Source organism: Panthera tigris, chromosome D1 (genome assembly GCF_018350195.1).
Source record: "Panthera tigris isolate Pti1 chromosome D1, P.tigris_Pti1_mat1.1, whole genome shotgun sequence".
Classification (NCBI taxonomy): Eukaryota; Metazoa; Chordata; class Mammalia; order Carnivora; family Felidae; genus Panthera; species Panthera tigris.
Genome location: NC_056669.1, coordinates 102184631 through 102256489, shown reverse-complemented (window position 1 = coordinate 102256489; position 71859 = coordinate 102184631). Strand labels below are relative to the sequence as shown.

At 43.4% G+C, this 71859-nt stretch overlaps 5 protein-coding genes across 5 annotated transcripts; 3 read left to right on the top strand and 2 right to left on the bottom strand.

Annotated features, from left to right (window-relative positions):
* The first annotated feature begins 7365 nt into the window (after window positions 1-7365).
* On the top strand, window positions 7366-8310 carry LOC102964853 (olfactory receptor 10W1). The gene has a single exon (XM_007092639.2). The coding sequence runs from the start codon at window positions 7366-7368 to the stop codon at window positions 8308-8310; it is 945 nt and encodes a 314-aa protein (XP_007092701.2).
* Window positions 8311-25231: 16921 nt separating this feature from the next.
* LOC102949745 (olfactory receptor 10Q1) lies at window positions 25232-26191 on the top strand. Its single transcript, XM_007092667.2, has one exon. It carries the CDS (start codon window positions 25232-25234, stop codon window positions 26189-26191), a length of 960 nt encoding a protein of 319 aa, XP_007092729.2.
* Window positions 26192-38807: 12616 nt separating this feature from the next.
* On the top strand, window positions 38808-39776 carry LOC102949440 (olfactory receptor 1S1-like). The gene has a single exon (XM_007092666.1). It carries the CDS (start codon window positions 38808-38810, stop codon window positions 39774-39776), a length of 969 nt encoding a protein of 322 aa, XP_007092728.1.
* Window positions 39777-47938: 8162 nt separating this feature from the next.
* On the bottom strand, window positions 47939-48963 carry LOC102949151 (olfactory receptor 9Q2-like). Its single transcript, XM_007092665.2, has one exon. The coding sequence runs from the start codon at window positions 48961-48963 to the stop codon at window positions 48019-48021; it is 945 nt and encodes a 314-aa protein (XP_007092727.1). The 3' UTR covers window positions 47939-48018.
* A 10868-nt stretch (window positions 48964-59831) lies between these two features.
* Window positions 59832-60752, bottom strand: LOC102964569 (olfactory receptor 9Q1-like). The gene has a single exon (XM_007092638.2). The coding sequence runs from the start codon at window positions 60750-60752 to the stop codon at window positions 59832-59834; it is 921 nt and encodes a 306-aa protein (XP_007092700.2).
* Between the last annotated feature and the right edge of the window lie 11107 nt (window positions 60753-71859).

Below are 71859 nucleotides of genomic sequence, written 5' to 3'. Positions count from 1 at the left end.
AATTTAGGGGTTCTATGCCCCCAGAATCATCAGAAATTATCCTGTATATCCTCATTCCAATTTTCAGGATCCCATTCCTTCCCAGCTAATGTCTTCAAATGTCAGGAGGAAACCCTGAGAGGCTAAGAATCCAATTTACATTGTAAATCAGCCACTCACAGAATGAGATTCTGGGTTTGTTTTTCAGCAACCTCAGCTCACAACTACAGAATACACTGGTCTCTTTCAGGCAGGCATGGAAGTTTTCAGGTCATTTATGAAATAGTAGAGCTGAGACTTTGAGTCACCGGGCTCAACCTTTTCTTTCCCACTTACTCTAGTGCATTTAGAAGCAAACAGCCAATCTCATTATAGTCATCACTTGGACAAAAATATCTGAAGGTATCATGTGCATGGTCACCCAAAACCTGGCTTCCATAAGTACTGACTTAGCTGTATCCAGTGGTGATATTTTGCATATCTCTGTTGCTGCATCACACTATAGACTCAGTGTTCCCTTTACAACTTGAAGTGGAGTCTTTAGTGCCTTTAACTCTTATCAGATCAGTGAGCCAATTCCACAAACCCCAGAACCAATTCTGAAAACTCATCCTTAATATTCTGTTCCTCTAGAACCACTCTTGGGATAAAAAACTGTATTAATCAGGGTTCTCCAGGAAGCAGAACCAATAGGTTGCATGGAGGGGTGGGAGGGAGGAAAAGCTTGTTTTATGGAATTGGCTCATGCAGTTGTGGGTCTAGTGAGTTCAAACTCTGCAGGGTAGGCCAGCAGGCTGAAGACCAAGGGAAGAGTTGATGTCTCAGCTTGAATGTGAAGGCAGTCTAGAGGCAGAATTCCCTCTTATTCAGGGCACCTCAGTGTTCTTTCCTCTTAAGGCTTTCAACTGATTAGATATGACTCATCCACATAACAGATAATAGTCTGCTTTACTCAAATCCTACTCATTAAATTGTTAATCTCACCTAAAAATATCTTCACAAGTAACATCTAGACTGGTGTTTGACCAAATATTTAGGGACTTTAGCCTAGCCAAGATAATACATTGAAATGACCACAACAGCCTAGGAAATGACAAAGAAAGGCTCTGATGCAACTTCTAATCTCAGTGGTATTATTTACATTTCTATATTAGAAAAATGTGAGGAAATCCTTTTAACAACATTTTATTCACTAGAAACTCATCATACAAAGTATTACTTCAAAATATGCAGTCATTTAGCTCTTAGAAATATATTCAATCTCAAAAAATTCTCACTCTGATTAGTTTTCATCTTTAGAAAAAGATTAAATCCTTGGCCTAAGGAGTTATAGAAAGCAGTGTGCTGATCGTTAAAAATAGATACTTATTCTCTACTCACTTCCCTTGGGATCCTGAAGAGCCACCTGGTTTTAATGTTCAATAGTCAGCGGACATTATTAGATGAAATCAGAAGAACCAAGTTAGTCCCGTTTTTGCCACTGACTTTTTGGACGCTATACAAATCAGGCCACTTCTCCACGTCTCATTTTCTCAATGAAGGTCTCTGAATGATAGGATTTCCAATATCCATATGCCTGGATATGCTTAAATTTCAATATTTTTTTTATTTTAGGCATGTTGCGTTTTTTTTCTTCCAGCTTTGAGTTCTTTACTACCTTCAACTGTATTTCCCTGTGTTTGAATTTTTTTTTAATCCCATATTTCATGGATTGCTTCTTCGCATCATTCATCTTTCAGGTCAAACATCACCTCCTTAAAGAAGAGGCTTCTGATCATCCTCATCCAGCCACTCTCTAGCTCTTCAACCTGTTAGATTTGCGTCATGGGACTCATCACTATCTGATACCTAACTGACTTATTTACCATGTGTATTGTCTGTTTCACTAGCGACAGCATAAGCCCATGACAGCAGGAAGCTTGTTTGTCTTATCCATCTTGGTGCCCAGACTTAGACCAGTGATGGGCAGACCATATTACATAAATATTTGTTTAATTAGTCAACCAATGATGAACCAAACTTTAAATGAGTGAACCCTAAGTCTGTGTTATTATTGGGTATCAAAACGAACATATCAAAAGTATGTTCCACTGTGAAAGAACTAGGAGATCAATGGAGATGAGGGAAAGAAAGGCAATAAGGGGAAAGATATTAAAAATTAGCAAGTTTAATATGGTAAAGTAATATCTGAGCAGGGACATGATCAAACTTACAAGCCTGTATGGTACACTGAGTGAAAACGTATGGTTTCTTCAAATTCTGGAAGACCACAGTAAGGAAATTATTTAAGAAGTGACAGAGGAGGGGTGCCTAGGTGGCTCAGTCAGTTAAGTGTCCAACTTCGGCTCAGGTCATGATCTTGCTGTCCGTGAGTTCGAGCCCCGCATCAAGCTCTGTGCTGACAGCTCAGAGCCTGGAGCCTACCTCAGACTCTGTGTCTCCCTCTCTCTCTGTCCCTCCCTTGTTCATGCTCTGTCTCTCTCTCTCTCACAAAAATAAACAAACGTTAAAAAAAGATATAATTAATAGGTGACAGAGGAAAGTTAAATGTCTGTCTAGTATTTCCCCTCAATTCATTCCTTTATATATAACCAAGGTTACCAGGTCCCCCTTTTTCATAGAAAATATAATTTTTTTAACATTTATTCATTTTTGAGAGAGACAGAGAGACAGAGTGTGAGTGGGGGATGGGAAGAGAGAGAGGGAGACATAGAATCTGAAGCAGGCTCCAGGAGCTGAGCTGTCAGCATAGAGCCCCATGTGGTGCTCGAACCCTTGAACTATGAGGTCATGACCTGAGCTGAAGTCAGATGCTTAACCGACTGAGCCACCCAGACACCCCTAAAATACAAAATATGGTCTCAGTTCCCCAGGGCAATAATAACTTGGGACTTGAGCTGACCCAGCTATGACAATCTGGTGGGAGTCAACTACTTGAAACAGGAAGCACAAATGACCTTGATTAGGGACTGTCTTATTTCTCAGGAAATTATATGGGACGCTGAGAGTGTTGATAAAGGGTTTAATACTAGTCTTCACTTTGACAAGCTCACTGCAGATCTTCCATTGATGGGAGCTCCCAAGTGCAGGAACAGTTTTGGCTTGGACTCATTATCTGGTCACAGGAGAGATCAACAGTCATCAAACCACCTCCTGGGAGAGACAGAATTTATGGACTAAGGCCCTAGAGAGCAGAGCAATTTATTCCTTCGGCAAATTTCCTTGGGAAGGTTGCTAAAGCTTCCATCCCACGGGGCCAACTTTCTGGCCTCATGGTCCTCTCTCTCTCCAGAGCAAACAGCCCTCACCTGCTCTCTTCCGTCTCTTACGACTAGACCTGAGGAGACCGGCTCGGTACACCCCTCCTCCTTCTCATGATAAAGGTAAGAAGAAGTCTGTTTCTGTCTCCTTCTAGATTTACAACATACCAGGTACCCACTGACACCAGGCTAGAAAAGCAAGTAATGGCTCTACAAGTAGAGACTCCAAGATTTTAGAGCTCATTCAGCCCACGGCTTATCGTGTTCCTCTAAATTCACTTGGAAGGCCTATTCTTCTGATTAAAATGGTAATAACTAATCTTAGCCTAAAAAATATTGAAGGGATGGCTAATGTAAGTTTGGAGAAGGTTTAAGGAATTAATAAAAGTCCTTTTCTTGTAAGGTACTTCATTTAATCCTCTGCTATGAAGCAGGTATTATTAATATCCTTTTAACAGATCCGAAGAAAGGAGAGAAGAATTAACATTTATTATGCAACTTAATAGGTTTCACACATCAAACCAAGGGTTCTAAATACTTTATGCCATTTAATTCCATCACAACTCCATTAGGTGAGTATTATTATTTATGCTTTTGGAACATGAGGAGACAGACATTAATGTGAGTTGATCTGCCCCAGTGACATCGCTATTAATAATAGCTTGAGATTCTGCCTGGGGTATGGTATCACCAAATCTGCTAACCCCCTTGTTTTGCACAATGCTAACTCCACAATTTGAGAGCCACTGCCGTCTGGACTCTTGTATTTCCAGAATGCACATGGGCAAGGTTTCTCAGACACTCTTGCCACATGGGGCTGGCCTGGCTGGAGAGGTAAGAAGGAAGATGTAGATAGGATGTGGGCTGTGACTTGCAGCCACCGAGATAGGTGTGGATTCATGAACAGATGCCAGCCTGGGCAGATTTCTGGGCACGATGCTGGAGTGCTGTCTCTACTCTTGCCTCTGTCCCATGCCACATGTTTAGTAACAACTTGGAAAAACAAGTTGATGACATGTGGTTACAATAAGTTTCACTCTCTTTGAACATTAAATCTACTTTTTCATCTGTCCGGAATATGGACCCCATTACTCTGCCTGTCGTTCTTCTCCTGATTAATTCTATTTTTCAGATTTAAGCTTGAATATTACTCCTCTAGGAAGCCTTTCCGAATCCCCTAATCACAAACTAGGTCAGAGACACATGTTGTTTAATCTTATGACACACTTCTTTACAGCATTGAATCAGACTTTTATGTACATAAATTTTTATGGCATACATATAAAATATATTTAATATATTTATATTATATTATATTATTATATATTATATTAATTATATTATATAACATATAATTATAGTTATATAATATAATTATAATATAATATAATTACATTAATTAATATCTATTAAATACATAATATATTTAATATAAATATAAGTATAAACATGATGAACATGTTTTGCTTCTCTGAAAATGAAAAAATAATGTTTAGGGTTTTAGCATCCAGGGAGCTACCTCAGTCCATGTCTGAGGAGACTATTAAAACAATGAAACACAAACAACTGGATGAATCTAATTTTGGTTAGTCTGAAGCAATAGACTGTCAATGGACAGATACTGATACCCAGATCTCTTTATACTTGACCATCCTTGTGATCTGTCCCATGCAGTATACTTCTAAGTAAGTTATTTAAAATTATAACATTTCCAGGGAGCCTGGGTGGCTCCATTGGTTGAGCATCTGACTCTTGATTTCGGCTCAGGTCATGATCCCAGGGTCATGGGATTGAGCCCTGTGTCAGGCTCCAGGCTGAGTGTGAAGACTGCTTAAGATTCTCTCTCTCTCTCTCTCTCTCTCTCTCTCTCTCTCTCCCTCTGCCCCTCCTCCGCTCATGCTTTCTCTCTCTCAAACACAAAACAGAACGCAACAACAACAAAAATGAAAGCATTTCCAGAGCTGAAACTGAGACGTAACAAAACTATGTCGTTCAAGGAATACCAAAAGGAAAATGGGAGAAAATTTAGGGCTGCATGATAAAAGCTCTTAGTTCCATAAGTGTTTCATGAAACAATGGCCCCATGCCATAGAACAGAATGGAATGTAGAGGTTACTGAGGCAGGTTTCAGCCATTACAAGAAAAGAATTTTAGGGAATTATGCTATCCAACAACAAAGCAACCAAGTTAAGAAGTAATGACATTCCCCTGGCTTTGAAGCGGACCCGATGTTCAGGTGTTGTATGGAAAATTCAAGCATCTGACAGAGGACTGAACTAGGTAATTTCTGAGGTCCTCTCCAGCACTAAGAATTAATGACCTATAGATAACTCTTTTATAAATATTTTATTATAGATCTTGGACAGCACTATTAAAATGACAGAAGTATGGCTATCATAAAATTCTCTAAAGTCATCATTATCACACAGATTCCAAAGCCCTCTATCAAATATAAGTGGGAAACTAGCCCTAGATGTGTTTGTTATAGCCTTCTACTTGTTATGTTCCCTAGTGACAGGGTATTTTCCACAGTGCAGCCCTAATGTTGGTTACCAAGTTGTTTTCCGTGCGGGCTCTTAAATGGATGATTTGATCATGAAATCACCTTAAAAGTGAAAGAGAAAGTTAAAACAAAAGTATAAATGACATACTTTTCATAGTATATTTATCCGTACAACACGTATTTATCAAGTGCCTATAATTTGTACATTAGGCTTGGTGATATGGGAGATGAAAATGTAAATAAGGGCAGATGTCTGCCCTTGAACTTGTGGATAATAATGATGGTTATCTGTTATTGAGCTGCTCTTGTGATGAACTATGCATTGTGGTAGATACTTTACATAATGAACTCTTTTAATCCAAACAAAAACCCTCAGAACTAAGTATAATTATTATCCCCATTGTCAAGTAAAGAAACTAAGACTCAGAGAAATTATATATCGCCCAGCATCACAGAGCCAGGACGTGAGATTTTTCAAACCACATCATTTAATTCAAAACTGATTTCACACAGATGCACTGCCCCTACTCCTCATATTTTAATAAAATATTGAATAGGACAGGTAATATTAGAAATCATTCAGAGCATGACCGAAGTTCAGAAGAAGAAAAGAGAATTGATAGGAACTGGACACTACTCATCAGCTGTTGGAAAAACAACAGAGTCATTCGTGCCCCAGGTGCTCTGAACATCTGTGACAGTCTAGTCACATTTCTCCCTATGCTTGTGACACAGAGCTGGGTCTATGTGGACAATTTGTACTAGTGTGGTGCTTCTGGCTTACGATTTTTCTTCAAAGCTCATCATAAATAATTAATGTCAAAAATGGGAAGGTTGAGGAGCACCTGGGTGGCTTAGTCTGTTGAGCATCCGACTCTTGATTTCGACTCAGGTCAAGATCTCACGGTTCGTGGAATGGAGCCCCATATTGGTCTTCGTGCTGATGGCGCGGAGTCTGCTTGGGAGGAGCCCTATGATAAATTTCCATTTCCTTCAATTCCTGCACTTCTCTTGATTGGGTATGAATTGAGAAACCAGGAGCGGGAGGCTCATCCCTGACCCTGTCCATCTCAGACCTGTGTGAGCTCTCCATGAGCATTGTTTACTTTCTTCAATTTCCATCTTATGATTGGATTTTCAGTGTTACATCCATATATTCCCGAGTCAATCCCTCAGGAGGCACTGGGTGTAAATAAATATGTGAATGAATGAGTGAATGAATGAATAGCTTCCCACCCTCATCTTAATGACTGACCCCTGCTTTCAAGAATTCCTTGACACTTTCTTATGAATTTACTGAGAGAATTAATTTGCATTCCCCTTCTCCTAAAAATTGTTGAGAATGCCACAAACTTCCTCTGCCTCTTTTTCTTAAAAAAAAAAAAATCTTATACAATTCAGGCCAACTCTTGGCACTTAGAAATTAAGTTATAGAGCTGTAGATATTTATGTGAAAAGACTTGGTAAAAGAAGAGGGAAAGAGAGAATTAGTCTCAATTCGAAGTTTCTAACATCAGACCTGATCAAATTAGAACATGGCTCAGAGTGTGAACTAAATATATCATTGGTCTTATTTTCCCTCCTGCTTTGTAACTCTCAGCAGAGATCCTCTCTCTTAGCTCAATGACCTGGGGAAATCACTCACTGTTGATGGAATTTGTGTTCCTGGCCTATCCATCTCCCCCAGAGCTCCGGGTCTTGTTCTTCCTTGGAGTCAGCCTGGTTTATATCTTGATCATCGGTGGGAATGTCTTCATTGTGGTGGCCATCCATACGGAAGCACGCCTGCACACAGCCATGTACTACTTCCTGGGCAGCCTCTCGGGAATAGAACTATGCTACACTGCTGTGGTGGTGCCGCACATCCTGACCAACGTCCTCCAGTCAGAGAAGACCATCACCCTCCTGGGCTGTGCCACTCAGATGATCTTCTTCATTGGGCTTGGTAGTGCTGACTGCTTCCTCTTGGCTGCCATGGCCTATGACCGGTATGTTGCTATTTGCTTCCCCTTGCAGTACCCACTCACTGTGACTTTAACTCTCTGTGTCCATTTGGTCGTGGCCTCTGTGGTCATTGGCTTGTTCCTGTCCATACAGCTGGTGGCCTTCATCTTCTCGCTGCCATTCTGCCGGGCGCGGACTATCGAGCACTTCTTTTGTGATGTGCCACCGGTGATGCGTCTTGTTTGCACCAACAGCCACATCCATGAGCGGGTAGTGCTGGTGGAGGCGACATTGGCCATTGCCATGCCTTTCTTCTTCATCGCCACCTCCTATGCCTTCATTGTGGCTGCTGTGCTCAAGATCCACTCGGCAGCTGGCCGCCACCGGGCCTTCTCCACCTGCTCCTCCCACCTCTCCGTGGTCCTGCTGCAGTATGGCTGTTGTGCCTTCATGTACCTGCGCCCCAGCTCCAGCTACTACCCCAAGCAAGACCAGTTCATTTCACTGGTGTACACATTGGGAACCCCACTGCTCAACCCACTTATCTACACCCTGAGGAACCGTGAAATGAAGGGGACCCTGGGGAGAGTTCTTGCCAGGAATTGCCTCTCCCAGAGCAACTAGGGGAGGGTACAACCTTCAGGCAAGGATTTGGTTCCAGCTCATACCAATCTCCGTGCAACTGGAATTTATCCTAGTTAATAAGTCATCTTTTAAAAATGATATAAATTATCTAATTTATTAAGCTATGTGTGCCAGAGACCTCTAAAATTTGTCTACTATTTTACTCACTAATTCTCTTCTAGAAAGGAAATTAACAAATGTGCATAACAACAGAAAGTGACAAGTATAATACTGCCTCTTGGTTATCGGCTGGAAAGAGAGGGCTCATTCAATAGATTTTAACTGAAAAAATAATAATAATAAAAAGATTACATATTGAAGTAAAGGAACCTATAAGAGTGGCAACACACACCAGTCTAGCAATAGAAAGAAGCCACGATCGCTCCTGGACCTCACAGACATAAGGTGGTACAGTATTATCAGAGACCAGTAAGAGCTACGTTCATTGAGAGAAAACACTTGGTAGAAACTGTACCTTCAGGGCTTTAGGGGGGGAAAGGCAACAACTGACAGGACTCCAGCCATGCAAGGAGAGAGCAGGGAGATAAATAGCCCCGCCTCTCTCTGCTTGCACCCTCCCAACCCACCCCTTGCCCTGTCTCCCATTGGCCAAACCCAACTGGAAGCAAGAGGGCAGTGTAGACTGAATGATTCGGTTCTCAGAAACTAGACTTGTAGAGCACGACAGGGCAGAAAAGGATCCTGAGAGTTAGGGACAAACAGAACAATCAGAAAAGGATTGTTTAGTATATAGTATTTTATGGAGAAATGAAAATATGTTAATGAACCAATTTCCCCTTAATAAAGTATTGGCTAGACAATTATTGTATGAAAGAATATTGTTTATACCCTCTACCTCACAATGCACGTCCTCCAAATAAGCTTTATTTTCTGGGAAAAGTGACAGTAGCTTCCATGCTCATTTGCCTTAGTGAATTCCTGTTTTCCTTCCAGTTATATTCTGATAATACTTTGTTATCTTTTCACCTGTCTGGAGCTTTTAAGAAGACGATTTTTGTGTCTTTTTAAATATTCTCGATATCCCCTAGAATTTTAGGTAGTAATTAACTTCTTAGTAACACGTTCATTTATCAGTGGCATTCTACAGTCAATAATCCCTAATTAGTTACATAATTAAAGAAGTGGTTATCTGAAAGTTTACCGAGAGGCAATGAAGAAGATTTGTGGCACAGCACAGGCCCCGGAGCCACGATACCTGGGTTTGCCTCTTTCTACATGTGTGACAAGGAAAGAATCACTTAAGCCCTCTGTGCTTTGATTTTATTTTTAATCGAATGGAGACTACAATAAACGTAGCTGAAAGAATCATTTAAGGATTAAATGAATTCCGGCAGGTTTTACAATAAGCCCTATAAGCATGATATCAACCATTGTTGTATTATTATTGCTCCTATCATTATCGTCGTTATTTGGGGGCCCCAGAAGGAAAATAAAGGAAGAGAATTGGAGGGGCTATTTTCCCAAGTGATGTTATGAGAGTTTCTTCCAGCATCTTCTCCACACTTCCTTGGGGTGTTCTGCTGACTCATCAAATAGATTCAAGCTTGAGGGGATCAGCAGCAACAATGAAAGGGTAAATTTACCTGAGAGAATTCCTTCTTTTTGATATTCAGCCATTTAAGGTATCTAGAGGTGAAAGAAGTGTGTTTAGTTTATAATATTTGTTAGTAGTAATGAGTGCAATGATTTTAAAGGAAACCTTTCCCATTCTACCTAAACCTACAGAAATGATTAACAGAACATATATGTTTTAGTTGGTGTGGGCTGCTGTAACAAAACACCACAGGCTGAGTGGCTTAAACAGCCAAAATTTATCTCTCAAAGTTCTGGAAGCTGTAAGTCCAAGATCAATCAATGTGTCAGCGTCTAGTGAGGACACCCTTCCTGGTTTCCTGTCTTCTCGTCGTCACCTCATATTGTGGAGAGAGAGAGAATTCTAGTGTCTTTCTCTCTATTTTTAAATGTTCTATTTACTTTTGAGAAAGAGAGACAGAGAGAGGCAGAGTGAGTGGGGGGGAGGGCAGAGAGAGAGGGAGACAGAATCCGAAGCAGTCTCCACCTCTGAGCTGTCAGCACAGAGCCCGACGCGGGGCTCGAACCCGCAAGCTGCGAGATCATGACCAGAGCTGAAGTCGGATGCTTAACCGACTGAGCCACCCACACGCCCCTAAGTAAATAAACTTAAAAAAAAAGAAAGAAGAAAGAAACTTAAAGCTATAAACTTCTTGTGGATATGCTATCAAGTCCTAGTCCTTTTCTGCTTCATGGATGACGATGGTGATGATGATGATGATGATGACGATGATGATGATGACAATGATGATGATAGCTGACCCCTTCATGATCACTTACATGGTTTTATTCATTTATCCTTTCCAAAACTTTAGAAGAGGCATATCATTATTATCCCCAATTCATAGATAAGGAAACGGATGCACAGAAAGGTTAAATTACTATACAAGGTTTTAAAAAAAAATGGTGAGAAGCATAACCAGAGATCAAACCCAGGAAACAGAGCATCTGAGTCCACCCACTTAATCAATATGCTCTATTACTCTTTCCAGAACGAAGTGCCCAATGCCTGGTGAGCCAAACAGCAAGGAGGCTGTTTTACTTTAGACACAGGGTGAAGCAGAAAGCAACAGATGGTGGTATGGTAGGAGATAAGATATGAAAGGAGATAAGAAATTACACAAAGTCAGAATCGTGAAGCAATGTATAGACCATAGTAAGAGCTTCGATTTCGCCCTAAGTAAGGTACAAGGCCACGGGAGAGATTTGAGTGGAGTGGGAGCATTATCAGGCTTACACTTTAAATCACTCTGCTTGTGGAGTAGAAAATACGCTATTTGAGAGAAAACAGGGGACCAGAGTCTTGTTAGGCATCTGTTGTAACAATCTAGGCAAGGAATCACATTTCTGATGTCTTTGGAAGGTAAAGCCAATAGAATTTTGTACAGACGGGATGTGGGGTGTGAGTGAAAGAGGGGAGTCAAGGAAGACTTCAATTTTTTTTTTTTTTGACTTCTAAAAATGTAATGAGATGCCATCTACTAAAACTGAGACTCCTAGGAGAAAGTAAAATTTAGTGAGGAAAATCAAGAATTGTGTTTTGGGTATGTGGCACTTAAAATATATTTTGGATGTTGAAAAGGTTCTATTCAAAGCCTGCTCCCCAGTCAAACTTCCAGACAAAGCTCACAGGCATCTGTACTTGGCCCCAACTCTTTGTTTTTCTGCGTTATGGTGCTCCCAGTCTCAGAAAATAGACCACAACTACAAAACATATTCTTTTCTAGCTGGACCACAACCCACGTCGCAGACGAGCCCCATACGGAGTTCCCCCAAGGAACTGGTCACCTCTTGCTCTACCCGGCCAATAGTGGATCCCTCCACTCACTTTGCCACATGGGCACAGCTGCAACCCTCTTACATCCTTAAAACCCCTTAAAAGGCCTAGCCTAGGGGTGCCTGGGTGGCTCAGTCGGTTGACATCCAACACTTAATTTTGGCTCTGGTCATGATCCAGAGTTGTGGGATCAAGCCCCATGTCAGCCACCACACTGAGCAGGGATTCATTCTTTCTCTCTCTCTCTCTCTCTCTCTCTCTCTCTCTCTCTCTCTCTCTTACCCTCTGCCCCTCTCCCCTGCTCATGCTCTCTCTCTGTCTCTCCAAAATTAAGAAAATTAAAAAAAAACGTTTAGGGGCTCCTGGGTGGCTCAGTCAGTTAAGCATCCGACTTCAGCTCAGGTCATGATCTCACCGCTTGTGAGTTTGAGCCCCACGTCGGGCTCTGTGCTGACAGCTCGGAGCCTGGAGCCTGCTTTAGATTCTCTGTCTCCCTCTCTCTCTGCCCCTCCCCTGCTCACATTCTGTCTCTCTCTCTCTCTCTCTGTCAAAAAATAAATAAACATTAAAAAAATTTTTTAGAAAACGTTTAAAGGCCCAGCCTAACAGAAACTCAGGGTCGACATTCCTCTTGATGTCTGGCCCCTCTCCTCCCTTGCAGAGGGAATAAACTCTCTTCTGCTCATTGCTCTATTCTTGGTGCAGTTCTTCACCACATGCATTGCCAGCCACCCCCTCAGATACCCAGATCAGAAGAAATGCGGTTGTTGCAATCATAAATTCACAATGATGGACATGTGGATGGTACTTCATTAAACCTCCCTGTCCTTATATTCATCCTCCTCATTGTCCTTGGCTGGACTCTCTTTATTGTCCTGACATTCAAATGTTGGTGCTCAGTCCTTGGCCTTCTTTCTGATTTCCCTCCCCTCCTAAAGTAATCTCGCTTGGTACCATGGTTTTTAACGTATTCATGTATTTACATATATTTAAAATTAGTACAATTGCCTGGCATAGAGAAAACATTCAGAAAATATTAGCAGTGTTATGAGCCATTACCCCTGCATCGGAACCACGGACGCTGCAAGGTTCCTGCTGCTAAGCTTTGGACCAGTTTGTCGTTGCAGTTACTGTGGAGTGTGCTTGATTATGTAGTATTGAACTTGCGGCTGATTCTACCAAACTCCAGGAGCTGGGAGTTTATCAAGGAGTGCCCATAAAAAGAAAATAAGTCTATCAAGATCATGTATATTTTATTTATCATAATTGAGTTAATTAGATGCCATCGTTGGCAAATGTAAAGCATGAACTTTTCAAAGTTGATTTCTGTAAAGCTTTTCCTGATGTTTTCAAAATACTCTTGCTGCCCTTTAAAAAAATGTCTTGTGATTCTAAAAACTAAAAACAAAAAAAAATTATTGTGGTAAGAACACAACATGATATTTATCCTCTTAACACATGTGAAGTGTATCATACATCATAATTACCTTCTAAATCATATAAAAATATCCGTGTAAATTAACTGTAGGGGCAATAAGAAAGTTTATAGGATGACTAAAGGAATCAAATGGTCTATATTAGCTATATATTTATCTGAAGTAGTAAAAAATAAAAATTAAAACACCCTAAATGTCCAGTATTAGGGAATAGTTTAATAAATTGTGGAACATCAATACTATTAAGTAGTCACAAAAAGTATAAGTATGAACATGACCTTTAAAAAGAAAAATGTTGGGACGCCTGGGTGGCTTAGTCAGTTCAGTGTCCGACTTCGGCTCAGGTCATGATCTCACAGTTCATGGGTTGGAGCTCCGCCTCCGGCTCTGTGCTGACAGCTCAGGGCCTGGCACCTGCTTCGGAGTCTGTGTCTCCCTCTCTCTGTGCCCCTCCCCCGCTCGCGCTCGGTTTCTTTCTCTCAAAAATAAAAGGAAATGTTACAAAAAATTTCTAAAAAGAGAAACGTTTATAACCTACAGTTATGTGGAAACTATGACAAGGATGTAAAAGATGTTTCTAGGAATGAGGTCATCTGAACAAATAAATGTATCTGTGTGGGACAGAAAGGAAAATGGGTCTGAGTACAGCCCCCATATGCACTTACCAACCCATTCAGTCATAAGAACCAGCACAGATTTACTTGGCCATTGCCACGAATATAAAAGGCAAGCTCTCTTCACTCACATAGATTTTAGATATCTTGGACCTTTATGGAAAAATCTGATTTGCTTATTTTGGCTTCAGGGAAGACCTTTCCACGTGAAGTTGCCTCTGCCCTAACCTTTTTTTTCCCTCCCTGTGGCTGGCACATCATTTCGTAGATCTGTTCATTGCCTCGCAGAAGCCTTCCTGGAACGCAGAACAGCCCTCTGCACCCGTCTTGCCTAGAACATCACTCTCTTCTGCTCTCTTTCCCATTACCCTTATCCCATTCTCCTTCTTCTCTATAGCACCCACCCTTCTGGCATGTTATTAAATGTGAGTATTCTTGGGGCGCCTGGGTGGCTCAGTCTGCTAAGCCTCCGACACCAGCTCAGGTCATGATCTCACGGTTCGTGGGTTTGAGCCTCGTGTCAAGCTCTGTGCTGACAGCTCAGAGCCTGGAGCCTGTTTCAGATTCTGTGTCTCCCACCCTCTCTGCCTCTCCCCTGCTCACTCTCTGTTTCTCTCTAAAATAAATAAACATTAAGAAAAATTTAGCGTGCGTATTTTTTTTAATGTTTATTTATTTTTGAGAGAGAGACAGAGCATCAGCAGGGGAGGGCAGAGAGAGAGGGAGACACAGAATCCAAAGCAGGCTCCATCCAGGCTCTGAGCTGCCAGCACAGAGCCCGACACGGAGCTGGAACCCACCAACCATGAGATCGTGACCTGAGCCGAAGCCGGACGCTCAACCAACTGAGCCACCTGGGTGCCCCAAATGTGCGTATTCTTATTTATTGCTTGTGATCTGTTTTCCCCTCTCCAAGAACACAATCTCTGTGAGGACAAAATAGTTGTCTATTTTGTACACTGAAGTATCCCGAGAGTTGGAAGAAGGGCCTACCTCAGAGCAGGAGTTCAATAAATATTTGTTACATATTGACTAAAAATGTATTGTTTTTTTTCAGAATTCCACATCATTTATGTAATTTTTTTTCAATATATGAAGTTTATTGTCAAATTGGTTTCCATACAACACCCAGTGCTCATCCCAAAAGGTGCCCTCCTCAGTACCCATCACCCACCCTCCCCTCCCTCCCACCCCCCATCAACCCTCAGTTTGTTCTCAGTTTTTAAGAGTCTCTTATGCTTTTGCTTTCTCCCACTCTAACCTTTTTTTTTCCTTCCCCTCCCCCATGGGTTTCTGTTAAGTTTCTCAGGATCCACATAAGAGTGAAACCATATGGTATCTGTCTTTCTCTGTATGGCTTATTTCACTTAGCATCACACTCTCCAGTTCCATCCACGTTGCTACAAAGGGCCATATTTCGTTCTTTCTCATTGCCACGTAGTACTCCATTGTGTATATAAACCACAATTTCTTTATCCATTCATCAGTTTATGGACATTTCAGCTCTTTCCATAATTTGGCTATTGTTGAGAGTGCTGCTATAAACATTGGGGTACAAGTGCCCCTATGCATCAATACTCCTGTATCCCTTGAGTAAATTCCTAGCAGTGCTATTGCTGGGTCATAGGGTAGGTCTATTTTTAATTTTTTGAGGAACCTCCACACTGTTTTCCAGAGTGGCTGCACCAGTTTGCATTCCCACCAACAGTGCAAGAGGGTTCCCGTTTCTCCACATCCTCTCCAGCATCTATAGTCTCCTGATTTGTTCATTTTGGCCACTCTGACTGGCGTGAGGTGATATCTGAGTGTGGTTTTGATAATGGACATCAGACAAGGAGGCCCAACGTGGCTAAAAATAAATGGCAGGAATGATGAGAAGGTATGTGATTTTAAGTCCATGAAGTCTGGAGGGAGGTGGGAAGGGAGAAACAAATAAGAAAAACATGGCAAGGCAGAGTTGGAAACGTAACTATAATTACAAAACAAAACAAAACACCACCTTTTAATGACTAAGAAAGTATCAGCAGAGAAAAAAGTTAATCAAGAAACAAAAACAAGTAAGATAAGAGGAAATGAGGCCATAGACCAGAAGGAATGATTATGGAAAAATCCTTCATAAATTTTCTACTTCTCAAGAAAAAGGCACCCACCATTCATAGAAGTTTAGAGCTGAAAGGGTCCATGATGTCTATTAATCAATGACCTCGCACCCCAGATGAGGAGCCCATGTTAGAGCTTCAGTATTTGCCAAAGATGAAGGAACCCCGTGGCAGAGCTGTAACTATACTCTAGATCCCCAGATGCCTAGGCTAGTGCTGAATTAGTGCATCGCACATACGCCATGAGTTCAGGCTGAAATGAACGTGGGCATTCAACAATGCTCACTGGGAAACTGTCTGGAACACAACGTCAGAAAGTTCCCTGGCGGGTACAGGAAAGGAATGAGGAGACCCTCATGGAATTCTCGGATAGTAAATGTCTACAGTGGCCACACGGAAGAGTTGCCCATTGGCAACTGGCTGAGTTCGTCAACTCAGAAAATAATTTTCCTCAAATACTTTTCTCTAGCTGGGTTCAGTTTGAGGGGAAACCATTGGGGAAATTCCTCCTCTTTGGGGACTCATTAATTTTAAAGACCTTTTACAAAGGACACTAAATGATCTGACTAGATCAGACAAGACTGGACTCTGAGTGGCTGTACCAGAATTTATTTTCTATGGTTAAGGAAGAGACTAGCCTTCTAATTCCAAACTTGAATTAGGATTATTCGACAGGATCATCCTTCCAAAGGATATCTCTCTTACCCTACTTCACCTTGACCATAAATTTCTAATAGGTGTCTCTTCTCCTGAATATTAGCATGTAGAGGAAACTTCTCTGTTTTTATCTGGATATTATAGGTATCACATACCATCTACTTCTCCTCTCCAGGATATATTGCACAATGCAAAGTTCATGAATCCCCATTGCATTTTATCCTGTAAGAGTCAGTGAACTCTGAGAGGGAGCATCTCAGAAAAAAAAAAAAAAAAAGGAAAAGGGAAAAAAAAGGTAACCTTCTCTTTAGTGAATTACCTTAGAAGGCTGATGGAATGAAGCAAATTTCAAAATGGTAAGAGAGCATCTCAAGAGACTTAATTCCTTTGATTTGATTTAGATTTTATTTTTAAAAATAATAATAGAGACACAAATTCCTATAATGTTTACTATTGGGGAAAAATACTCATGTATATCAATATTAAATTGTGGAAAACCAATGAATTATCAGAGTGTGTGTTACTATCCACTTTCACAGATACAGAAAAGGAAACTCTGATAAATGATTGAATTGCTCAGTTTCATATACCTGATAAGTATAAAGCCAGAATGAAACATGTCTTTTGCCTTTTCTTTCACTATTTCCTCCTTGGGACCATCCTAAAGAGTATAGCATGAAACTCACTTTTTTCCAGTAACGTTATTAAATCATAAACAATTTAATGGTGTTATGTGAAAACCAAAGTATTCCATGGTGAAAATAGTTGGAAAATTTTCAGGTAAAATTAAGCTATTTGCTTTACAATAGGACCTCAGAGAACTTTATTGTACTACTATGCATCGTGAACCTTGAGGAAGAGTGTGAATGTTTTCAATGTCATCAAACTCATTCCTGAAGCATCGCCAACAGCTCATGTTCTAAGGAACACAGTTTCAAAACTGGTTCCTCAGAAGATGTTTAAATTTTCTTCTCAGGTGCTTTGTTTCCTTATAAGGCTGAATTTGTCAATTAAGTCGTAATTTTCTTAGATCCCTCTACATAGCTGAGCCCAAGACTTGAGTTCAGAACAGACAATAAATGTTCGCGTGATTTATTTATGGGTAAGGTACCATGCATGACCTTAGAGTTGAGATGAAGAGGTTTTCTGGGAGTTCACAGAGGGAGCACCTACCTTGGAGTTGGGGGAAAATGAGAATCAGGGAAAGTTTTCTGGGGAAGAACTGAACTGAGCTCTGAAAGAGGAGTAGGATGTATCTAAGGGAAATAGTTTGGGGGGCAGGAGATGTATTAAAGAGTTCTCAAAGTATCTGGCAAAAGATGTGGCCTCCCTTACCTGTGTCCACAGTAGTAGTCTGAGTCTGGGCATGTTTTTTAGCAACACTATCAGTCATACCAAGTATCCTATTTTGCCTAGATGTTTGCAATCTCTAGGTAAGTTAAGCAGCCTTTGATATAGGTGAAAAGTGAGATATTGATATACATTGACTCTACTCTCTGCTAACTAATACATCCAATGTGGATTCTGGCCTCAGGTTTGCCCATAACCAGCCACATGCCTTTGGACAAGGCTTCATCTTGGTGGACCTCAGTTTTTGCATGTAGGATACGAGAGGATAGAACTGATGTCTCTTGAGTCCCCTTACAGTTCCCAGATATAAGGATTCAACTTTCTGGTTTTTTTTTTTTAATGTTTATCTATTTTTGAGAGAGAGAGAGAGATTGTGTGAGCAGGGGAGGGACAGAGAGAGAGGGAGACACAGAATCCGAAGCAGGCTCCAGGTTCTGAACTCTCAGCACAGAGCCCGACGTGGGGCTCGAACTCACAAACCGTGAGATCATGACCTGAGCCAAAGTCGGACACTTAACTGACTGAACCAACCAGGTGCCCCTGCATATTTTCTAAAAGAGCACACGTTTGACCTATGGCAGGACCTGGCCGTGGTTTCATGGTTCCCTGACATTTTCAAAAGTGTTTCTGTGTTACACGCACACTGTTTATGCATTGCCAGGATGCAATACAGTACAAACTCCAATACTGCTTTGTTGGCTATTGAGGAATAATCATCACCTGAGTTTCCCAACATTCTCAAACTTACTGGCTCAACACGTACATCAGTGCTTCCCACTACTCATCCACTGAATCTATCTCACCCGATCCCTGCTTTATGCCCTGTAGCAGACAAACAAACTAAATAACCACTGGATTGAAGAAGTCCCAGTCAAGGTGGGGCTGGAGGAATTGCAGGCTAACTGGGCTGTAGAAGGAGCCACCCGACATTGGCTTTTAAAGGAAGTTTAAAGGGCACGAGATTTAACCACAAAATAATCTGATTTAGTTCGAATCAAATCAATGGCCATAGGGATACACTGATGAATAAGAGAGACATTCTTGCCCTTAAATATCGCTTAAATGTAGCCCTGACTGAAATGTTTATCAGGCGGGCACTACCAGAGTTGAGTGTTTTAAGCATGAACTCCCCAGGGAAGGAATACAAGTCGCTGGAAATCAAGTGAATTCACAGGTAGTGATGATAACAGGGTTGGGAGGTTCTTTGAGAACAGCAGAGTGAAACACCTTTGAAAATGAACCCTGAAGAGGAAAGCCCTATTTTGTAAACACAAACTCTGTTGCGTCTGGTTTTTCAATAGGCTATGTAGACCCACCTTGGATATGTGTGCGAGTTGCTCCTTGAAATCACCTTGTAGTGACTTGTCCTGGCAGACATCAGGTTCCAATACTACATGTCTTACTTTATCCCCAGATTATGTCTTGTACCAAATCTCGCATGTTCTCATGAGGTACAGTGCTGCACATTCAATGCCCATGTCTTAATCCGATAGAATCATTTTGAAATGTTTTCTTGAATCCAGATCTCTTATGTGGTTTTCACCACACATAATTATAATTATTTTACTGAAATCTCACTTCCACTTTGTTTTCCTCTTCCTGATTTTCTGTTACTATTATTATTCAAGGTTTATGAGAGCAACTGTACAACCTGGAAGGATTCGGCTGTAGAGGAAGCTCTTCCACTCTGGAAGAGACAAGAATGACGGGTAAATATCCAAAGGAAACTCACCACCGTGAGAAAAGAGAGGGGAGGGCAGTTGGACGCTTGTTATGCCCCAGACACATTATTTTTTGAAATATTTAATCTTCATAAATTCCCTATTAGGCACCAGATTCACTTCCTCCATCATACATTAGAGAACCAAGGCTTACCAAGTAACATAATTAATGTGAAAATTAAATTAGCAAATATAAGGGGACTAGATTTCAAAACCAGATCTCATTGACTACAAAAATCCATGTGACTGACACTCTACCAGCCCTCCTTCCCAACACCATGTTGAAACACCAATGCACAGAGGAAAAATTGTAATTTGCTATATGATTGCCAAATTGTGTATGTTCATTATAAAATTTGTAAAGACAGAGAAGCATAAGTCATAAAGAAAATGATTCTCAATCCCACTCACCCATCAATATCTATTATTAACATTTTTAAAAATGTTCTTTCAATTTATGAGCAGATATAATTGTTTTTTAAATGGAATCATGATGTAATGCCTTTTTATAATCTGCTTCTTCATGAGCCTTCTAGATCTTATTAAACATTTTTCTGCAACATCGCTTTTTTTTCAGGGATAGAATTTAGTGATTCATCGCTTACATATAACGCCCAGGGCTCATCCCAACAAATGCCCTCCTTAATGCCCATACCCGTTTAACCCATCCCCCCACCAACCTCCCCTGCAGCAGCCCTCCGTTTGTTCTCTGTATTTAAGAGTCTCTTATGGTTTGTCTCCCTCTCTGTTTTTATATTATTTTTGATTCTCTTCCTTTATGTTCATGTGTTTTGTATCTTAATTCTCACATATGAGTGAAATCATATATTGCAAATGGCAAGATTTCATTGTTTTTTATTGCTGAGTAATATTCCATTATATATATATATATATATGTATATATATATAGATAGATAGATAGATAGATATACCTCATCTTCTTTATCCATTTATCCGTCGATGGACATTTGGGCTCTTTCCATACTTTGGCTCTTGCCAATAGTCTGCAATATCATTTTTAAATGATTACATGTTCTCTCATATGGATTAACCATTTTCTTATTACTGATATTTTGGTTGACACAGTTTTTCACCGTTATATTGAAAACTGTAATAATTTTATGCACAGACTCATAAATAGTCTATAAGAATAAATTTTTAAAAAGAATATCACTGAAGCAAAATGTATGCATTTACTCAAGTCTCCTATTACGTATCTCCAGATTATACTTCAGAAATTTTTCTAGCGCTTTCTACTTCCACTAACAATGGTCAGGGATGTGTCTCTCCTTGAAACTTTAACAACAGCAGGGATTATCTTTTTTTCCACTACTGTCAGTTTATAAGCAGAAAATAGTATCTGATCTTGTTTCATTGTATATTTATTTGAGTATTAATGACATTGGATTTGCATATATTTGTTTGCGTTTGCATATTTCTTTTTTGAATTGCCTGTTCAGATCCTCTATTTGTTTTTCTATTGATGGGTTTATTTTTGGTGAATTATATAAAACTTCACCTTCTATTTAGTTTGCTTATTTTATTTTTGACCCACAGATCTTTTAAATTTTTATTCTGCCAAAATATCAATCTTTTTATGCGTGCAGCACATTTGCTTGCAAATCATCTGTACTCTTTGGACTGAAAAACGTTCATCTTCACTATCTTGTAGTTTTCTTCCTCTTTTTAAAATATTTGAATCTTAAGTCCATCAGAAATAAATGTTGATACATAATGTGTTAGGGAGTTCTTTTTTTTAAATGATTAGCCCATTGTCCTGAGTCCATATCAGGAAACTGTTGGTCCTCTCGAATTGATTTGAAATAGTGACAATAGTTCGTATCCATTGAATGTATACTCTGTGCCTGGACTGTTCTAAGTACTTTTATAAAATAATTCCTTTGACAAAGTCTGACAACAACCTACGAAGTAGATACATGTATTTTCAGATCCATTTTACAGATAATAAAACTGATGCACATAATAGACAGAAGCAATATAACACAGTGATTAAGACAAGAGACTCTGGAGCCAACTTACGTTTAAATTCCCATTCTGGCACGTGCTAGCTGTGGTGACAGCCTTGGGCAAGTTACTTAACCTCTCTGGGCCCCAGTTTTCTCATCCATACAACAGGTACAAGAGCCCCTTTTTAGAGGACCGTTGTGAAATAAGCCAAGGAATGTAAACTACATAAATCAATGCCTGACCAAATGAATGCTATCGAACGGTCGGCTACTGTTAATGATTCTTTCTGTTCTAACGTGCTGGATCTCTGGTGCTCTACGAACGCCCTTTTGATTTATGACATAACATAGGATCTATTTTATAACATATGATCATTTGTGATATATTTTAACGTCTTGTGATGCAAATTCTGTTCTGTGATGGCACTCATTTTTTTTTTTAACTCTCTTGTCTTTCCACCTGTTTATTCTTCTAGGGATTTTGGTAGGAATTTCATAGAAATTACACATTCCTTCAGAGCCAGTTAACACTAAAATATTGGGTTTTCCATCCAGCCATGTAACAATTTTCTCCAAATAGTTCCTACGTGTTACTCCTTAGGTTTATTCCCTGGTGTCTTATTTATTATTCACTCATTCCTTTTGGTGGTTGTTTGAGGGAAGGGCACTTTCTTTTTAAAATTTTTTAAGTTTATTAATTTATTTTTGAGAGAGAGAGAAGGAGAGAGAGGGAGCAGGGGAGGAGCAGAGAGAGAGATAGAGAGAGAGAGAGAGAGAGAGAGAGAGAGAGAGAGAATTCCAAGCAGGCTCTGTGTTGTCAGCACAGAGCCCGACACAGGGCTCAAACTCATGAAACATGAGATCGTGACCTGAGCTGAAACCAAGAGTCCAATGCTTAACCGACTAGGCCATCCAGGCGCCCTGGGAAAGGCACTTTCTAACTAACATTGACTAAAAAACAAAACAAACAAACAAAACCCAGAGAGCCCTAAGATCCAAAGCATGAAGTACGTACTTACCATAATCATTTACTTTAACTTAAAATATTCAAAGGGGAACTTATTCATCAACCTTTGGATCTAAAGCCGAGGGCTTTGAGTTTGTATCACCTGAAATCAAAGCCTTGATTCTCAGGATATGTTAATTCCAGTTTTAGCTTTTGTAACGATGGAGTGAACATTTAGACCCACGGCAGATATGAATATGAACTTACTGAAAATTGTATCATTTCACTCCCAGTCTTTCATTGTTCTGGCATACACCTTATCCCACAAAAATTTTTAGCAACCTGTAATTATCAGGTGTTTCTTAAGCAGTCAATTGTTAATTTTCATAATTTATAGCCATGTAACATCTTATCAGGTTTTGTCATACGTAATAAAATCACATAATTACAAAATGACTAGCCAGTGGACTATCGGGTTGGTCCTAATTTTTCGATTGGTTCTGGTGTGTTTTCAGTTCGTGAAATCCTCTATCTCCTTTTTTCTGTCCCCTTGCATTGGCTCAGTCACAAAATGTCATGCTAAACCAAAGCAATGCCAGCCTTTCTAGGTCTCTGTGTGTAGACTGGGTGGATGTGCCTATAATGTAAATATGAGACTCTGTCTTTAATGGAACATCAACTTCATTTAAACTTGTTTGCAGAAATTAAACATTTACTTTTCTTATTTAAGCCATTTCATTTTATATGCTTGTTCACATTTTCCTTTGTTTCAGCCTTTTGTTCTCTGCACTATATGTACTCTTTTAATCAGGTCATTTGGGATGGATATGTTGTGACTTATTCTACATATGATCATTATAGAAATATACGTTTGAATAGGTATTTCTGTGATTAGTCACATCCAAATGAAATATCTTTTGAATCCTTCCTTATACAGATTGAGGATATTATTTCATTGTTATTTTATTTCTCCCATCACTCCCTATCAGTTTCCCAATGAATATAATTCATGGTTTTAAATGTGAGGAATTATGGGGACACCTAGGTGGCTCAGTTGGTTAAGCGTCCAACTTCGACTCAGCTCATGATCTCGCGGTGAGTTCGAGCCCCACGTCGGGCTCTGTGCTGACAGCTTGGAGCTTGAAGCCTGCTTTGCGTTGTGTCTCCCTCTCTCTCTGCCCCTTCCCTGCTTGCACTCTCTCTCTTTCTCAAAAATAAATAAACATAAAATTTGTTTAATGTGAGGAACTATTTTAATGTTTGCATTTTATATTATGTATGTTTTCAAGCACTATTCAGGGAATGTTTTTTCTTTGAATAATATTTGTATTAGCCATTTAGTGTTAAATATATATATTTACTATTTGATTTTTCAAATCGAGTTTTTCCATTACTACTTCCCCAGTCCTGGATTATGTATCCTGATTAATCACCCAGCAGCACAGAGTCTTTGTTGAGAAATTATTTCAATGGTATTTAGAACGACATACTTCCTAAGCCCTTGTAAATCTGAGAGAGTCTGTCTGTTGCTTTTGAACATAAATCACTAAAGCCTGGATACACAATTCTTTGACACCAGTTGGTTTTTCTTAAACCTGTAGATATGACTTTATTGTCTCTTGGGTTTTTATATTAAAAATAAAGTTGTAGTAGCCGAAGGTGCTTAATTTATATGTACTTTTCCCTTCCTAGATGCTTTTAACGTTCTTTTCTTACTCGCCTGCGTGTTCTAATGTCTATTTCAATTCTGCTATTGCATCTTTAGTTTCCTTATTGCCTTTTCTTATCTCTATCAGTTGTACCTTCATTTTTCCTTACTCCCTACAGTCCCCTTCTAGGTGAATCTGTCCTAGCCCTAAAGTTTAGGTTCATGCCTGGAAATTTAGAAAAAATATTTAAACGAGAGGAAAATACATAAAAAGTGTATCTCAGAAAGGACTGGAATAAAAGGTGTTTGCCCAGTTTTATCTGAGCCAAAATAATTGGATGAAAAGTGAACTCAAGAATAAATTACAGTACAGCCGTAAAATGGAATACTCTAAAACAACAGAAATGATAACAAATGTTACATGGGACAGCAGAAAGAACTTTGCAGACACAATGTTGAAGCCCGTCACAAGACAGTACACGCTTTATCATCACACGTAGGAATTGAAACGTAAACTGATCTGCAGTGACCAAAGTTGAAAGGGCGGTTTACCTTCGTAAGGTAGAAAGTCAGGAGACAGGAGAGATGGGTGTAAGTTTCTGGAATTGTTCAATTTGTCCATCTTGATAGTGGCTATACTAGTGTATTTACAGTGCAAAAAATTCAAGCCCTACACTTAGGATTTGTGAATGCCTCTGGATGCTACATTTCACTAAGAATGTTTACCAAAAAAACCACATCCGTTTGTCTAGTTGAAAAAACATCTACAACCGCACAACTGTTCGATGAAATGCAAGCAAAGATTTAGCCCTTGTCAAATGAGATGTAAAATACCAGTGTAAAAAAAAAAAAAAAAAGACATTTCACCAAAGAATATCTATAAGTCTTTGGCACAAGGAACTCTACAGATTACTATCTATCCCATTTTTGAAGATTCCTTGGGAAAACATATACCGTAGCCTCTAGTGTGAATTCCTCCCAAGCACTGAAATTGGAAACTGGATACTAAATGCCAAATCAGAAATCAAATTTAAAATGCCTGCTTTTCTTCCCGCAATAAAACAACTCAGCGAAGGAAGATCCGGCCCTTTCTGTCGCTCTCTTGCAGGGGACATGTTCGCCAGGAGCCCCGTCCTCAACCAATCCGGCCCCACCGAGTTCGTGTTCCGCGCCTTCACCACCGTCCCCGAATTGCAGGCCCTCCTCTTCCTCCTCTTCCTCCTGCTCTACTCGATGATCCTTTGTGGCAACGCGGCCATCGTCTGGGCGGTGCGCACACACAGCTCTCTGCACACCCCCATGTACTTCTTCCTGTGCAACCTGTCTTTCCTGGAAATCTGCTACACCTCTGTTGTGGTGCCTCTGATGCTTGCCAACCTTTGGGGCGCCCGGAAACCCATTCCGCTGGCTGGCTGTGGGGCCCAAATGTTCTTTTTCGTCGCCCTTGGCAGCGCTGACTGCTTCCTCTTGGCAATCATGGCATACGATCGCTACGTGGCCATCTGCCACCCGCTGCGCTACACCCTCATCATGACCCAGAAGCTGTGCGTCCGGATGGTGCTGTGCGCCCTGGGCCTGGCCCTCCTCCTCTCCCTGCAGCTCGCCTGCTTGATCTTCACCTTGCCCTTCTGCGGGCACCGCCGGGAAATCAACCACTTCCTGTGCGACGTGCCTCCCGTCCTGCGGCTGGCCTGCGCCGACATCCGCGTGCACCAGGCCGTGCTCTACGTGGTGGGCATCCTCGTGCTGACCGTCCCCTTCCTGCTTATCTGTGTGTCCTATGTGTTCATCGCCTCCGCCATCCTGCGCATCCGCTCCGCCGAGGGCCGCCGCCGGGCCTTCTCCACCTGCTCGTCGCACCTCACCGTGGTCCTGCTGCAGTATGGCTGTTGCAGCCTGGTCTACCTGCGTCCCCGCTCCAGCACCTCAGAGGACGAGGACCGCCAAATCGCCTTGGTCTACACCTTCGTCACCCCCTTACTCAACCCGCTGATTTACACCCTTAGGAACAAGGATGTCAAAGGTGCCCTGAGGAATGCCATCGCCAGTAAAGCAGCCTCGGACACCCGTTGAGGCTTAAGGGGCCTGGGGGTGGGTGTCTGTCAGTGGCCGTGATAATGGACTCTGAACAACGAATATGGAATTCTCATACTTACCCCCCCACACACTTTGCAGTTGACGTTTCTTTTTGCCATGTTGGCCCCATGTCCACAGTCTGTACTCATTTTCTTGAAGTGCTTGAATAAGATGAAAAATGTGGACAAAAACCTCAATGCAGGAGCGCTAGTCTGCGGGCCCTACTTTAAAGGTTCAGAGCTCAGTCGGGGCAATTGCTTCGTCAGGACCTCCCCCCCCCCCGCCCCCCCCCACCATGCATGCTGGGACTAAAGCATCACAGATGCCCTGCCTCCTGAGAAGGCGATGATACTGAGGTATCCTGTGAACGACGCCTTCAGTTAGATGTGTTCCTACAGACATAGATCTTACTAAGAGAAATACACTGTATTGTTGTTTTAGATACGAACGTGTGGCAAACAGAAGCTTATCTAATGCATCAATTTCCTTCCTTCCATACATCCCAATGGGTTGCCTTCATCGTCCTTCATTGTGCCAGGAAGCGGGCAGGAATTGGCATCCATTGACTGAGCAGGACGCCAGCGCTGCGGGTACAAGCCCTCCGTGCCCTTGTTGGCTTTCCTGCAGCTTTACTCTCCTTCCTCACCTCTTCCGGTGCCTTCTTAACGGCTACTGGTCGAAGACCCACTCAGCAGGTGGCGCCACTGGTCCTCCCACCGCGGCACGTCCTGCAGCCCCATGGTGGTTCCATCCTCCTGCACCTGCTCCCTGACCACAGGCAAACCCTGTAGAATTCGCTCCTCAGTGCCTTGTACAGCTGGCTTCATGCTGCCCAGCCTTCCTGAGGAACAATGAAGTAAAGAGGGATCCAAGCACAGTTCTTAACAGAAATTACCTACTCCAGAACAGTTGGGGGTGGACACGACCTGTCAGGGAAGGGACTGGATGCTGCCCATTAGGCTGACTTCAGCTAGTGACCCCAAGAAGTAAGTGTCAGCCAGGGGATACTAAAACTCACCTAAGGACTTGGTACAATGTTTCTAAATGCCATAGGGCTAAGTTTACCGAAGGCCTGAAAATGCTTCTTTTTACTAATTCAGTAATTCTCGTTCTAAAATCATAATGTCAAATAATTAAGGCTAACGTAACTGGAACTAGAAGCCTGTTCCTTACCTTTATAAAACGAAAAGGCATTAAAATCTCACTTCAGTGTTGGACACATGAATATAACATACTTACAATGCATTTCAATCAATATTAAACAACAAGGGGCAATGTTTCTCATCAGAACACTAAGTGGTAAGAGCCAGAAACAAACGTGTATGTATAACGGGAGCCCAGTTTGGTAAACACACATGTGCAGAATAACAAATACACGCACACCAAAAAGTTAGTGGTTCTTATCTGGGCTTTGTAGAATTATGGATAATCGTTTCTTCTTTATTCATTCATGCATGTTTCCAAGTTTTGTAAAGTGAGACTGTGTTACTCTTGTAAGCAGATAAATGACAGTTTCTGTAAACTCCTATCACAGCACAATCCACCTTTCTTATTCTTCCTAAACTGGCGTATTTTTTTGTCTCAGTTACTTCTTCTCTTCAAAATGACTGCTTTCCACGCTTTTAATTGTTTTCACGCTGATGTCACATGGGGGTAAGGAGAAGGACTACAAAGTGTTAATTATTCTGGAAACAGTCATGGATTTCACAATGTATGAGAAATGCCTTTGCTTCCAGCTAAATGCTGGAGGGAAGGAACAGAAGTCTGGTTGGCAAGCTGCTTATCAACCTATGCAGGCCAAGCCACATCGGGACAGAATGAATCAATTACATGTGCACACTGTGCTAGACATTGTCGAGAATGCAAACATGAGGAAAGTTTCCAACTGTGTTTCCATGCCTCCTTTTGTTTTTATTTAAGGTCACAAATCATATAGAAAATTAACTTGGGGGGGTGGCGCCTGGGTGGCTCAGTCGGTTAAGCATCCGACTTAGGCTCATTTCACAATCTCACAGTTTGGGAGTTTCAGTCCCGCGTCGGGCTCTGTGCTAACAGCTGGGAGCCTGGAGCCTGTTTCGGATTCTATTTCTCCTTCTCTCTCTGCCCCTCCCCGACTTGTGCTCTGTCTCTGTGTCTGTCTCTCAAAAATAAATAAATGAAAAAAAAATTTTTTTAGAGAAAAAAAAAGAAAATTAACTTGGGACCCAAAAAGAAGGTGAACTGTTACTCTATCTGGATGAAGCTTCCAGAGCAATGACCAATCCTTTCAGCTGGATTACTGGGCTCCCCTAGTTACCTTCCTGGGCATATTTTAGCTGAATGGAAGCTCCTCCTTTTTGTCTTTTTTTCTTTTTTAAAAATTAAACATGACACTACATGCAGTACAAAATGGAAATCACTTCCATTCACTGAAATGACACTGCCTGCAAGTAACTTTGCCAGAAACATCGTTATGTCTTCTTAAACACTTTATCACTGATATGTTTGTCACACTGGATTTCTCCAAGTCCTTTCTCCTGGTTCAACTGGTGCATGAAAGGAAGGGTTAGCCACAGTGGTGAGGGTATCATTTCCATGTGCAAATTCCTTCCCAGCACTTCTCAAAAATAATTATTTATTTTTAAACCCAAATTCTGAGAAAAGGTATTTTGAGAAATTAGGGAAATTGGAAAAGGCATCGTAACTCTCCCGCAAGAATTAAAGCATAATAAGCAACACAGAGAGGCTACTGGTTTAGAGAATCCACGAATGTCCAGGGGAAAAGAAAGAGCAGGAAACATGACACACAGGGTCAGAGGTTAAGTTTACATGTTTGGGACCAGGAAAAGACCAGAACAAGAAGCACTGGGCGAGAAACCGTCATGATGGATCAGTCAATCTTGCCGGTAGCTGTTTCCTTGTGTGAATTCGTGGCCCTGTCTGCTGCTAACTTTGAGTCATCCTTGCAAATAAAATAAATAGTCATAAGCTTATATGCCTGGGGAATTTTATACAAATCCTATGAGTGATGTTCTAAGAAATAACATGGTTTGGAAGCAAATAAGTCCTCAGATTGGCAGTTTTGACATGCAATCCTGCACAGAACTGTTGATACTAGTGGGAGATTGGAATGTGTCTTTCCTCAAATGCCACCTGGTAAGGCTCACGGGCTTTTTCCAGCATTTGTGTATTCGCTGGTATTCACTTGGTATATAGTAATATACCTACTGTTTCTAACCATTGAACAAATTTTAGATGCCTACCATAATGAGTAAAGAGGATAAAGAATGGTGAGAAAGGTTTTTACATGGCTTAATTTTGTACGTTCCTGAAAATTCCCAAGAATTCCATTTTCTCCTTTCCACAGGTTGAAGACCAAGGAAACCATATAAGGAGTGTGTTACTTGTGCCCGTCTGTTTTATCCAAGCACGACTAACGAGTGTAGACGGAGAGATGGCTAGATAAGAGAAGGCCGGAGTAAGAGAGATTATGTAACAACACATCCTGGGCAGATGGTTCACTTTGTGGATATTAGATGGGTCAGAAACAACCAGCAACAGCACATCATCAAACGTCACAACAGGTATTTTCACAATGACGACCACATTCCCTTTCCTCCCTCCCTCTCCCTCTCCCTCTCCCAGTAGCTACTTTGAAAACCACATTGTAAAATTATGGATTCTAGGGAAAATAATAAGAAGCTTGAAATAGGATGGTGATTATTGCTTGAACCTCTCTTTGCCCACCAGCTCCGACTTAAGACTTGTCTTAGTTGCTCCTTTTTGGTTTCTACCCAGCTCTCATGAGAAGGAAAAAAGTATGATGCTCATACATGGGGGGAAAGAGGTTACTCAACAGAGATGGGCCACAGTGTTTTGTAACCATCCCCTGAGATCACAGCCCACATACTTGGTGATCTTTGTAAAATTGTTTTAGAAAGGCACCTTGATGCCATAATACAACAACCCCTTCAACAAATATTAATCATGGGTGTTCATTTACTCGTTTTTAAACAAATGTGTAGAAAGAATCTACTATTTGCCAAAGTCTCTGACTCTATGGGTCTAATGTTCCCGAGAGGGAAAGAGATAATACATCCATATGCCGGTGCTATGAAAATAAGGAGGAGAGTGGTGATGGGGGCCAAGGATTTGGGATACACAAGAATGTTGAGGGATGGTGACTTGGGGATGAAAAGGGGACTGTATTATGTACCTGACACTGTGCTATATGCTGGAATTCATAGACAAAACACAAGATACCTGCTTTCAAGGAGTCTACAGACTATTGGGAACATAACCACACAATTATTAGTGTCTTACACATGGTGTAAGATGTGCCTGTGTCTTCCTCAACATAAGTTTTGGTGCTTCTTATGTGTATTCTCACAGAAGGGTTTATATTTTTTCCATGGCCAAGTTGCTCTTAGAAACTCTGGCTCCAAAATGTCTAAGACTCCCTCCCACCCATACATACGAGTCCAGAAGCCTCCAGCAAATCCCTGTGGCTGTACATAAGTGCCCACTGGCTTGTTCTATCCTGGGTCTTCTTATTTCTAAGATACCGCCACATATCTGGTCTCATCTCTCTTGTCGAGTGTGGACCAACTTCCTGTTAGACCAAGACATCTTGGAGGTCGATATCTTCCCTTTCGATGTTACCATATGTAGAAACATCCTTGGCTTCACGCTGCCTCCCAGCTTCTGCTTCCAGAATCCCAGCAAAGCTTTAACATCTCCACCTCTGCTTCTCTGGCAGAAAAGACAAGGCAAGAAAAGATTTTTCCAGGAACTCCTATGCCATCATATATTCAAATTCCCCTTGAAGCACAAAAAGGAAAATGTAGTGGCCTTATTCTGGTTTTATTATATTTTAATTGAAGTGTAAGCAACATACAATAAAATGCATAGATTTCCAATGGCTTGGTTTCATGTATTTGGGCAACTGTACTCAATAATAAGATATTTTCATCACCCCAGAAATGTCTCTTGTGCCACCTTTCCAGTCAATTTCCCTCCCTGCCGAGTCAACCACTGTTCTGACTTCTATCACTGCAGATTAGCTGTGCCCATTCAGAAATTCCATATGAATGGAACCCACACAGTTTGTATTCTTTTTGTGTCTGGCTTCCCTCGCTTAACATGATGTTTTTGAGATTCAAACAGGTGGTTATGAATTTCAGCAATTTGTTCTTTTTTACATCTGAGTAGTATCCCAGTGTATGAATATACCACAATTTGTTAATCCAATTTCTTTATCCATTGTGAGCTTGATTCTAACGTCTGATTTTTGTTTCTGGGTGTCTTATGCTTGACATGTGAAATGGGCACTTGTCATCAGATGGTTTCTCTGGCCCCCATGCTCCAGTTCTCTGAACTCCCATGCCCCACTAGCCAGAGCTTAACACACCTATGTCTCAACCAGGCTTTTCTGGAGATATTTTGTTATCTGAGCCCTTGGTGATTTTATCAGTGTTTATCTCAAACCAGCTAAGAAAAAAAGGCTGGGATTATGGAGCTTTTAAATTATACTGGACTGGGGGCGCCTGGGTGGCGCAGTCGGTTGAGCGTCCGACTTCAGCCAGGTCACGATCTCGCGGTCCGTGAGTTCGAGCCCCGCGTCGGGCTCTGGGCTGATGGCTCGGAGCCTGGAGCCTGTTTCCGATTCTGTGTCTCCCTCTCTCTCTGCCCCTCCCCCGTTCATGCTCTGTCTCTCTCTCTGTCCCAAAAAAAAAAAAAAAAAAAAAAAAAACGTTAAATTATACTGGACTGGAAACCACTTCATGCAGTTCTCTTTTCGGTTCTGCCCAAACTAATCAACTGATGTCAACAAGGCACCCATCCTCCTAGGGATCAATTTACTCATTTGTACAATGAGCGATGTTTTAGTTGACCTTCGTGGTGCCCTCCAGCTCCAGATTCCATGACTTTGTTCGTGGAATGACTCCACACCATGTAATTTATGAGCGACTAGAAATGATTGATAAGGAATTGGTAAATGCAAAAGCAGCACCTTTCCCTGACATTAGAAGCGCTCCAAGATCAGGCCCCAAGGTACAACTTTTCAACTTTATTTCTTACTTCTTCTTAGGAACCTCAACCTTAATGACACCGGTCTCTTTACTGAACCCAGAACATGCCATGCATGGTCCCACCATGTGGCCTCTGCTCAGACCATTGCCCTGCTTCACAATCCCTCCCTGTGTCTCCCCACCCAGGTACACCCTACCCATGTTAAAAGAATGACTCTGGTTCACGTCTTCCATGAGATATTTACTTACTAGCCCAGTCCACAGATAAGTCTCTGTCTCCTGGATTCCTGCAGCATTTTCTCTACCATGCTTGATGGCTGACGGCAATCACTGTACTTGTCTCCACCTGCCATTGGCAACTTCAAGTTCTTGCTTCTTTGTTCACATCTTGTATCTGCAAGTTAACAGTGAACGTCTAAGAGGGTAGAGCCTGAGTGTTAACCCGCATGACTTCCCCCTAATACCTAAGCCAGAACAGGATATGGAGTAAAGTCTAAGTAATGTTTTGTTAATAAACTTTGAACAGATAAAACATAGTCAGAAGCTTAGGAGATTTTCCCAAGTCCTTCTCTTTCGATAGGGCTAACCCTCAGGTTCTACCTCCAAAATTTCACAGCATGGGAGAGAAAGGGGGTTTCCAGTTCCTGAAACCTTGAACCAGGATAATTTTGAACTCTGGAGGGAAGATTATAATGAGCAATCACGACAACCAGAACCCAAAAGGTTAGGACAACTGTGTATCCTTACCCCTCGGGGAAGCAGAAAACAATCCAGATCAGCCAAAGTGCGATCCCAGAGTCAGAGAGTCTGATGACAAATGAAGGAGGGGGATGAGGAACTTAGTCAGAGCCTCAGGGCCAGCTAGAAATGGGGGGACTAGGACTTGTTTTGCTAATACTCTTGCTGTAGTTTTCCAAGAGACCAAGACTGGCCATCCCCTTGATGACATCTCCACAGGGACAACATCGCCCCCACGTGGGCAAAAACCAGTACTTGGAGGTGAAAAAAATCTTAGATATTCTAATGGTTTTCTCTTCAAAGCTCACCTTTATCTGACAAAATCTTATTCCATAGTATTTAATGTCATGGGAGCTGGAGAGAATTGAAGATAAAAGATATAAAGGGTCCTTAAGAGGAGAGGGTACCTGGGCAATAATGAATACAAGGTTGAGAAATACTGCTCTGGGCTAAAGGGGCTTATCCTTCCCTTCTCAGAGCGTTTTCATTCCCTTGGAAAAATGGAAGCCCCACAGTGTGGTATGAAGTGTACAGATGAGAGAGGCCTGAGTACATCTGAGTGGCACCGAGGTGGGTTGGATTGGACGCTAACCCTTCAAAGGACACTGCTCGCCTCCCAAACTCTGCCCTTTTCCCTAGGTCTCTCAGCCAGCAGACATCCACGTGAACCTGATTGCCAAGCCTGCCCACACAAAGTCCCCCTCCTCTTCCGGACTCAGATTGATAGCCGTGTTTCTGAACGTGGTTCCTGACTTCCTGTGTGGCCACGGTTAAAAAAAAAAAACCAACTACAGACCAAGGTGGAGTCACTTCCCCCGGTATAGTAAACCAAGACTTAACTGCAATTTCAGCCTCTGCGGGAGTGGGGTTTTAAGCCAATCCATCTGGGATGTTCTGGTCAGCACCAGTAAGGTAATCTGTCAGATGGGCTCTCTCTCCCCCATAGGAAGATAAGGTCATTTGCATGATGAGACACCCCCCCTCCCCCCCCCCCCCCCCCCCCCCCCGCCCAGCCCTTCCTCCTAAAGGAAGATGACCTTGCCTGAAACAATCCTTTTCTTTCATTAATAACGTCCTTGTGGGGCGCCTGGGTGGCTCAGTCGGTTAGGTGGCCGACTTCGGCTCAGGTCACGATCTCGCGGTCCGTGAGTTCGAACCCCACGTCGGGCTCTGGGCTGATGGCTCAGAGCCTGGAGCCTGCCTCCGATTCTGTGTCTCCCTCTCTCTCTGCCCCTCCCCCGTTCATGCTCTGTCTCTCTCTGTCTCAAAAATAAATAAAACGTTAAAAAAAAAAATAATAACGTCCCTGTCCTACCCTCCTTCTTATAAAAACCTTTCATTTTGTAAAGCTCCTTAGAACCCCATTCTGCTTGCTAGTGGTATGGTGCCTGATTCATGAATCATTTAACAAAGCCAATTAGTTCTTCATATTTACTTGGTTGAATTTTTAAAGTTTATTTATTTATTTTTAGAGAGAGAGAGAGCACAAGCAGGAGAGGGGCAGAGAGAGACAGGGAGAGAGAGAATCCCGAGCTGACTCAGAGCTGTCATTGGAGAGCCTGAAGCGGGGCTCAAACCCACGAACTGCAAGATCATGGCCTGAACTGAAGTCCAGAGCCGGTCGCTTAACCAACTGAGCCAGCTACGTGCCCCAAATTTTGCTTTCTCGCACTGCGAAGGAGCCAGATGGTGCAACGGGAAGTTCAGAAGAGTCAAGTCCCCAAGGTTGACGGGAAACAAGAGAGGAGAAGGAACGAGGTACAAGAGCATCCTTTCCTTTTCTCTTCTCTGAACTCCTGGCTGCAGTGGCTCCTTCCCACAGGATGAGGGAACATGTCTGATGAGTAATCTCGGCCCCTCCACGCATGTGTGCAATCCCCTTGCGGTAAAGCGTCTCACCACTTTGTTTGCATCTAGCCTCGCCTCCTTCCCTCAGTTGTCCTCACCTCCCCGGGGAGATCTTCCAAATAGAATGTCAAGATCGAAATTCCTGTTTCGGAGTCTTCTTTCTAGAAGACTCATGCTAAGTTGGCAGTTGTCTTGAGCATTTCAGGCTGTGTAACAAAACATCATAAACTGGGAGGCTTACAGACAACAGAGTTTTATGGCTCACACTTCTGGAGGCTGGAAGTCCGAGACGAAGGTGTGGGCAGTTTCCCTGTCTGGTGAGAGTCCACTTCCTGGTTCATAGATGGCTGTCTTCTCCCTGTGTCCTCGAATGGTGGAAGGGGATGGGGGTCTCTCTGAGTCTCAGTTCTGAGGGCACTAATCTCATTCATGAGGGCTCCACCCTCATGATTTAATCACCCCTCAAAGGACCCCCTCCCCCCCCCCGCCACCTGCTAATACCATCACCTGAGAGTTAGGTCTGAACATATGAATCTGAGGGGGACACAAACATTCAGACCATAACTGTAGTAGAAGGAGCTCATAAACATATCAGGATTATGGTTCCACCCACATTTCCTTCCTACCTATAACTAGATAGATTGATATAACAGAACAGCTTGCCTTTTCTTTCTTCTTCATGATGTAGTTCTTTTAAATATTAGTCCTGAGTAACTATACGGTTAGTCTATAGGTTGAATTGTTTCCTGGTGAGGAGGGCGTGAGTGTTCCTGGTTTGGGTCGGAAATACCCGCACGACATAATGAGGCACATGTAAGCATTAGAAGGGAGGTACTGATTTAGGTTGTGTCTCTGGCTATAGAGCATCGCTTGATCCTGCCCTCTTCAGGGTCTCTTTCTCCTGCCTTCCCAGCAGATCTGTGAACCACCCCAAATCATTTCAGTATATTTCTTTTGTGTATCAAAAACCCAGAGTTTATTTCATTCTTTGGCAGCTAAGAGCCCTGAGTGCTGAACCACTGGACCCCGAGATTCCCTTCCAATGCTGACATGCATTCACATGGCACAAAGACCATAGCCTCTCTCCTTGCGCTAGAGACAGAATCTCTTTGGAGTCCTAACCCCCTAATGCACGAATTTCACTTATTTCTTGAGGTATTTCCTAAGTGCTCCCCGTCTATTAGGCACTAGAGAGGAAACAGAAGGAATCCAAAGTATTTACCATCTCACTGAAAACCTAAGACACACAGCAAACAATTCACTTGCGGGATGAAGAGCCTCAACCAACAAGTGGGAAGGGGCACCTGAGGGCAAACAAAGAAACAAAACAACAGAGCTGCCTGGCTCTTTCCCATTTTCCTCACCGAAGCTGGGATGTGAAAACAACCGTCTGTTTTGAGGAAAGCACTTCAGGGACACCATCCCAAATGACACTGAAAGAGCCAAATGTCCCACGAGAGCCCAGCACCATGACTTGTGCTTGGGGAAAAGAGTCTGGTTCTGAAAAATACGTAAGAGCTGCTCCCAGGGTCCCCGCTGCTACCCTGCCAACAATCAGTTAAGCTGCTGGGTTCAGATTCCAGTAACTTCCTGAGCTCTTATCATCCTTCAGAGGTGAGCCTGTTTAGACTTTAGCGCTGCTCTTAACCAGCGAGGCAGGTGCCTCAGGGACTCCATTTGTGTAGGACTGCTGGCAGGTGGGAGAGACAGGAGATTGTCACTCAAAACTACACGTCGCCATTCTAGTCAAGCCCAAACGAGCCCAGGGCTTAGTGATCACAGGGCCTTAGAAGGCAGGTCTGTGTCTTGCCCCGAGGTTTCAATATCGATGCCTGCCAGTTCTTTCTCTCGTCATGGCTTTGGGTGGGAATCTCCCTTCTATAGATAGGCTTCCCCCCTCTGATTTGTTTTATATATATATTTAAGTTTATTTATTTATTTTGAGAGAGAGAGAGTGGGGGAGGGCCGAGAGAGAGGGGAAGAAGGAGAATCCCAAGCACTGTCAGCACAGAGTCTGAGGTGGGGCCACGAGGTCATGACCTGAGCCAAAATCAAGAGTCGGATGCTTAACCGACTGAGCCACGCAGTCACCCCCTCTGCCCTCTGACTTGTAAGCCAGCCTTCTCATGAGCAAGGAGACCTCAGATCTACTGCTCAGTCTCCACTGCCCTTCAGTTTGCCAGAATCCCAGAGGGGGAAGATTCCTGGGGTTTGGCCTCTTCATGGAAAGAAAAGTTATTTGGGGACACGATTATCTCGGATCTTTGGGAGATGAGTGAAGGGAGAGAAAGAGTAAGAGGAGGTAATACAAGCAGAGTAGAAAGACTGGGAGGAACCACATACCTCAGCCCTGGGCCCAACCACATACCTCAGCCCTGGGCCCAGTGTTCTTCCCAGGCGGGTGCAAGGAAACCCAGACTTGGTTCAGTCTCCCTTCCCTGACTCTGGGCCGCACCTTGGGGGGGTCCCTCTTGCTTTTCAGTCACTGTTAGTTTTAAAAGTAACTTCTACTTTGGGACTCAAGACCACTTCTAGGTTTGCAAAAGCCTGGACCAATTCAACACTTTAACTTCACACCCTTCGAAGTACTCGTCCTCCCCCATGAGCTCAGGCAGCTTGGGGAGATGCAGTGGGAAGGAAGAAGAAAGGGAGGGGGTAAGAGGACCAAAGTCCTCAAGTCTGCTGGCGTGGAATACGAACAGTTGGTGAGTTTCGCGTGGCAGGCGTGCTCTGTCATGAGATCGGTTGGGGTTCTTCAGAGGCCTCCTTTCTGGGACTGCTTGCATCAAGGGCAATGCATTTTCTACCTGATCTTTTTATGATCCCTCTTTTGTAAGAGAGCCCATCCACGACCTCACTGCTACGGCCTCCTCTGCCCCAGCAAGATCTTTTGGGTGGAGTCCCAACACAGTGGTCTGAGTCCAACAAGATCCAGCAGCACTCACTTGGCCTCTAGATAGGAAACTCACCTACTCATGCTATGCCATGGTGAGGGTGCAGAATTGCCCCCCACCATGCTTTCTCCCCTCCCCCAGCCACAGATGGCTAATTCAGGGAGCCTCCCATCTTTATTTATTTTTAATATATGAAATTTATTGTCACATTGGTTTCCATACAACACCCAGTGCTCATCCCAAAAGATGCCCTCTTCAATACCCATCACCCACCCTCCCCACCCTCCCACACCCCATCAACCCTCAGTTTGTTCTCAGTTTTTAAGAGTCTCATGCTTTGGCTCTCTCTCCCACTCTAACCTCTTTTTTTTTTTTTCCTTCCCTTCCCCCATGGGTTTCTGTTAAGTTTCTCAGGATCCACATAAGAGTGAAAACATATGGTATCTGTCTTTCTCTGTATGGGGAGCCTCCCATCTTTAGAAGTGGCCCACAAACACAAGTCTTCAGGTTCTTACAAGTCCCCTAAATTTTCTCCGTTCACCTAACATCCAGCCACGAATGAAGTGAACTTTTGGTCTCCCTTCTTGTACACGTTCCCCAAGAGTAGCTTTTCTGCATCCTCCCCCTAACGTGAGTGGGCAGGAGCACCCACACTGCAGTGTATTTCAGTAAGCTCGCTTGGTTCTCCTTCCCAATCTCTTCCCTCAGTGACTCTTCCCAGTTCTGTCTTCTTCAATTTCAAAATGAGAGCGAACGCTAGGAAAGGTGTTAGGGCCATTTGCTTCATTTTTAAGTAATTCCTTCAGGGGTATCCAGCATCTTTAGAATATGGAGTACACCTCACCTGTCGTCCTTAGTTTCAGGCTTTTCACTACATTTGGAACCCACTCTAACCATCACTGTCAGAGTCGTGTTCGAGTTTCAAACGTGTTCATTGAGAAATGTCTATCGTGGTGGCTCTGACTTTCGAAGGCATTTCCTGAGTCTCTGAACCGCTGACATAGTTCCTCATTAAGTAATCTTTCTCCACCCCCCTCCAGCGGCTGCAGCCAAATGTTACCACACTGGCTTTTCTTTGGGTCTGTGAAGACCTTGTGTTCCTTTCTCCAGATCAGCAGAAATATGCATCAAGGAAATCGAACCACCGTCTCTGGGTTCCTCCTTCTGGGACTCTCCAACCAGGCTGAGCAGCAGAAGGTCCTCTTTGTGCTTTTCCTGGGTATGTACCTGGTCACTGTGGTTGGGAATGGACTCATCATCCTGGCCATCGGCTTGGATTCTAACCTTCACACTCCCATGTATTTCTTCCTTGCCAATCTGTCCTTGGCTGATATTTCCTCCGTATCCACCTCAGTCCCCAAGATGCTGATGAATATTCAGACCAAGACTCAATCCATCTCCTATGAGAACTGCATCACGCAAATGTACTTTTCTATTGTGTTTGTCGTTATTGACAATTTCCTCTTGGGCGTCATGGCCTATGACCGCTTTGTGGCTATCTGCCACCCTCTGAACTACATGACCATCATGCAACCCAGGCTCTGCGTTTCACTTGCGGTCATTCCATGGGTCCTCAGTAATGCTGTTGCCCTAATACACACTCTTCTGTTCCTTCCGTTGCTTTTCTGTGACAGCAACACTCTCCCACACTTCTTCTGTGACTTGGCTCCTCTGCTCAAGCTGTCCTGCTCAGACACAAGGATCAATGAACTCGTATTATTTATCGTGGGCTTATCGGTTGTCACCTTCCCCTTTGCCCTCATCCTCTTCTCCTACATCTGCATTGTCAGGGCTGTCCTGAGAATCTCATCCACAGAGGGAAAGTGGAAAGCCTTCTCCACCTGTGGCTCTCATCTGACAGTTGTATTGCTCTTCTATGGGACCATTGTAGGGGTTTACTTCTTCCCCTCAACCACTCACCCTGATGGTGGAGATAAGATTGGTGCAGTGCTATTCACTGTGGTGACGCCCATGATGAACCCCTTCATCTATAGCCTGAGGAACAAGGACATGAAAGGTGCCCTAAGAAAGCTCCTCAGTAGGAAAATCTTCCTCCCTTTGATGCCGTGGGCATCTGATATATCCCCATAACCAGATGGATGATTCTGCCCAGAGTTTATGGCATAGATGTGATGGTTCAGTTTTAGATCCGCCTCCGAGGGGCCGGGGCTTTCCCACAAAGCTCTGGTCTTGGAAACGAGGCCCTAACCCCGTTGGTAAGTCACAAGGAAAGCGCATTATTCTGATTCTCATCTATGTTCCTGCAAACTTGGGCACAAATCATTTATAACTTAGACAATAACAAGTGCATGTAGTACCTTTTACAGCTTTGGAGACAGTTATTTTATTTATTTATTTGTTTGTTTGTTTGTTTGTTTGTTTATTTATTTGAAGACAGTTATTACTAATTCCTTTATTCAATCTTGATTTCTCTAGGTCAGCTTTTCTCAAAGTCTGTTTTGCCAAAACTACTATTCAGTGAGATGTTCACAGAAGGGTCCCACATCCAAATAATGTGAGGCAACTCTGAGCTGCATGAAGTAAATGTCTTCACTAGACAACTTCTTAGAGCCTTTGGTATAGCATAAATCTCCAAGAAGGCAGTATGGTATGCAGCATTTCTCAAACGTATTCAATCATATATGAGCTTATTCGGTCGGATATAACCTGACTCATCACCAAGTAGTTCGTGGGACTAGTGTGCAAAACATAATTGGAGAAATGCATTCAATGACAAATCAGAGAGCATTTCTATAAAAGACATCAGTTCTAGTCCTGACTCTGCCCCAAAGTAGTTATGAGACTTATGGCATGTCAATTCACTTTCTTGAGTCTACTTTCTCGTCTATAAAACAAGGTTATTAGTTCTAGTTGGTGAGAGCCACAGGTGGAGAAGGCTTTCCACTTTCCCTCTGTGGGTGAGATTCTCAGGACAGCCCTGACAATGAAGATGTAGGAGAAGAGGATGAGGGCAAAGGGGAAGGTGACAACTGATAAGCCCAAGATCAATAATATGAGTTCATTGATCCTTGTGTCTGAGCAAGACAGTTTGAGGTGACTTCTCTCCTCAACCAGCTGCAATGGTCTTGGGTTCAGCTTGGCAATAAAGCTCACAAAATACACCAAGAATCAAGCTTTAAGAAAACTTTAAGGATACGGGACAGCCACAAAACACACACACGATGGCATCATACAGGCCTCATTTAAAAAAATTTTTTAACATTTATTAATTTTTGAGAGAGAGAGAGAGCACGAGTGAGGGAGGAGGGTAGAGGTCTCATTTAGAAGGCACACCTTCTAAAATATCCCAGTCATTCCATACTTGGAATGTGCATGGTCATGAGAGAGAGCACTCGTTGGGTGTGGACGACCTCAGTTCAGGAAGGCTTCAGCTCTGGGGTTCCTTAGCCATTACGCCTTGCTTCTTGATGATCCCCGTAGAGATATGTGACTAGCACCCCTTTTCAGGTACAGCTGCATCTATGCAAATATAAGCTGCTCATCAATTACAAATTCCTCCATAACCAATTTTAACAGTTAAAAGTGACCAAGAAGCTTCAGAGCCACTTTGGCAGGGCTGTCTTGCATCTTGGATCCAGGATCCACCTAGAAAATTCTGGAATTCATTGCAAGAGGGATTAGACCAAGGGTCAAACCTCGGACTTCCTTGAGGCTGAGAAAGGCCTCAAGGCCAGGTTTTACTGCTTTTCTCCCAAATCCCACCTGTATCTACTAACCAAGACTCAGTGAAGGAATCAGGCACTCGTAGCCTGGAAACACCCCTCAGGTGACCCTTGTGCTAAAGAATCACTGAACCCCATAAACTCTGAGTTCCACTCCAGCTCTGGGATTTTTGCAAACCTGGGTGCCCACTGGTTGATGGAAATGTCTTTCAGACATCTACCTTAAGTAGCTCCCCAGAAGAACATGTTCTTTTTCTGTGTCCAAATCCTTTTTAAAAAATATTTGCAGCTCTGGAGCAAACTTTTATTCGCTATTTAATCTGATTCCTCTAACAACTGCACTGTAGCGTGAAGAGATTTGGTTCTAAATCCTGGCTTTTCAGGAAGTTGAGATTCACCTGCGTGATCCATAGAAATTATTTAAGCATTGAAACTTGCTTTCTTCGTCTGTCAAACTGGAGTAATCATCTGAACATCCCAAAGCTGTTTGTGAGTAAATGGACATGTATGCGAGACAACAACCATAGATCCTCGTATATCGTAGACACTATTAAAAAAATTCCTTGTTTTGGGAACTGTCCCAGGCTCCCAACCTCAATCTACCTTCCCGGCCAAACGAAGTTTATTCAGTGCCCAATCTAAGACTTCTCTTCTTCTCTAAACTCATAAAAGCCCAACCTCCATAAGAGGAGATACATAATCAGCCACCCGCCTTTCTCTCTAGTGTCTCTCAAACTTTTATGCTTCATTTGATTTTTGCATTATAAATTTAAAATCCACTTGCTTTTATATGACTTACCAAACTGGCCTCCAAGTCCTTGTTCCTCAAATACCTCAAAGTCCACCCTGTTCCACCCACAACTCCAACATGAACCATAGAACCCTGCTTTCACTATTCCACCAGGACAAGTAGAGAGTCCTAGATTTATAATCAAGAGACTTGGGCTCTGCAATGAACTCACTTGTGACAAACCATGTTACCAACCTCAGTTTCTTTTTCTGTAACATAACAATTGGTCTGATATACACAAAGAAGGTTTTACGACAGCATTATCATTATGCCCATTTATGTACAACGGCATGTGCACAAAGAGATGCCTAGGAAGAGAGTCAGCAAAATATTGAGAGTGGTTGTCTCAGATCACGTTTTCCAAAAACAGCCAGCCACGACAATATTTCCATCTCACACACTCTTGAAGAAGTTTGCCACTTCTTCAAGAGATGGAGTCGGTGTCCCTCTCCTTGAACCTGGAGGGCTTTAGGGCTGCTCTGATTAATAGAGTGCCCCACAAGTGGTGCTGCACGATTTCCAAGACTCTTAGAAAAGCCGGTACGGCCTCCACCTGGCACTTTCTCCAGATGTGTACCCCTGGAGCCCTGAATTTCCCTGTAAGAAGTCCCTCTGCTCTGAAGCCACCATGCCGGAGAGTCCATGTGGCGAGGCCACAGAGAATCAGAGGCAGATGCCCAAAGAGCTCCAGCTTTTCCAGCCTTCGAATCTCAGAGTCTGCAGAAAGTGAGTGAGTGAACATTCAGCTGATCTAGTGTCAGCTCGGGCTGTCGGCACATGAGACCCCAAGTGAAAACTGCCCATTGTGTCCTGTCAACTCCTAGAACTGTGAAAGACAACAATAAAATGACGGTCCTTGTTTTAAGTCCCTATATTTTGGGGTGGTTTGTTATACAACACTCTGTAACCAAAATAGTGATTTTGTTTCATAAAATGGAGGGATTTATATAATACTCTCTTATTGCTTTATCATTTTGCAGTGACTATTGCTTTAGGAAGAAAGATACTTTTTTATTTTAAGTAAGATAAAATGTCTTGTCCTATTACACCACCATGCTTAACCAGGTTCCAGAATCTGCTGTTCCAGAATGTTCTGTTAAACATCGATTGGGCAGATCTGTGATTTTATCTCTTTATTCTGGTTTCATCCAGCCTATATGTGATTTGGTTTGAATTGGTGGTCATCCATGTGGGCCAGTCCTCCATTACCTCCAGCTCGGACGCTCCCCAGGAGCCTGGATCCTTTCTAAGGTGCTTCATCCTCAGTGAGTAATGGGGGAAGCTGATTTGGCTAGGGATGGACTTGGATGCAAGTTGGGAGTTTACCCAACGAAGTGAATTAGGATTTAGTTTAAGACACAAAAGACAATCGATTCAGGAAATAGAGAACCGCAAACTTTTATAAAAACCTTGACAGGTTTTCATGGAGGAGAGGCATACATCTGGACCCAGATGCTTGAATTCCCTTAAAGGATCCTTGTACCTGTCATTTCAACAAACATCTATGGCAAGCCATCAATAAGCCATCAATTTACCAGGCTCTGACTCTGACCCTGGGACTAAAGGGATGAATAAATCACAGCCCATGCCTTCGGCGACCTCGCAGACCAAAGAGAGAAATTGACACGAAAATAATATTAAGAGATTTGTAAGACCGGATAAGAAAAGACAATATTTAGTCAGTAACTGATGTCGTTAGATTTAGAATACATGAAGATTTTGTGCAAAGCACTGTCAAGTGAATGTTATGCTATTTTAGTGCTTTTGTGTTAGCCATACCTGAGGAAAACCAACTTGTGGCCTGATGAATAAATTAGCAGAATTCCCTATCACCTAAGTGTGAGTAACACAAATGCAAGGGAAATGCCTAGAAAAACAAACTGGAAAAAAACATTCATACATTGGGTGAACATGGCTTGTAAAACCCAATGCAAATCATGCCAGCAAAGGTGCATTATTTTATTTACTAAACAAATATATATTTTTAAATACCTAGTGAGAGCAAAAAGAAAATGAGATAGCACCGTTGCTTGTCTGGCTTTTCCTTCATAGAGAGGGAGACAGACCATGAAGGTGTGAATAAATAAATGATGGCTGTAATATGAGCTAGCAAGAAGGCCTGGGATAAAAAGTGCACTAAGAGCAGAGAATAGACAACGACCCAGCATGGGATGGTTATTTGGGATGGAGAGGTGCAGGAGTTGGGGAAAGCCTTTCTTGGGTATTTGAGTAGAGAACTGAATAAAATAAGAGAGTGAGCCATGAGAAGTTCTGAGTAAACACATTCTAAGAAAAGGGGAGAGCAAGTGGAAGGATCTTGCTGCAAGAGCAGGGTGGTGCCCTCACAGAACAGGGTGGACGAGGGAGAAGGAGATGAGAAGTAAATATAGTCATGGTGGTAGTTTGGGACGCAACCTGGCTAAATCTGTCCAGCCATGGTGAAGACTTTGAATTTTATTTAAATACTCTAAGGAAGCGGTGCCTGGGTGACTCAGTCAGCTGAGCATCCAGCTCTTGATTTTGGATCAGGTCATGATTCCAGGGTTGTGGGATCGAGCCCCACATCGGCTCCGCACCGGGCTCGGAGACTGCTTGGGATTCTCTCTCCCTCTCTTTCTGCCCCTTTCCCCCACTCACCCTCTCTGTCTGTCTCGAATTAAAAAAAAAAAAAATAAGTATAAATAAATACTCTAAGTAAGAACTAAATCCTTGGAACTGGATGAAATTACCTAAGGGGTAACTACAGAAAGAGAGAAAGACCTATGACCAAACCCTGTGTGGACTCTAACATTTAGAAATAAGGACCCAGCAAAGAAGTCAGAGGAGCAAGAACCAGGGAGGTAGGAAACCGGAATAAAGTAGTGTCAGGACTCCTGAGGAAGAGAGTGAAAATTCTTCCAGGAGAAAAGAGGGATCGACTGTTTCAAATACCACAGGAGGCCAGCTGTCAGCCCTTTGATCTTCCCTTGTGATCTGCTCAACCCAGGCAGACATCATCCCCAGCGACCTCTTCACCGGTCCCGTGTCCTCAGAGTTCAGCCCACATGGAAACTGTCTCCTGCAGAACATGTTTCCCAGAAGATGAAAACATCTCAAATTTCTTCTTTGCTCCCATTTTCCTTCCGTTGCTTATGCTACTCTCTATTCTCCTTTTAATAGAGGTATTTAGATGACTCAGAACTACAGCCGCCTTTTAAAACTGGCATCTGGCTTTAGGCAATACCATCTATGATCTTCTTAACCAAGCAAGAATACTGAGGAGCGTCTTCTACTTTTTTTGATAATACAAGCAATACTTTACTGTAATCGAGAACAGTTTATCCGAAAAATACAAGAATTATCTAACAGTCCAAAAGCAATCAATGTAATCCACCATATTAATAAGCACAAAATAAAACTATATGATCATCCTAGTGGATACAGAAAAATCTTCTCACAAAATCCAAAATCCATTCCTGATTAAAAAAAAAAACAAACAAAAAACAAAACAAAACAAAAAAAACTCTTAGGGCACCTGGGTGGCTCAGTTGGTTGAGCATCTGACTTTGGCTCAGGTCACGATCTCTCGGTTCGGAATTTCGAGCTCCACATCGGGCTTGCTGCTGTCAGTCTGTCAGCACAGAGCCTGCTTCTCTCCACCCCTCCCTGGCTTGCGCCCCCTCAAAAGTAAATAAACATTTTTAAAAATTTTTTAACTTAAAAATTAAAAAAAAACCAAACAACCTCTCAACAAACTAGGAATCAAAGGGAACTCCTATAAGCTAATAAAGGGCATCTATGAAAAACCCACACAGTGACTGATGAAAGAATAAATTTCTTTTGATCAAGAACAGGACAGGAACGTACACTGTCATTACTTCTATTAAACATTGCATTGGAAAGGAAATAAGGCAGACAGAGAAAGACAAATACTTCATGATCTCACTTGTATGTGGAATCTAAAAAAACAAACTCCTAGAAACAGAGATCATATTTGACAGATGATAATAGATAGATAATGGATAGATCGATGATACATGGATGGATAGATAGATAATAGTTATGTAGATAGATTATAGATACATAGATACTTAGATAATAGATGGATAGATAGGTAGATAGATAGATTAAATAGATATAGATGATAGAACAAAACAATTAAATATATATCGAATGCTATTAAATGGTAAGAAATAACAATGATCGGTGTTTGGAAAGGAACCTTGAATTCTTAGGCAATCGCTGAAATTGAACAGGAAAACACGAAGGCAAGGTTGGTGACTGCCTAGAGGCACCGTACTGAGGAACTGCCTATTGGAGGAAGCAACTAAAACCCAGACGCTTCTGAAATGATTTGCATCTGAGACTTGGGGCCTGGGAAGGAGACAGGGGGAAATACACAGGGGGGGTGGCATTTGTGAGCAGACGTTTTCGAGTGAGAGAGGCTTGGGATCAGGTGCTCCCTGTTCTGCAACTTTCTTGCTGCAGAACTTGGACAAGTCATATCACCTCTGTGGGTCTAATATCTTCCTTTTGCAAAATGAGGTCAACCAGAATTACTTTCCATTCAAGTTGCTGGCACTAAAGTAAATCATTCGTGTAAAGCCTTTAGCCTGGTGCCTCGAATTAATTTAAGTGTGTATTTAAGTGTATATTACTTCAAGAGTTAAGTTAAAAAATTTTTAGTGAACTCCACGTCTGTAGGTGTCTGGACCCAAGGCTAATGTCAGCCCAGAAGACACTGTTCCAGATAGTTCTAAAATGAAAAGGCCCACCGATCAGCTATGGGTCTTTCTGCCCACTGGTGCTCATTGGGCTGCAGACCCTGGCACAATCACCATAATCAAATTAATTAACATTTATAGAACTTCACCCAGCACCTTCTGTTTCTCCACATGTACCGAGTTGTCGTGAGAATAAATGTGATACACACAAAACCTGGCTGAGGGTAAATGCTCAATAAGTTTTATTTCACAGTTGAGAAAGCAGACTGACAAACCCTAACTAATCTGAAGCCATACAGCTAAGAAGTGACCGCCTGGACGCTTTGATGCCAAATCCGGAGCTCCTTCTACGACACGCTTGCCTCTGTTCCTGCCACAGAAGCTGATCTGTCAGGGGAACATTTGCCCGGCAGTTAATATTGGAAAAACGGGCCCCAATATGCACTCTGTGCAGTTGCTTTACCCCACCCTGCAAAATGTAAGTGACTTGTGCAAAAAAAAAAAAAAAAAAAAAAAAACAAAACAAAACAAAAAAACAACAAAAAAAAAACGAACAAAGACTGATAAGTCTTTGGATTTTCCAAAGATATTTACTCCACTCATCAAGTGTGTGTTGTGCCTGGAATGTACAGAATTCAACAGATGCTAGCAAATAAGACAGACATGGTCCCTGCTCTTTTTTGCCCTGGATCCTCGAAAATCTAGTCCTATAAAGTAGGTCAACCCACTTGGCAGATACAAAAAACAAGCAAACAAACAAAAAAAAAAACTGAGGACGAGGAAGTTGGAACCGAAAGGTAGACACTGGAACCAGAGATGAATGTGTTTATTCGACAAATACTTGTTGGGTGTTTTTTATTTGCTAGGTGCTTGGCGAGGCACTGACTGCACAGAAGTGGATTTCACAGATAAAAACGCCTCCTCTCGTGTAGTTTACCTTTTAGTTTGTGAGAATTAGACAATATCACATATGTAGCACATCGTGCATCGGATGGTGACAAGTATGACATAGAATAATAAATCTGAAAGTGGAGGTGGGAAGTTCGGGTGCAATTCGAAGTAGGGTTGTCTGGGAAAGTCTCCCCCAGTTGGTGGAAGTTGAGGATAGACAGAAAGGACAGAGAAACGAAGGAATGACGTACTTGGCAAGAGTCCCTCTAGGGCCTTCCACGAGACTTTGACCTGCTCAGGGCTTTCACAACTGCCTCCTTTACCTCCTTATTCCTCAGGCTATAGATGAAGGGGTTCAGCATGGGGGTCACCACTGTGTAGAGCACTGACACCGCTCGGTCCTCCTCCGAGGACTGGCCCGAGTTGCCTCGGAGGTACATGAAGATGAGAGTGCCGAAGAAGAGTGACACGGCCGTGAGGTGGGAGGCACACGTGGAGAAGGTCTTGGCCCGGCCTCCCGCGGAGGGGATCCTCATGATGGCCACGATGATAAACACGTAGGACACCAAGATCACCAATACACAAAGAGGCATGACAAAAATGGCAAACACAATAATGACCACCTCCTGGGTGTAGCTGTCCCCACAGGTCAGCTTTAACAGGGGAGGGAGATCACAGAAAATAAAGTCGATCTCATTGGTTCCACAGAAGGAGAGGGTGAAGGCTGTGACCGTCCGAACAAAGGCACTGGAGAAACCAGCCGCATAAGCTGCAGCCAGTAAGCCCCAGCGGGCCTTCTCGGTCATGACGGTGACATAAAGCAGGGGCCGACACACGGCCACGTAGCGGTCATAAGCCATGATTGCCAGGAGGTAGCAGTCGATGGAAGCAAAGAAGGTGAAAAGGAAGAACTGAGCAGCACAGCGTGTGTAGGACAGAACTGCCCCGCGCTCCAGCAGCATGGCCAGCATCTGGGGGACCGTGACGGACGAGTAGCAGATGTCCACGAAGGAAAGGTGGCCAAGGAAGAAGTACATCGGGGTGTGAAGCCGGCCATCCACACGGATCAGGATGACCATTCCCGTGTTCCCCAGCAGAGTGAGGAGATAGAAACTCAAAAACACCAGGAAGAGAGGGAGCCCCCACTCGGGATGCTCTGGGAACGCAGTGAGGAAGAACTCGGTCACTACAGTGTCATTCCTCCCAGCCATCCATCCGGCGGTTTACCTGCGAGGATGGACAAGAGCCAGGTGAGGGGACCCTGAAGACACGCGCAAGTCATTTCCAGCAAGAAGGCTTTAAATTGGGTGTCTGGCGGGAGGCACTGGACTTGAACAAACCTTGCAGTTTAAGTGGAAATGGACAAATACAGAGCTCACTAGAAGAGAAAACTGATGAACGCCTCTCTTACACTAAGAAGGGACAGCAAGTGCTTATCTGACTTCCAAGTCAGCCCTTGTATTTGCAACTCTGTCTCCAATTAGCTGTTTGATCTTATACAAGGCACTTAACCTCTCTGAACCTCAATTTCCTCCTCTGCCAGAAGGGGATCATAATATCTGCCCTACTTAAGAGATAAAGTTAATGCATAGATTAAAACAGATGCAAAAGTGTACAGGAAAGCTAAAAGCACTCGACGTATATATAGTAGCTATTTAAAATCGTAAATGAATGTTTTAAGGAAGGAAAATTTATATTCTATTGAACAAAGGAGCATGAAAAAAAAAAAGCACATTAGCAATCAGCAATGGACTCTGACTGTAGGAAGGAAGATTTCTATTCTCAGTCTAAAAGCAGGCATGTTTAACAAATAGCTGTTACCCTAATTAGGGTTGGCTGCCTGGCTTATTAAGGGGTTTTCATTTGTTGCTTTTTGTAAGTACTAGCAATAACCTTGGAATCAAAACAACAAACATAAGCTCTTTTCAGCACCTAACAAAACTCCATAAGCATTGTTTGGTTGTTCACACAGTCCTGGAAAACGCAGTAGTTTGCTCATAGACAAGCATCCAAATTAGAAAGCAGAAATACTTCTGCAGTCTGGTATCTAAGCGCTGTTGGTGGGATCTCAGCTAAGGGATTTGGAATCTTTAGGGTTCTAAAGCAGGGCTGTAAAGGAGGACTTCGATCCTGTTTCATTCCCTGATGCACCAGCAGCCAGGCCAATACTGAGCTGATCCATTAGGGAAAATAACAAAGAACAGAAATTAGATCTGGCAGCCATGGGAGCTGCCAATGCAGAAGAGACCTGTGTTCTGATTCATCCACACAAGATGCATGACCCTAAGCAAGTCATTTTTCCCCTCTGGACTTCAATTACCCTGTCTTCGTTCCCTTTCACTAAACAACAATACAGCATGAGTCCATAATCATAGCAACTCAGGGGTGGTGAGGTGGCTTCCAGACCTCTATGTCTGCTCTCACTTCATGGAGCCCCTCTCTTTCTTCTCACCTTTGACAAAACAATAAATCCCTGACTCTGGAGCTTCCTGGGACTGTCTTCAAACTCGGACGGCATAGCAGGGTTAGGGCACCAGTCTCTCTCCCTGAGCTTCTGATCCACCAGTAGACCTTGGCTGACAGTGCTCCCTATATTCACTGTCCCAGCATCATGCCTGAATTGGTCCCCAAGGGGAGTCTCCAGGGAGGGGCAATTTATCTTCATGTGACTTCTAACGAGGTGTCTAATATCTTTGAGGATTTCTCTGTGATTTCAAACTCCAAAAGCCCCATCTCCTGTCCTGCCATCACTCAGCAGCATCTGACAAGGCTCGTTCCTGGTCTTGCCTCATTTCTGCCTTGTACCAAAAGGAATGTACTTTTTTGAAGTTTTCCTGTATCTCTATTGGGAATTTTGTCAAGGGCTTTGCCTACTGCCACTCTAGGCAGCTCTGACCGTTTTTGGAAGCACAAGCCTTTGTTCCCCGATGCCAAGACATGCTGAAATCGGCGATTCTGAAATTTCGCCATTTGGCAGAAAGAGAATTGTGCAAATGGCGAGTCACGAGGTGTATGTGAGTCGTGAACAGACTTCTACCAGGCAAACCGAACAAATTCTTAGTGGTGATCGATCTCTCCTCCAGAGTGCTGGTTCTCAAACTGGTTCTCCTGGTGCATAAGAATGGCCCAGGGAATTTATTTAAAACATGAATACTATCATCCTACCTCCAGAGATTCTGATACAGTTCTTTTGTCATGGGGTGCAGACATCTACCTTAGTTTTTTTTTTTTCTTCTTCAAGTTTATTTATTTATTTATTTTGAGAGAGAGACAGAGACTACATGAGCAGAGGAGGGGCAGCGAGAGGGAAAGAGACAGAATCCCAAGCAGGCTCCATCCCCTCAGGGCAGAGCCTGACACAGGGGCTCGAACCCACGAACCAAACCGTGAGATCATGACCTGAGCAGAAATCAAGAGCAGGACGCTTAATGGACTGAGCCCCCCAGGCGCCCCAACACCTTCCTTGTTAACAGGCTTCCCAGGTGGGCCCAGGGAGGAAAAGAGGTATACCGTTCTCACAAGTTTGGAAATCACTGCATACTGTATCTTCCGTGTGGAAATTCATATCGCCTAGCAGTGTATTAAATGATCTATGAGGTCCTGTAATTAAGAGGCCTTGTCATCTTTCGTAGCCCACCATTTCCCCCAAATATTTGACCACAAACCTCTTTTTCAGTGAAAGCAGATTAGCATCCTGCAGAGTCAGAGCTCCCAGGGATGGGTGTGCCTGAGGCAGTACAGCTCTGAAAAAGCTCAGCAATTGACCAAATGCCAAACAGCCAAGCCATAATCATTCCAAGAAAAGGCATCTCCTGATGACTCACCATCTCAAAATCTGGCTCCTTTAAGTCTGTGCAGACTGGCTTGCCCAAAAGCAATTGCTCCTACTGTGAAAGGGATTGGTAGGGGGTCAGGCAGGGAGTAAAATCCCTCCAGATCGGTCCCTCAGGAGCTTTTTAAAAAAAGACTTTTCCTTCAGTCCCGAAGAGGGTCCAGTGGCTGAGCATCTGTAGTTCTGCTTCAGAAACAATAGTGATTCCACCTCACTCCATCCCCATTGTGATGGCTGCCGAGACCATCAGAAGCCCACTTTCAGGAAGCTCTGGTAGAATTTTAAACCATTATCAGGTAATTATTCAGACAATTCAGTCATCATGAGGCCAGCCCCAGAAAGAAAGCAGAATGAAGCTCAAAAGTTATGGACCAAAATTTCACATTTGTGAGTAGTGGAGCCTATACGACTACAGTGAAGGGAGGTTAGAGGTTTGTTTCTAGAACTACTGATTTGACCGACATTTGTTTCCCGATCTAGAGGTTCAGGGCATGGCGGTGGCTAAGCCAACATGTGATAGGGATATCCAATAGAATAATGGCAAAGACCACGTAAGCTGTTTCCTATATGCCTATATTCTAAGATGATAGAGGATGACAGATGATGCTGCTGATGCTGATAGATGATAGATAGATAGATAGATGTATTAGTTGACTGAATCCACAAAACAACCTTATGAGTTAGGTACTATTATTGGCCCCATTTTAAGGGGATGAGAACATGTAGGCACAGACAGTTGGAGTGGGTTACCAATGGTGCCAAAGTGAGGGGCAGAGCTAGGATTTGAGCCTGAGCAGCCTGGCTCCAGAATGCACATGCTGAACTCCTGTACTCTATTGCAAACCCTCGTGCGGATGTCCCTGGACCCCTATATTTGGGAATAGTTGGCGAGTTCTGCCTTCTACATCTCTACTTTCTTTCTAACCTTTTAAAAAGAAGGGACAGGGCTTGGAGATGGGACCTACATGGCAGAGTGAGGAGACTGTGGTAGAAAATTCTTGGGGTACTTGTCCAGGCCGTTGGTCCTTCTAAAAGGTATTACTCACAGCCACGGAGGAAGGATGGACTCAGCATCGCCCTCAGCCCCCTCTGGCCTCACCCTTCTAAGCACAGATAATTGGAGGAGGAGAAAGCTCAACCTGAGTTGATTGCCAGGGTTAACCCTCTCTTCTTCCAAAAGGCTCTTTTCTTGAACTAAAGTGGATATCTGTTCCTTGTAGCCAAGGAATCCTGCCTCGTAGTCTGGAGGAAGCATTAGGAAGGACAGTAGGTTTTGGTGTAAGGAGGATATATCCTCAGCTCTCACCCTGGGATCCATCTCTGTTATCATCCCCCATCCATACGTGGATGGATCTCACGCCAGTTCAAGGTTGAGGACTGTCTAGGGCCCTTAAATTGGCTTTGGAAGCATTTATCCTGATGTTACAGTTCATCATTGGTGTCCCAATCCTCCCTTTACATATTACAGAACTGCCGGATTTTTAGAGGCTCCCATAAGATGCTAGAACTACAGGGGACATTAGAAGCCAAATGACTTCTTTCCAATTCGCAGGCAAACAGGCCGTAGTCCCCAAATAGGAAGACAGTCAGTGGTTGGATCAGTTCACTTGATTCCCAATGCATAATTTAAGGCCAAACAGGTTAACTGGCACCTTACCCAGTGGCCCCTTACTTCCCCCAAATACAGAGGAGGCCCAAACAGAAGATGACCAGATAATCAAGTGAATGCTTCTTGATTCAGTTCTAATTCTTAAAAATGCGTATCTGCCCTTTCTCCCCGCCAAATTCTGTCAGGGGTTTGCAGCCTGAGACAAGCTTCTTCCACTGTTTCCTTTATAAGTTGTCTTGAAGTTTTCTTAGAGCTTCTATATCTGAACTTCCCCAAATGATGGAGCCAGAGGACTTTAGGGATCCAGTCCAGCTCCTCACAAGTGTGGAGAATGAAATCCTAAAACGGGAATACTTCCAGTCTCTGGGGCTTCTTGATGAGGTCTTCTTAGTCATGAGTGACAAAAGCCCAGCACCAAACATGACTGGAACACACAGATGAATTCACCCCAAGACTCTCAAAACCTCAGGAAATGCAGGGAAGGGTGCAGCCAGAACTTAGGGACAACTGGACCTGGTAACGCTCATGACATCAGGAATTTTTCTATTGTCCATGACTGTCTGTGAATATCAGCTTTGGTCTTTCCACAAAGTAGAAAAACAAAGGGCCTCTGGTTGTGTCCCCACCTCACATGCCCCAGCCTTCCCACCACAAAAAAGATGAAAATCACCTTTTCTCATACCAAGTTAAAAGAAAAATTCCAAGAAAGGTCTCGGAGATCATATGGCCAAGGGACAAGGCGCCTACCTCAGGGCCAGTCGGTGGAGCCCAGAAAGATGTGGAAATGCCCATGTGAACTCAGGGTCAGATTCCCAGACGAGAAGGGATGCTAGTTTGGGAACACGAAAGAAGAGATTTTTACCACACTAAGATCAGGAGAATCCGAGAAATTCCTGCGACCCCTGGGCTTCGGGGGATCTCTCAGAGGTGGTGACTAAGCAGTGACTCGGGGAAGCAAGAGGTGGCACAGCTGGAAGCAGATGTGTCTGGCGCTGGTGTATAAGCCTTCAGGTTTCCATCCTGCCTGCAGATCTAACTGCCATCAACAAGGCATTGGAAAGACAAGTTTTGTTTGGGAATGTCTTTAAGCTTTATGGCCGACCACCTATGAGAAGTAAGGGAGATGGTTCACTTTCAGAAATACCAAATGAAAGCTGTGCTGTCTAGTTAACAGCAAGTTTGCAACCTACTGGAAATATGGATGAACTACCCTCCCCCAACAATGGAGTCCCAGGGTGCCTGGGTGGCTCAGTCGGTTAAGCATCCGACTTCAGCTCAGGCCATGATCTCACGGTTCATGAGTTCGAGCCCCGTGTCAGGCTCTGTGCTGACAGCTCAGAGCCTGGAACCTGCTTCGGATTCTTTGCCTCCCTCTTTCTCTGCTCCTCCCCCACCCCTTCTCTGTCTCTCAAAAAAAAAAAAGTGTTAAAAAAAACTTTTTTTTAAAACCAAAAAACAAACAAACAAAAAAAAAACAATGGAGTACCGAACCCTTAGACACTTCACTTCCTGGTTCTTCTTCCCCTCTCTGTTTCTCCGGCTTATTTTCATGGGCTTTGCAATGAGCATGAGCCAAAGAGCAAAGGGAAAAAGGACTGAAAGTCTCTACGTCACCTCAGGGAATGTACATTTGTTCCAATCAGACTACTCCTTGCCTTGTATGGGCATAGGCAACGTCCAGGTAAGGCTGTAACTTCTGCAGTACTCAGCCAATGAGGAAACGGGGGCGGGACTTCATGCTAGGAGATAAATTGTCTGCTGTAACTGCCCCAGGTGTGCCTGTCCATCAGACACCTGCTCTCACAGGAACGTTGATTAAAGCCTCACTCCACTGTACTCTGAGTTTCCACCTCCCTCCTTCGATTGGGTCGGTGGACTCATTTCTCACACCATGTAAGCTTTATGCCTGACCACCTATGAGAAGGGAAATGATTCACTTTCAGAAATACCAAATGAAAAAGTGTTCAGAGTTCATCTCAGGCCACTCCAGCTTCCTTGACCTGAGCACTCATTCCCGTACTTCTCCGTCACCTAGACTTGGGCGCTCATTTGTCCTAACCCAGGCTGGACAAAGCAGCTGACAACGCATAATGGGGTCCTCTTCTCAGACAATTTACACTTTCACAGAGTTAAAGCCCAGTCATATAGAATGCCAGACCACAAAGGGACTCTTAGAATTCTCTTCTTCTAGCCTTTCCCCAGTTTTTTCAGGTGGAGAAACTTGAGGTACAGAATTGGGAACTCCCTTAAGGAAAGACATGCCACTGGTTAGTGTCAGTCACCACCCAGCCTTCTTTCCATCACCCGAAGGTCCCCAGAAAAGAAAGCCACACAAGGTGATTTCCAGCAAAGGAACTGAAAGCAAAGAAAGAGGTTTTGAGAGGGAATCGGGCCACTTTTTGACACCTCACAAGTCATGCCTTATTGCTCCTGTCCTACCTGCCTCTGGAAGAGCTGTGGCCTTTCTTCCCCCACCTCCTGGACTGGGAAGTGTGGTCCCCAGGACTCCCCTTTCGGGGCTGGGGCAAAAAATGTGAGGAGTGTGTCCAGAACCCAACAGAGAGGCCATGATACCAATAAGTCCATTCTTTGATAGCTCCTGGAGGACCTGGCTTACGGTATTAGAGTTCTCCTTGGAGGAAACTACCTGAGAAGGGTGAGGGGGAGCATCCAGCTGAGTGCCAGGCATGAGACCAGGAGCATTTGGATAGGGTGTTATACTCACTACCCACTTCTTGAGTTGGATATCCAAGGTTATCTGCCCAGAAGACCTTTTTTTTATTCTACTTTTCGGTATTACAGCCACATTCAAGACTGTCTCACAGATGGTATTTTCTGGTCTAAATAGCCTAGTGTTCCCTATGCATATTTTAACGATTAATCCTCAACTATGTATTTTCTATTAAAATGGGACTTTTAAAATTAAAATAACTAGGAGCACTTGGGTGGCTCCGTTGGTTAAGGGGCCGACTTCGGCTCAGGTCATGGTCTCATGGTTCATGAGTTTGAGCCCCGCGTCGGGATCTCTGCTGACAGCTCAGAACCTGGAGCCTGCTTCAGATTCTGTGTCTCCCTCTCTCAGGCCCTCCCCCGCTCCTACTTTCTCTCTTTCTCACAAAGAATAAACAAACATTAAAAAAAATTAAATAATAAAAAGAATCACAGTTTGCTTTATTTTAATGACTTCCACACAAGATATAGCAAGATGTAAGGAAATACTAACACCTATTTACAACCAGGTAACCTTCATATTATCAACTATTCTTTAAAAATACTTAACTTGAGGTGCCTGGGTGGCTCAGTCAGTTAAGCATCCAACTCTTGGTTTCAATTCAGGTCATAATCTCAAGGTTTCATGAGTTCGAGCCCTGCATTGGGCTCTGCGCAGTCAGCACAGAGCCTGCTTGGGATTCTCTCTCTCACCCTCTCTGTCTTCTCTTCCCCCACTTGTGCTGTCTCTGTATCTCTCAAAATAAATAAATAAAACTTAAAAAGATTTTTTTTTTAATATGTAATTTGGGATACCAGGTGGCTCAGCTGGTTAAGCATCCGACTCTTGATTTCGGCTCAGGTCATGATCTCACGGTTCATGAGATCGAGCCCCACATTGGGCTCTGTACTGACAGTGTGGAGCCTGCTTGGGATTCTCTCTTTCCCTCTGTCTTTACCCCTCCCTTGCACACACATGCGCGCTATCTGTCTCTCAAAATAAATAAATGAACTTAAAAAAAACTAATTTAACCATGTCTGCCCTTCCATACGTAAGTGGATACCTTAGGACATTTTTCTTAACTTTCCCTGAACTCTCTCTATAGAGGACAAGTCCCATATACAACACTGGGGCTCTGTGGCCACTAGTCCCTAGAGACAGCTCAGTTGGCCCCTTCTTCTTAAACAGCAACCTTAACTGCCTGCTTAGAATCTCATCAGAAAGAGCATAAGTTGTCTCCTTAGACCTAGCAGCTCATTCTCTTAGCAGTTCCTTTCAATTCATGGTGTGCTCCCTGCCTTCTGGAAGATTCCAAGAGAGCAAACTGCTCTTTGGTGCACTGCTCTCACTCACACAGACCCAATGGTGTCTCTTCAATCAGGAGGTAACTTCACATGACCAATCGGAGATTTCTAGCTCCTTTCTTAGCTTTTGCCTTTTGCCACTACCTGTAACACAGTCAACACGGGAGCTATTTATTAACTGTCCGTCTTTTGGAGCTATGCATTTTCAACCTGGGTTTTAAGGACCAGACAAGCCACTATTGAATGGATCTAGTATTTCTTATGATGATTATAATATGCATTTTAAATAATCTTGTCTTTTAGAAATACACATAATGTCTTTGGAGATTTTAATGTGTTTTATTTTACTGTAGGTGAGCTTAAATTTAGTATCCTTTGTACTCGTTCTCCCTGAATCTTTGACCGGTCCTCCAGCTGCTTCTTCCAATTTAAAATCCCATTACTGGTATTCTTCACCTTTCAAAATTTCGCGTTGCCCCACTTTACTTTTATGAAAGACCTGTATTCGCACCTGCTTTTGCTACTTGAAAGACATCCAAAGCGGATCTTCACGTTTACAAAAAAAAATGACAAAAGGTGACAATAGCGTTCAGCATGCACCTCGAACATGGAGAGTGGCCCTGCCACGATCCCTCCCCAGGAACCACACTCAGTCTCTCAGCATCAAGCCGCCACAGCTCCGAACAATGTCTGTGAGCATCTGTGCTTTGTCTCGATTTATTTTGTGCATCTGTTAGCAAGATGTGTCCTAAGGTATCAGAAAAGCCCAAGAGAGGTTATTTTGGGCTTGCTGAGAATGCTGAAAATTTTTTTCCGTATAAATTAATGGTAATTTTTTTCTTTGCTTTATGCTGTTTTGGCTTAAGAAAGATTTCATAGGAAGCCTCTGCTCTCGGATAGCAGGGCAAAGCTGTACTGCAATTCAGGGGGTGACACAGCATTCTGGAATCATGCCCTGTTTGTAAGATACTGTCAGCCTCCCTCTTCTCTCCCACGATGGTTTACATCATTCGTACACCTGGGATCTTGGTTTTTATTTCATCCAAGGGACAGGGAGAAAATAATTTTAATTCCAGGAATAAAGATCACATAAAAACAGAAAATGAAGGGTTGGGTGGCCTGTTCCCTTCTAGTGCCTTGCATTTGACTGAGACACCTGTAAGTTAGAGAAGTGAGGATCAAGAACCAACAGACTCTGGAAGTCTTCGGACCCAGGTTGAGCTGCTGCAGACACAGCAACCCGGTACGGGAGAAACTTCTTGCCCACCTGTGTATGGATAGAGCAAGGCTTTGCCTCCCTGAAGTCAAAAACTGTAAGAACATAGGGGGTGCCTGGGTGGCTCAGTGGGTTGAGCGTCCAATCATGTTCATGTATGGAATAGAGCAAGGCTCTGCCTCCCTGAAGTCAAAAACTGTAAGAACATAGGGGGTGCCTGGGTGGCTCAGTGGGTTGAGCGTCCAATCATGTTCATGTATGGAATAGAGCAAGGCTCTGCCTCCCTGAAGTCAAAAACTGTAAGAACATAGGGGGTGCCTGGGTGGCTCAGTGGGTTGAGCGTCCAATCATGTTCATGTATGGAATAGAGCAAGGCTCTGCCTCCCTGAAGTCAAAAACTGTAAGAACATAGGGGGTGCCTGGGTGGCTCAGTGGGTTGAGCGTCCAATCTCGCGGTCTGTGAGTTCGAGCCCCACGTTGGGCTCTGTGCTGACGGCTCAGAGCCTGGAGCCTGCTGCGGATTCTGCGTCTCCCTCTCTCTCTCTACCCCTTCCCTGCTCATGCTCTGTCTCTCTCTCTCTCTCTCTGTCAAAAACAAACATTAAAAAAAATTTTTTTTAACTGTAAGAACATAGAGTCGGCATCAATGATAACAGACACAGCAGATACCATTACTGGAAGTGGGAGGGATATCAATTCACAAGTGGGTTCTCAGCACACGTTGTGATGTGTGAGGGCTGGAACAGGCGGGGAGGAAGGGAGAATGGGGTATGTTTCCAGGCAAGAGGAATGGGACAGGCATGTTATGGTGGGCATTTTCCAGTGATTCCTGCGAGGCACCTCTGTGAACTTTTAGAGTGTGAAGAATACTTTGAGGGGGTCGGCTTTATTAATTAGACCACTGAACTATGACCTTCATGTAATCATTAGCAATAAGTGTAATCTCAATGTTGAATCCTAACTGAGGACGTAATTCTAAAGTGTTACGGGAGTGACGAGTTCTGATACTGACGGCGGCATCTCACTTCCAAATGCATCAGAAAATAAGGTGGGTCGAAGGATGACTTGATCGATGGGTAAATGAACAGATTATACATATATATGTGTATATATTATACACATATATATGATAAAGCAAAAATAACAAAATATTAGCGATAGCAGAATCTAAGTATTGGACATAAGGAGTTCACTGTACATTATTTTCAACATCTCTGCGCGATAGAAACCTTTCGTAGAAAAGTTTGCAAAAACTCATTTTGTTTCATAGTCACAGACCTGTGACATGGGTCACGTGTGGATGATACACAGTGAGTGTGCTGGGAATAACGAGCGTCTAGAATGCTGGGGCTGCTGAAGAGGTAATTCTCAGGACTTTCCAAGTGGGAAATGGTCAGGACCACTCAGCTCATTTGAGAACTTTCCTCAGGGCTTCCTTCACTTCCTGGTTCCTCAGGCTATAGATGAGGGGGTTCAGCATGGGGATCACTGTTGTGTAGAACACAGCCACCACCCGATCTTCCTGCAAGGAGTGGCCAGAGTTGTCTCCCAGGTACATGAAGATGAGAGTGCCGAAGAAGAGTGACACGGCCGTGAGGTGGGAGGCACACGTGGAGAAGGTCTTGGCCCGGCCTCCCGAGGAGGGGATCCTCATGATGGCCACGATGATGAACAGGTAGGACACCAAGATGGCCGCCATGCAGGCAGGGATGACAAATATCGCAAACACAATAATGACCACCTCCTGGGTGTAGCTGTCCCCACAGGTCAGCTTTAACAGGGGAGGGAGATCACAGAAAATAAAGTCGATCTCATTGGTTCCACAGAAGGAGAGGGTGAAAGCCGAGACTGTCCTCACCGAGGCACTGAAGAGACCAGCACTGTAAGCCCCAGCCACAAAACCCAAACGGGCCTTCTGCGTCATGACGGTGACATAAAGCAGGGGCCGGCACACGGCCACGTAGCGGTCATAGGCCATGATTGCCAGGAGGTAGCAGTCGATGGAGCCAAAGAAGGTGAAGAGGAAGAACTGAGCGGCACAGCGTGTGTAGGACAGAGCCGCCCCGTGCTCCAGCAGCACGGCCAGCATCTGGGGGACCGTGACGGACGAGTAGCAGATGTCCATGAAAGAGAGGTGACTCAGGAGGAAGTACATCGGGGTGTGGAGCCGGCCATCCACGCGGATCAGGATGACCATTCCTGCGTTCCCCAGCAAGGTGATGAGATAGATCAACAGAAAGAGGAGGAAGAGAGGGAGAGCCTGTTCAGGACAGTCAGTGAACGCAGTAAGGAGGAACTGGGTCGTGGAGGTGAGGTTCTTCTCTGCCATGACACCAGAGGTGCCTGAGAGCACTAGGATGAGAAGCCAGGTAGGAAGCTGTAAACAGGACTGAACCGTATTTCTAGCTTAAGTCCACGTACTATGGACAAAACACAGCAGGTGCTGTGTGAGCTTCAGAGGTGACTGTTCTCAGCCCCTCCCTTCAAGGGAGCGCAGAGAAACAAGAACCATCTTCTATGTCCAGGAAGCCAGTGCAGGCGAACATCGCGGAATAGGGTTACACATTCCCCCACCTTTGTCACAAGTTAGCTGCGTGAGCCCCCGCGAGTCAAATAACCCTTCTGAACCAAAATTCCCCTGTCACTCCAGTAGGGGTTGGTCCACAGGGCCCTGCCCACCATGGGAATGTCTGTCTCAGGACTCTGTCTCTTTCTCTGCAAGATCACACACAGCTCCTCCCTTGTCGCAAACACTTGTCGTCACTCGCCTGCATCAAAACAACAGCTGTCACTGACAGTTCTCCCCGGCTTCAGAAGTACTTCTTGCCAATTCTTGCTCTTTGTTGTCGCCAGAGTAATATGTCTAAGGCTTTAATCTGATCGTGCCTAACTCCGCTGTTAGAATCTAGCCATGGCGTCCCGTCTAGGATAGGATATTTTGCAGACGCCTCAACATGTCAGGAAAAATCCGCCATGGGGTCCCCCCCTCCCTACTTCTCCGTGTCCCTTGCTTTCTTCTCGCTCTTCACACCCTCAGCCACCCTCCCCCATCACATGTCTCTCCAGCCACACGGGATCATTTGCACACCTTCTCTAATCCCCATGCTTTCTCTCATTTCTGTGCCTTCCACGGGCCACCCCTTCTGACAAAGCACCTTGTCTTTCCCATTCCCATGGGGCAGATTGTACTTCTCATGGAAAAGTCTCTCTTGAGTCTGTCTTCCCTGGCAGGGATATGTGCCCTTGGAGCTCAGCACGTAGGAAGGGTTTAATATGTCTTCATGGAATGAAGACAGTTACCAAATAAGATACGAAGCACTTTGCAGAGGGAAAGGTGCTGTGCAAACGTTCAGGGATTATTTTTATTTTCTGTGACTGTTTAAAAGCAAAAAAAAAAAAAAAGTCTGAAGTCTTAGAAGTCATTAAAATCAATCAACATTCACAAAGATCAGAAGCCATGCATAGGTTTCCCCTTCCATTCTCAACCCAACAAGGTGCTTCCTTAACAGAAAGCTGCTGCCTTAATTAGAGCCTCTTAGTTTACCAACAAGAGATTTCATTAAGAACAGATATTGTCTTTAATCATAGAAACGCATAGCTAGAAACTATTCTCAGTGATTTAGGTGTTAATTTTTCTAATCCCCACAACCACTTTAGAAGGCAGGAACTTTTATTATCCTCTTTTTACAGATGAGGAAACGGAGACAGAAAGAGCTGATGTCACACACCGAAGACTGAACTGCCAGTAAAAGGGACTGTCACTAGGAATAAAACTGCATGGGGCGCCTGGGTGGCTCAGTCGGGTAAGCATCTGACACCTGATTTTGGCTCAGGTCATGATCTCACAGTTTGTGAGATCGTGCCCCATGTCAGGCTTTGCGCTGGCAGCACGGAGCCTGCTTGGGATTCTCCCTCTCTCTCTGCCCCTCCCCTGCTTGCATTCTCTCACTCTCTAAAGAAATAAATAAACTTAAAAAAAAAAAAAAGGAACAAAACTGCACACAGAAGCTATTACCGGAGTTTGCATGAATTGTGTGTCTACTCCTACAGCCCAACAGAACACGCATGGACACCTGCCTTGCAGCCGACTCCTCTCTGAAGGCTGATGGGGACTTTTGTGCAAAGGGACAGAAAGTCCTCTGGCAGAGTTGCAGTGTAGCAGGATCAAGTAGATATTTGATCATCTTTATTTTTTTTAAACATTTATTTTATTTTTGAGACAGAGAGACACAGAGCATGAATGGGGCAGGGGCAGAGAGAGAGCGAGACACAGAATCGGAAGCAGGCTCCAGGCTCTGAGCCGTCAGCCCAGAGCCCGACGCAGGGTTCGAACTCACGGACCGCGAGATCATGACCTGAGCTGAAGTCGGGTGCTTAACCGACTGAGCCACCCAGGCGCCCCTGATCATCTTTAAAGCATTAGACCTTGGCAGCTGGTTGGACTGATGTATCGGGGGAAAATTATAAATAAAAGAAATTGGATCTGGGGATCTGAATTGACCATGCACTGGATCCATTTTCTCCCCTGAATCCCACTCCACCTTCACCTGGCCAGCCCACCTCTCTCTGTGTCCTACAAGGTCATTTGTCTTCCACGGCTTGAAGTGTCCTAAGGGTGCAAGGGAAAGACCACCGCTCTGGGAGCAGGAGGTCTGGGTGGGTGGTTCCTGCCCTCCTACATCTGCTCAGCTACGATGATACAGTTACTTACCCTCTTAGGGCCTCGGTGTCCTTCCCCCTCCCCCTACACTCCCCTCACACACGAAAAATAGTGAATCAACATGGAAACAATAACGTCAGAGCTGCCTGAAAGTCAGTGCCCTCACGTATCATCTCCAAGCACCTCTCAAGCTCTGGTCTGTCAAGCACTCTCTTCTCTCTGCCCTCAACCTTTCTGTTTCCTTGATCTGGGAAATGTGGCTAAAATGCACACCTCACCCTGGTTTTTGTTCAGTTGCGGGCTGGGATAGCCGAGGCTGGAGCTCAGCCTCTTCTTGTGGGTTCCTGGCTCCAACTCACCCGCCTTTAGGAGAAGACACTAAGTATAAAAGCTCCAAGTCCCCAGTCGGTGGCTAAAGTGATCTCTAGGGAAAGGCAATTATTGTTCGTGTGGATTTGTAACAGGGCACCTGGTCCCAGTCCCAGCTCCCAGAGCCCTGTGACACGCCCACTGGGTGTGGGCTAAAAGCCCTGAACCCCAGTTCTGCAAAGTCCCCTGCGGAGTGAGATGTCTCTGGCTTTAACTTCTTCAGTCAGAACGATGTCAGAAGTTGTGGCCATTGCCTCCCTCATCAGGGTGGCCATATCCTGGAAGAAGGGTGCTTTATAAACCCAAGGCTTTGATCTGCATAATCCAGGAGGATAAACCTGGCAAGACCACAGCAAGACACATTGTGTCTCCTAAATTTACCCTCCCTGGGGTTCAAACATTTCATTAAATGTCAGTGTCCCTGTGTGTGTGTGTGTGTGTGTGTGTGTGTGTGTGTCTCAAAAGCAAATGAGACCGTAGGGAAAACAAAAGCCTAGTATGTCGCCCAGAGGAGAAATTGGCAAGTTCTTCTTGCTGGCACGGCCAGCTCTTTGCATCTTTGACACTGTAATATTTTTTAAGCCCCAAATTCATAAGCATTTTGTTAAGTCACTGAATTTCAACATGCCTCAAATCAGAAAAGGAAATGAGAGAAGCAGGGAAGAACAAAATAATTGCTCTCTTTGACAATTAGGGAAGCCAAAAGAAAATGAAAGCACATAGTTCATTAATTCATTAAGGTGCTAAAAATTCTAAACTAAGAGCAACAGCTACAAAAGGAAACAAACCTTGCCACAGGAGAAAACGCATGCCTGTCTACAAGGCATGTGCGATCTAATAGGTAAGATAATTATCCATCGGATAAGGTAACAAGTACTAAACTCTTGAGCGAGGTGGTGTATGGGGATTCAGTGTAGGTCAAGATTACCTTTAGGTGGGGTAGATCAGGGAGGACTTCCCAGAGGAGGTGACGGTTTGGACAGAAGTAGGGGGGGCAGGGTTGATAGGCAAAACTCTTTAGGAAAGGGGACCAACGTGAGCAAATTTAGAGGCAGGACAGCCCAGAGACTACTCCCGGGACAACGGATGGGCCTTTGGCAGGAGCACAGGACAGTGCTGGACAGGTCCAGGACTCGGGTAAGGTGAGTGAGGTACTCCACCTCAGGGGCAAAACTTGAGGTGGTGCGAAAAGTGGTAAACAAGGTAAATAATAATGTGATATTATGACAAAAGCAAAATCAATGCAAAAAAAATCTATGCTGAACAAAATATCAAGCTTACACACACATGCACATACACACCAGAGCTCACTGGGTGAAGAGGCGAGTCCTCCAGGCTATGCTGTATTAACAAATTACCTTAAGGGACGCCTGGGTGGCTCAGTGAGTTAAGTGGTCGACTCTTGATCTCAGCTCAGGTCATGATCTCATGGTTTCGGGGATCGAGCCTCGCATCAGGCTCTGTGCTGATTGCACGGGACCTGCTGGGGATTCTCTTTCCCGTTGTCTCTCTCTGCCCCTTCCCAGCTCGCATGCTCTCTCTCTCTCTTTCAAAATAAATAAATAAACTTAACAAAAATAAACGACCTTAAAATCACGGCGGCTTTACACCGTTAGTTTATTTCTGTCCATAGAAAATCCACTGTGGGTCAGATAGTTCTCCATCTCGTAGCCATGGCGTTTGAAACAGGTGGCCTTCAAGAATGCTAGTGCATGCTAGGAATTTTCCCGAGGGATACAGGAGTGCTGATACATAGGGGCACTCATACCCCAATGTTTATAGCAGCACTTTCGACAATAGCTAAATTATGGAAAGAGCCTAAATGTCCATCAACTGATGAATGGATAAAGAAATTGTGGTTTATATACACAATGGAGTACTACGTGGCAATGAGAAAGAATGAAATATGGCACTTTGTAGCAACATGGATGGAACTGGAGAGTGTGATGCTAAGTGAAATAAGTCATACAGAGAAAGACAGGTACCATATGTTTTCACTCTTATGTGGATCCTGAGAAACTTAACAGAAGACCATGGGGGAGGGGAAGGGGGGAAAAAAAGTTAGAGAGGGAGAGAGCCAAACCATAAGAGACCCTTAAAAACTGAGAACAAACTGAGGGTTGGTGGGGGGTGGGAGGGAGGGGAGGGGAGCTGAGGGGCATTGAGGAGGGCACCTGTTGGGATGAGCACTGGGTGTTGTATGGAAACCAATTTGACAATAAATTTCATATTTAAAAAATAAATAAATAAAAATGTATTTAATATTTAAAAAAAAGAATGCTAGTTCAGGGGAAAGGCATGGCCTTTTCCCTTATTCCTTCATTCTCTAAAGCAAAGTTAGCATGGTGTTTATTTGAGTAACTGGGTTTATTTATATTTCTCTTCTCCTGTTCCCCAGTCTTCCGAATTCCAGGGCAATCCACTGGGAGAAGACTCAAACTTCTTTATATATCGTTATACATCATAATCAAATTTTTAATAGCAAAATGCCTACCTAATTTTTTTTGTAGTCTCAAGTTTTTATTTAAATTCTAGTTAGTTAACATATAAGGCAATATTGGTTTCAGGAGTAGAATTTAGAGATTCAGCATTTACATATAACACCCCGTACTCATCACATGTGCCCTCCTTAATACCCATCATCATTTAGCCCATCACCCTCCCCTCCTCCCCTCCATCAACCCTCAGTTTATTCTTTATAGTTAAGAGTCTGTTTTCTGGTTTTCATTTCTTTTTTTTCTCCTATATTTATCTGTTTTATTTCTTAAATTCCACATATGAATGAAGTCATATGGTATTCATCTTTACTCTGACTGACTTATTTTGCTTAGCATAATACACTCTAGCTCCATGAATGTCATTTTAAATGGCAAGATTTCATTCTTTCTGATGGCTGAGTAATATTCCACTGTGCACATATATTCCACATCTTCTTTATCCATTCAGCAGTCAATGGACACTTGGGCTCTTTCCATAATTTGGCTGTTGTTTATAATGCTGCTATGAACATCAGGGTACATATATCCCTTTGAATTAGTATTTTTGTATCCTTTGGATAAATACTAACTAGTGCAATTCCTGGGTTTTAATTTTTGGAGGGATCTCCATAACTGTTTTCCAGAGTGGCTGCACCAGTTTGCATTCCCATCAAAGTTGCAAGAGGGTTCCCTTTTCTCCACATCCTCGCCAACATCTGTCATTTCCTGAGTTGTTAATTGTAGCCATTCTGACAGGTAAGAGGCGATATGTCATTGTAGTTTTGATTTGCAATAGCTTCCATTTAGATAATACATTAGAGGGGCGCCTGGCTCAGTTGGTTAGGCATTTAACTTCTGCTCAGGACATGATCTCACCATTTGTGGGTTTGAGCCCCGTGTCGGGCTCTGTGTTGACAGCTCAGAGCCTGGAGCCTGTTTCGGATTCTGTGTCTCCCTCACTTTCTGCCCCTCCCCTGCACATGCTCTGTCTCTCCGTCTCTCTCAAAAATACATAAACATTAGATAATACACTAGAGATTCTTAAATTTCCTAAATAAAATGCCCTTTAAGAGGTTTTCCTCAAAACGGGGAATTTCGTCTTTAATAAAAGAAAGTTCGATCAAACCCCAGCTAACATTTATTTATTTATTTATTCATTTATTTATTTATTTATTTTACTTTTAACAGACCAGAGAAGGATTCAGTGCTCAAAGATGTCTAGAAAACTTGGTTATGTGGAGTCAAACAATTGTCTTTACTAAAGGATTTCTCAGAGATCTCAGTGTGATAATACACTTTATAAATCTCTGAAATGAAGTATATATTATGCAGAAATCCTCAAAAGTATTTGCCCATGGAACATTTATTTAGCTACTGTGGTGTGACAAACACCCACACACTCAGTGGCACACGATAACAAGCATTTGTTTTCACACTTACCCGTCTATGGGTCAGCCCGGATTTGGCTTATCTAGGCTGGGCTTTGCTAGCATGACCAAGCTGGGGTTTGGTTCCTGATTTGTTTTTCGTGTCTCTCAGCATCTGTGGGCCAGCAAGCCCCAGGACGTGTTCTTCTAACAACGGCAGAAGCACAGGTGGGGGTAAAGTTGTGTTGCCAAAGCACACTTCGGGTCTTTGCTTACATCAGGGGTGCTAATGCCCATCAGCCCAAAAGAAGTCACGTGTTCAAGCTCAGCATCCTAGAGCAGGGAAATATATTTTACTCCCAGCGGAAGAAGAGTAGAGCAAATATTTTCTCAGCAATAATCGAGTCTTCCCTATCGTCCATAAACACTTGTATTCCACCCCTCCAATCACATGCCAAGTCCACTCACCACCTCCCCAGAAGCTTCAAAAAATTACATTATTTGGATCAAAGTCTAGGTCTTGTGATGTCTACCGGTTCCAGATGCAGCTCCCCTTGGGGTAGAGAACTATGAATTAAAACACACACACACACACACACACACACACACACACACAACACAAGTTTTGTGCCTGCCCCACAAATACCCAACCTATATGGGTGAGCCAGGCAGGAGAGCCACAGTAAACACACCCACTAGAAAACACTAGAAAAGGGAAGAATGGCAGGCACATAGCAGGTGCTGGTCAGTAACAATTCTGAAATCCTACATGGCTTCACCATGTCTGCCCACCCGAAGGTAGGAAATAAGCCTCCTGAGACCATGAATCTGCTGCCTTGGGTGGGGTTGGGGGGAATATTTCTCATGGACTTTAGAAAATATCACGACCAGGGGCACCTGGGTGGCTCAGTTCATTAAGCATCTGACTTCGGCTCAGGTCATGACCTCTGGTGTGTGAGTTTGAACCCTGTGCCAGGCTCTGTGCTGACAGCTCAGAGCCTGGAGCCTGCTTCAGATTCCGTGTCTCCCTCTCTCTCTCTCTGCCCCTTTTCCCCCTCTTTTCCTCTCTCTCTCTCTCTCTCTCAAAAATAAATAAACATTAAAAAGAAAAGAAAATATCATGACCATTAGAGCTTTTTCATGCCCCAAAGTACTTTAATCCCAAACGTAGACAGCTTCTATTTTAGTCTTTCCTCTTTGAATTAGGATTCGCTAACCACTTAGAGTTGACGAGAAAGAAGACAGTGTACGTTCTGGCCAAGAGTATGGATTCTGGTATTAGACTACCTGGGTTTGAATCTTGGCTTCATTACTTTCTAACTGTATGATCTTGAGGAATATTCATAATCTCACTGTATTTCCTGTACATTGGGAATTATAGCACCAACATCATAAAGCCATAGAAAAAATCAAACAAAAGAGAAATGGGTAAGAGACCGCAAAGCCAGTCTTCAGGAACATACCTCGCGCTTCACCATCAGCAGGTGTCTCCCAGACCCCTTCCCCAACCCCCCCTTTCTTCCTACTTTCTATATGAATCTTTACACATTCAATGACGTTGTAGAGTTCACACCAACTCATTATTTTAGGAGCACTGCAAAACTTTCTATCTGCATTTTAATAAATATAGAACCCACTCATAATACTTGTGATGACCACAGAAATAGCCACTAAGTACCCACTATGTGCCAGGCACCATGCTGAGCACGTTCCATGTAATTTCTCCCTTGAAAAATTTAAAAATGGGGTTTTTTTTGAACTTTTTATTTAAATTCCGGTCAGTTACCATGGTATATAATGTTAGTTTCAGGGGTACAATATAGTGATTCAACACTTCTATACAATACCTGGTGCTCATCACAACAAGGGCCCTCCTTAATCCCCCCAAAATAAAAATTTAAATCACTTAAACAAAAGGTAACATTCTTACTCATACAGGGAAATATTCTCATAGGTGATAAGGCATTCTTTCTTCCCATGAGAGTTTTCACAAATCCATTACGCAATGGCCATCTCATCATCTCCCGATCCCATTTTGCTCTTCTCTCACTCAATATTAATGTGACTGCTGACGTCCACCTGCCCCGTTGCTGCCATGACATAATTTAATTTCTAATATTTATCAATATTTCTGCCCAGTAAAAGTTGGAATTCCTTCGCTGATACTCTGCCCTTGTCTTTCATCGCATCCGCTGGAGGCAGGCTTCATGAGAAACTCCTTACTGGAAGATTCTCTGCCTCTGAGGGCCTGGTTCCATGCTTTCTCGGTTCACACGTGCGGTGAACACTTGCAAATGATAATGAGGGCCCAGATGGTTAGCACAAGAGAAGAGGCTTTTGATGAGCATTTTGCGGAGCTGTGAAGATAATTAGTACAACTTGGCTTTATTAAGAGCTTTCCTCAGGGTCCCCTTCACTTCCTTGTTCCTCAGGCTATAAAATCAGAAAATTCAGCCGGGGGCTCACTACTCTGTAGAACGTGGTCACAGCCTTTTCCCCCTCCAGAGACTTGCCTAAATCATTGCATACATGGACAAAAGCTTGAGTCCCAAAGATCAACCCAACTGCAGTTATATATGAGGCAAAGGCAGAGCAGGGCTTTGCCTGGTAACCTGATTTACACCGGTTAAGATATCCTGCCTGATGAGAAAGTAAACGAACAGGATCAAGCTAGTCGGGTCAGCATCGTAGAGAGCAAGTCCCATAGAGTAGCAGATATCAGATAATGAGAAATCATATAGAGCAGCTCCCCACCCCCAGGTCAGTGCCAGCAGCAGTGGGAGGTCACAGAAAAGGAAACCAGTTGATGAGGGCCACAGAAGGAGAGGGAAAAGGCGACACGCATGGTTAGGATTACATTTGTCAACTGCTCTCAAATACGCAGCCAGACCTCGGGAGCTTCTGCTAGACGTCTTGGGAGTCGTGATGCTGGCATAAAGCAGGGGTGAGAACGGCCACAAAATAATCATAGACCCATCTGAAAACCTAATTCATACTTCCAACGATGAGACTCTAATTTCAATCAAGTAATATTTTGAGACTTTAAGCACTGGCTTTCCACCACTGCTGTCATTTCCCATCACCCAATACCCTCTGCTCGTTAGGGCTCTCGCTTCACCCCCACGATTCAGGAAGTAGTCATTTCTTGTCATGCATTTACCCTTCTGGAGCAGACCTGACACTTCCTGGACTAAAGGAAACACATGTTTAAATGGATTTTGTAATGCACTAAAAAAGAAAGAAAAAAAAAAAGTCTTGACACTTAAGCTTTTAATTGCAAAGAGAGACTATGTTGACTATGAGATTTTCCTTGATATTCCCCAAAATGGAGCTTTTAATTTAAAGAGCAATCCAGGAAGACAGGAAGCAGAGGGTTTATAACATGAGCCTAAAATTCACACTGTGATAAAGAGTCATTTTCTTAAAAGAGCAAGGAAAAATGTTATCAGTAGGCGGGAGAGGAGAAAATCAGAGGGCATTCTGATTAGATTACAGACGTGTAGATTAGAGTTGTTTTTAAGGAGTCAATGCCCCAGCACCCTCCAACCCAGAATGATTCCCAGAGGGGGTCAGTAGGTGACGTAAGCCCCCATCTCATTTTGTAGAAGTCTGGAAGAGAGGACACCTGTGCCTCACTTCCTCGGGTTGTGGCAAGCCTGCTACGGAGTCTCTGTATCCAACATGGCGGCCGAGAAACATACCAACAATGGTTGCTGGACGTGTCCAGGTAGAGGGCCTGAGAACACTTTCACAGAACACTGACAGCTAAGTATAAAATGTGATGAAAGGATTGGAAAACCAAAGGACCCTTAGAGCTGTACAAAAAGAATGCAGAGTATATGTTTTAAGAGAGAAGCCATAGTGAGGACAGTGGCCCATACAAGCATATGACAATGAGAACCAGAAACGACTAGCTACTTCTGCAAAGGATAGTGAGAACAAAGGGAGTTGGTTGTACTAAACGTCCTACTCCCAGTGCCAGGATGATACATAAATCCCCTGGGAATTTAGGTCACTCCCAGAAGAAAGAAAGGAATAAAGAGGAGAAAGAATTTGGAACAGAGTTTGAATTCTGAATAGGCCATGTTTATTTTTTATTTTTTTAATTTTTAAAAAATGTTTTATTTATTTTTGAGACAGAGAGAGACAGAGCATGAGCAGGGGAGGGGCAGAGAGAGAGGAAGACACAGAATCCCAAGCAGGCTCCAGGCTCTGAGCTGTCATTACAGAGCCCTCCGTGCGGCTGGAACTCACAAGCCATGAGATCATGACCTGAGCTGAAGTCGGATGCTCAACGACTGAGTCACCCAGGCGCCCCATGAATAGGCCATGTTTAAAACTGAATTCCCTTGGGGTGCTTGGCTGGTTCAGTCTGTAGAGCATCTGACTCTTAATCTTGGGATTGTGAGTTCAAAGCCCCATATTGGATGTAGAGATGATAATGTTTATTTATTTATTTTTAGAGAGAGAGAGAACAGGGGAAGGGCAGAGAGAGAGAGGGAAAGAGAGAGAGTCCCAAGCAGATTCCACATGATCAGCTCAGAGTCTGACACGGGGCTCAAT

Excerpts from the sequence above, each read along its gene's own strand:
- LOC102964853 (XM_007092639.2), top strand. The coding sequence starts at position 7,366 with ATGACCTGGGGAAATCACTCACTGTTGATGGAATTTGTGTTCCTGGCC.
- LOC102949745 (XM_007092667.2), top strand. The coding sequence starts at position 25,232 with ATGTTCGCCAGGAGCCCCGTCCTCAACCAATCCGGCCCCACCGAGTTC.
- LOC102949440 (XM_007092666.1), top strand. The coding sequence starts at position 38,808 with ATGCATCAAGGAAATCGAACCACCGTCTCTGGGTTCCTCCTTCTGGGA.
- LOC102949151 (XM_007092665.2), bottom strand. The coding sequence starts at position 48,963 with ATGGCTGGGAGGAATGACACTGTAGTGACCGAGTTCTTCCTCACTGCG.
- LOC102964569 (XM_007092638.2), bottom strand. The coding sequence starts at position 60,752 with ATGGCAGAGAAGAACCTCACCTCCACGACCCAGTTCCTCCTTACTGCG.